The 71,907-nt window shown below is 43.2% G+C and overlaps 2 protein-coding genes and 1 non-coding gene across 4 annotated transcripts; all 3 read right to left on the bottom strand.

Annotated features, from left to right (window-relative positions):
* Positions 1-1,181: 1,181 nt before the first annotated feature.
* LOC124226406 (saoe class I histocompatibility antigen, A alpha chain-like) lies at positions 1,182-5,777 on the bottom strand. 2 transcript variants are annotated; one of them, XM_046639660.1, is made up of 8 exons: positions 5,641-5,777; positions 5,055-5,324; positions 4,537-4,812; positions 3,630-3,905; positions 3,402-3,506; positions 2,934-2,966; positions 2,754-2,801; positions 1,182-2,589 (listed from the first exon to the last, which is right to left on the bottom strand). In XM_046639660.1, exons 1-8 carry the CDS (start codon positions 5,702-5,704, stop codon positions 2,585-2,587), a joined length of 1,077 nt encoding a protein of 358 aa, XP_046495616.1. In that variant the 5' UTR covers positions 5,705-5,777; the 3' UTR covers positions 1,182-2,584. The 2 variants fall into 2 exon arrangements, with proteins under 2 accessions (XP_046495616.1, XP_046495615.1); XM_046639659.1 differs by having other exon boundaries at positions 5,055-5,447; positions 5,641-5,769.
* A 3,668-nt stretch (positions 5,778-9,445) lies between these two features.
* LOC124227490 (U6 spliceosomal RNA) lies at positions 9,446-9,551 on the bottom strand. Its single transcript, XR_006885499.1, has one exon. It is a non-coding gene; the product is annotated as a U6 spliceosomal RNA (small nuclear RNA).
* A 25,874-nt stretch (positions 9,552-35,425) lies between these two features.
* LOC124227050 (HLA class I histocompatibility antigen, alpha chain G-like) lies at positions 35,426-38,958 on the bottom strand. The gene is made up of 8 exons (XM_046640963.1): positions 38,841-38,958; positions 38,228-38,494; positions 37,648-37,923; positions 36,747-37,022; positions 36,519-36,623; positions 36,035-36,141; positions 35,857-35,902; positions 35,426-35,691 (listed from the first exon to the last, which is right to left on the bottom strand). The coding sequence occupies exons 1-8, from the start codon at positions 38,911-38,913 to the stop codon at positions 35,687-35,689; spliced, it is 1,155 nt and encodes a 384-aa protein (XP_046496919.1). The 5' UTR covers positions 38,914-38,958; the 3' UTR covers positions 35,426-35,686.
* Between the last annotated feature and the right edge of the window lie 32,949 nt (positions 38,959-71,907).

Raw genomic sequence — 71,907 nt, 5'->3', positions numbered from 1 at the left:
GATCAGATCCCTTAGCACTGGGGGGGCCAGGATTCAGTCCTTGTTCCTTTCTCTTCTCTAGTCATCACACCCTTGGTAACTTCATTGGTTCTCAGGCTTTAAATAGCATTTTTATGGTATCATCTTCCAAATTTACTTCTCCAGCCCAGACATTTTTCCTAAACTCCAGACCCACCTGTCCAACTGCCAGTCTGCGACCTCACTTGCATTTCTAATAGACATCTCATATTCAACTTCCCTTAAACCAAGTTCCTGTAAATATGTTCCTTCCAGAGTCTTCCCCATCTCTGCTGACAGCAACTCCATCTTTCTACTTGCACACTCCAAAATCTTGGGTATCCTCCTTGACTCCTCTTTCTCATTCCCAGAGTAATCCCTTAAGAAATCCATCTTCAGAATGTATCCAGATCCAGTCACTTCCCACTCCTTCCACTGCTCACACCAGTGGAAGCCGTGGCCTCCTCCAGCCTGGAACCCTGCCCTGGTTCCTGCTGCTTCCCCAGGGCCTCCCTCGCCCTTTGCCTCCCAGTTCTGCTCTCAGCACAGCAGCCACAGTGATGCTTTTAAAGGACAAGTCATACCATGTCCCTCTCCTGCTCTAAACTGTCATGTAACTCCCCATCTCACTCAGAGCAAAGGCAGAAACCCTTCTAACATCCTCCAGGCCTACATGGTCCGGCAGCACCTCTATCTCATGTCTATTGCTCTCTCCTGCAGCCATACTGGCCTCCTCACTCTTCCCAGGACACATAGACACACTGCTGCCCTGGCACATTTGCACTGGAGGCCCCTGCCTGGAAAGAACTTCCTCCAAACATCTTTGTGGATAATTCCTCATGTCCTTCACATCTTTCCTCAAAGTCACCTTCCCAGTGAGGCCCACAGTGACCACCCCAGTTAAAAAAGCTGTCTTCCTTCTTTCCACCCCCACCCTCTGGATCGCCTTCCCCACTGCATTTTTAACATAGCACTTACCACCTTCTAACATAAACACTGTCCTTATTCACTATGCTTATAGCACATAGTCTGTCTCTTCCCACTACAACATATGCTCCACAAGGCCAGAAACTTCTGTTTTTACTTCAACTTTCTATCTGTTTCACAGATGCAAAGATAGTATGCGATACATCCGGCACATAACCAATATCGGTTGAATGAATGATCAGTGTAGAGCACCTCCATATTCTAGAGACAGTATCTTTATTAACATAACCTCAGGCACATGCTGTTTCGTGGCAGCAACAGCACAATGTGCACTCACATTGACATCAATGCCACTTGTACTTTTCTCACAAGTGTTGCTCTCCCCTCCCTCTTCTTCCATCCCTCCCTCCCACACCAACCCTCCTGCACACCACAGCACACATTTGTCTCTTCAGAAAACAATAAATGATCTTTGACTTATGCGTCTTATTTCCCAACCAAATATAAATCTAAATTAGACTCTGTTTTATACATCATGAGCTTGGACTGGAGCCAGCACTAGGATGACTGGAGCTCAGGGCCAGGAGAGAGGGCAGGCTGCAGAGCAGGAACATCCCAACAGGATCTTATCTAGGATGAGAAATGATGGGATCCCTTCCTCTCTGCTAATTCCAGAATCTGGTTCCTTTGAGAGGTTGGGACAAGGTGGAAATGACAATCAAGGCCTAGAAGGAGGCAGAGATGGACGAGCCTGAAAATTCATCTCTGGACACCAGAGACGCCTCTTTGCAGGGGCCACTGGCCTTGTGAGGACAATGACAGGCCAAACAACTCTAGCTGCTGTCAGAGACAGGGGACACCCAGAGGAGAATGAGACCACAACTTGTACACAAGAACAAGAACAAGAACAAAAACAAAGAAACAACAAATAAACACCCAAAAGTGGGGCTGAAGGTCAAACCCAAGCCTGAGCTTAGGCTGACCCGGCCCCAGGAAGCCCTCACTGTCCAGGGTCCTGGAGACATGACAAAGACCAGGTGATTTCTGAGTCCCTGAGATCACAGGTGCTGGTGGGACAAAGTTCTACTTAAGGGACAAGGACAAAGGAGCGGAGAGATGACCCAGCTGAGGAGTGACTACATCCCACCCCACGATGCACTGAGCACTGAGTGGACACAGGTCCCATCCATGCTTGGCTCCTCACAGCCTTCTCCTGTCCCCACCTGCAACAGACTCAGCACAGCAAACATGGATTCTGGAAGGTTCTCAGTGCTTCATTCCTTTCCTCTCTCAAATTTTTGGAATCTTCTCCTTTAACTAACCCATTGATCCCTCATGGCAAGAATTTGAAAAAACAAATTGGTATCTAGATTCTTATTTTCAATAAGGAAGTAAGAAGTTGCAGCTCAGGGCAACAGGAAGGTATGACAGGGATGGAACCAGCCCCGCCTCTGCGGGAACAGGAAAGTCAATCAGGAAAGAGAACAGAGGTCAGTGAGGGGAGGGGATTGTGGGAGAGACCAGTCTCCCTACCTCCTCACATCATGCTATTAGGAATGCAGACACATTCAGATGCCCTATATAGAGATTCCAGAAGTCACAGTGGGGGGTGGGGCAGGAACAAATCTTGCAAAGCTCAGTCTCCCACAAGGCAGCTGTCTCACACTACAGAAGAAAATAAGCATGAACAAATTTAAGTCACTTGCTATAATTGGTGACATTCTAAATGGCCCACCACATGCTCAAAATGTCCCAATCAAAGAATCCCCATAACTCAGTCTGTTCCCTCTGCCTCAACCCCTCCCACTTTAGGCCCTCCAGGGTCTCACCTTTAGGAGGAATGAGAGACACATCAGAGCTCTGGGAACTGTCGCTGCCTGGAGTAGAACAAAACAGAACTCGGTCAGAGCCAACAGGAGATGAGACTAAAGGAGGAACTCTGGGTGGGTGAGCTCCCCCATGGGCTCCTGTCTACACTATCTCAGGGATCACCCCCTGTCCATACTTACTTGTAGACTGAGTGTAGCTCCCTCTTTTTCCACCTGTGGGAAGAAAACATTCTGTGAGAAGCCAGGAAGCAGGCAGGGCCATGAGGTCCTAAAAGAATCACCTAGTCCTGGACACCAGAGAAGTTTCCAGAACTGTGATTACAGACCTAAGGGAGGATCAGGAAAGCTAGCAACAGTACATGTGTGGGGACTGGACCAACTGCCCTCCTGGACGTCTGTCCTCACCAACAACCTTCCCCTTTGACCTGTGACTGCTGGGAGTCAGGTCCCCATCACCAGACTCATCAAGGTGATAAATCTGTCCTTCATTTTCACATGTGCTTTACTAAACAGTGTCAGCCCCAGACTAGGAAAGCACATGTGCCTATGGATGGGACTTCCCATTAATGAGGCAGGACAAACTTCTACCTGGGCTTGAAACACCCGGGGCGGGGGGCCAAGAAAACTCAGACCCCACCCATCCCCTACCTGAGTGCTTCTTCCTCCAGATCACAGGTCCAGCCACCACAGCTCCAAGGAGACCCAGGCCAGCAGTGACTCCCACAATGAGGATGGGGGACTCAAGAGGCGGCTCTGGGAAGGGAAGGGAAGGTGAGGGCCCTGACCCCAGCTCTCAGCCCTGACCCTGCTGAAGGTCTCCAGAAGGGCTCCTGATTTCCCTGAGAAGAGACTCTGAGCCCACGTCTCCCTCCTTACCCCATCTCCGGGTGATGGGCTCAGGTAGCCCCTCATGCTGCACATGGCACGTGTATCTCTGCTCCTCTCCAGAAAGCACCACCACAGCCGCCCACTTCTGGAAGGTCCCGTCCCCTGCAGGCCTGGTCTCCACAAGCTCTGTGTCCTGGGTCAGGTCCTCCCCATCACGCTGCCAGGTCAGAGTGATCTCCGCAGGGTAGAAGCCCAGGGCCCAGCACCTCAGGGTGACCTCACGGTCAGAGATGGGGTGGCGGGTCACGTGTGTCTTTGGGGGATCTGAGGAGAAGAGTCAGAAAACTCAGGAATTTTACATCTGTCTTGGGCCACTGAAGCAGCACTCATGTGACCATCCTGAGAATGGACAGGGCAACGGGAGTGGGGGAAGGGAGCACAAAATCCAGACACCAGCCTGGACGCTGGCATCTTGGATAATCTACTATTCTTTGGGAATTTCTAGAATCAGAATGAGACAGTCCAGCATAGGAGGCTCCAGGTTTCTGAGGGGGAGAAAAGGGATTTCTGACCCTGATGGGGGTGGAGGCTGAGTGATCAGAAAAGCTGGAATCAGATCTCACAAACATAGGATATAGGGCAGAGAACAAAGCCTGAGAGAGTCCCCTATGGTTTCCAGAGCAGCTGGCAGAGTAAAAGGGAATCATCGATCAGTTATTTCAGAGATGGCGTCCCCTCCATCCCAGTGGACACTGCATCCCTTTATTGCCTACAGAGGAGGGTGGGCACTCTGGGCGATTCACTCTCTGGTACCTAACCTGAGTGGATTCCTCACTCTCCTGGCAGCTGTGAGGAGCGTATTCTGGCCTATATCTCATTTTCCTCCTCTGGTAGAGGGAAGCAAGCCAAAACCTGAGGGGAGATGCAGGAGGCGCCTTCCGTCCCTCCCTCGTACCCGCTCGCTGCAACATCTCCTTCCCGATCTCCAGGTATCTGCGGAGCCACACCACGCACTTCCCATCCAGGTAGGCCCTGTCTTGCTCTGCCACACCGGCCGCCTCCCACTTGCGCCGGGTGATCTGAGCCGCCGTGTCCGCCGCGGTCCAGGAGCGCAGGTCCTCGTTCAGGGCGATGTAATCGGCGCCGTCGTAGGCGTACTGACTGTACCCGCGGAGGAGGCGCCCGTCGGGCCTCAAGTCGCAGCCACAAAGCCACTGGTAAGTGTGAGACCCTGACCCACACACTGCGGTCAGCCACGCCCACTTGGCCGCGCTCCCGCGAGAGACCTCTGGGCGGTGATTGGTCAGAGCCTTTTCAGTTTAAACCGAAAACAAAATCTGAGCGAGTGCCCATGGGCCCTTCCCAGGTCAAGGGCGCTGTTGGCGGACATCGGGGTGGTGCTCCGACCTGGAGGCTCGGGGCAGCCCTGGGGTTCGGGAGGTCGGGACCTGGACCCGGGCCCGCGTCGCTTACCGGCCTCGCTCTGGTTGTAGTAGCCGCGCAGGGTGTTCAAGCCCACTCGGAAATTCTGTGCGGTGCTCTTGATGGTCTGCGTGTTCTCCTCCCAATATTCCGGCCCCTCCTGCTCCATCCACGGCGCCCGCGGCTCCATCCTCGGACTCGCGGCGTCGCTGTCGAACCGCACGAACTGCGTGTCGTCCACGTAGCCGACGGTGATGAAGCGGGGCTCCCCGCGGCCGGGCCGGGACACGGCGGTGTTGAAATACCTCAGGGAGTGGGAGCCTGGGGACGGGGAGGGGCTGAGACCCGTCCGACCCTCCTCCCGGCGCGGGTCCCGGGTCCGAGGGCTATGGGGGAGGGAGGGGACGAGGGGCTCCTGAGACAGAAAAGGGATGGCAGGAGACCCTAGTGGAAGAGAGGAGAGGACAGGAGGCCAGAGAGTGTAGGGGAGGGGTCAGGACGGGGCAGGGCCAACGTGGGGGGGAGTCTGGGCAAGTGTCCGGGGAGACGCGCCTTCCCCGGGGGTCTTCAGCTCCCGCCGCGCGGTCCCCTCGCTCCGCCCCCAGCAGAAGGCGTTTCCTCCCGACTCCGCACTCACCTGCCCAGGTCTTGGTCAGGGTCAGGGCCCCCGAGAGCAGCAGGAGGAAGGTTCGGGGATCCATGACTCAAACCCTCGGAGTCTGGGGAGGGTGACTCCCAGCCTGCCCTGCGAATTTTCTAACCGGAAACCGCGGAGACGCTGATTCGCTTCTCTAGAAACCGAACACCCAATGGGAGTGAGAATTGGGGCCGCGTCATGAGTCTCCAGGCAGGAGGACCTGACACGGGTTGTGAGAGGAAGAAGTGAAACCAAGGGAGATGCGGACTCCCCGACGCTGAGCTTCCCCGCCCCAGACTCCGCCCTTGGCTCCTGACCCCTGCCACACACAGGGACCTAAGACTTTTCCCGACTCCACCTCTTTTCCAGCACAGAGCGCTCTTTGTCACACTGTCTCCCTGAGGCCTGGCCCGTGACCCTGTGAGGAAACCAGGAAGCGATCCCCAGGTTGGGCTCAGCCGCTTTTCCTGCCTTGTTCTTTCTGGAATCCTTCTCGCTGAACTGGACTCGCTGCCACCCACCCCTGACTTCTTCCCCTGGACTCTTCTGGAAGAAAACTCACTCCCAGGGAACTTGCTGGCAGAGAGTGAGCTCGCCCTGGGAATGGAGATGGAGTGACAGGGGTCTTCTCTTTAAAGCTGGAGGAGTTGTGCCTGAAAACACCCGGTAGAGATTCCCATTGAGACCCGTTTCTTTTTTGTTTATTAACTCCAGTGGGTAACGCAATGTTGAAAACCCCTGAAAATCAGAATCTAATCTGTAAAAGTGATTTTGGCCCCTTATTATAGAAATGTGTCTACACAGCCCTGCAGTCAGACTCACAAAGCTCCTAAGTTTAAACTTTCCCGATGTATCAGTGACTCCTGTGTTGTATTTTAAAATTATCTTCATTCCATAGCCCTGAGTTTGTGAGTCCCAGATATATCCTCAATACAAAGAAACATACGGAAGTGATACCGAATGTCTTAATCTCAAATTCGTGTGCCCAATGCGCAATAAACCCATCACTGAGCCATTAGTGCTTGGAAATGGAGAAAAGTTTTATTGGAATTGGGCAAAAGGAGAAGGTGGGAGGATGGGTTCTCTCAAATCCTTAACAACAGAAGAAGAAAGCAGAGTTATAGAGATAAGGGACTTGGCAGGAGGAGTTTCAGAGAAACAAAGGGGTAATCTTTCACTCCAGAGAAGCCATTGGGCAATATGTCTCCTGGGCATGAATTCTGGGGGCTGGTCGTCCTCCCCAAAGGCATTCTCTTTCTTCTGCAAAACAAGCTCATAAATTCTCATGACCCCTGAGTCACCCCTCAGGTTAAACAGCAAATTGCAAAAGGCAATCACGATCTACAGTAACCCTCAGGTACAGATTTTCAACACCCACTGTCTTCATCTATGTCTGTGTTGGGAACAAGGTGGAAAGGCAGTCATGTTCATATTGAATATCTACAATAACCCTCAGGTACCTGGCTTCAAAAGCACAATTTGTTACTGTATATTTCAACTAGAAGAGTATACAAACTTTAATCACCTCAAAGTTACAAGTATTTAGTGCAATCAAAATGCCCTTTATCAATGCTTATGCATTGCCTATGTTTATGAACTGACACCTAAGGGATGTGCATATTATATTGGGGCACCTGTTATTTTTTTTATCCTGATTAACATAAGGAAGCACTTGGTTTTTAGGCAGCCCCACAGCAGGTAGTAAGTACTAGATGCAGAGAATATCCTGCTAAACCCTGTAGGTACATATTTGTTAAAAATCTCTGAAACAATAGATTTAAAGCTGGGCATTCCATTGCTTTGGAATTCTTTCCCTCTGCTTCTTCTCCCCACCCCTGCTCCTCCAGCCCTTCTCTCTGTCCTCTCACCTCTCAGGGCCTCTTCTCCCCTTAGTCTCCTCCACCCTCTCACTCCTGAATTGTGGCACCAGCGCCACCTCCTCACCTACTACCCATGGACTCTGCTCCTCACCGTGGTCAGTGATCCTGCTAATGTTAGTCAGGATGTGTCATTTCTTCACTAAAACACTCCAATGGCTCCGTCTCACTCTTGGGAAGCCTCTAGAATGTAAAGTGCATGAACACAGGGGCTTTGGGCTGTTTAAGTCAAAGTTGTATCCCTAGCATATAAAGCCATTCCTGATACATAGTGAGCATTAAATTAGTTGATGTTGAATGAAAGAATGAAATTTGACTGCATTAGAGTTTAGTTACATCACAAAATCAGAAAAGGTTTTATCTCATGCAACTAGTATGCATATCAGTTCATAACTTCATCCCAGTGGAAAAAATGCCATGTGCTTATCTGTTGCACAGTGAACCTGTATATTAGTTTCCTATTATTGCATAAAAATTACCATAAACATAGTGGCTTAAAACAACACCAATTTAATTGCTTACAGTTCCTTAGTCAGAAATCCAGGCATGGTATGGATGGGTCCTCTGTTCAGGGTCTCACAAAGCTGGGTTCTCATCTTGAGGTGGGATCCCCCTTCAAACTCATACAGAGCTGTTGGCAGAATTCTGTTCCTTACAGTTATAAGATTGTGGTCACTGTTTCCTTGCCAGCTGGTGGAGGGGAAGTGGGTGCTGGTCCCAGCTCCTAGTAGCCACTAGCATTCTTTACCAGGTGGCCCTTCATTTTCAAAGCCCACACTGAAGAACCTCTTTCACATTGAATCCTTCTCACGCTTTGAATCTCTTTGCTCAGGGACTCCTAAGTTCTCACCTGATTAGGACAGTCCAACCTAGGATAATCCCCCTGTGACCTTAGTTACATCTACAAAATCCCTTCACGGCAGCACCTACATTAATGTTTGAGTGACTAACTGGGGGGAGGGTGAATAACCAGGGAGTGGTTATTGGAGGTTCTTTACAAAATCAAGCTAGCTTGGCCTGGTTCTTTCTTTTGTGTTTAATTGGGTCACAGTTGGAAATTGAAGTTCACGTAGATAGATTGTTTGACTGGTGATAAAATACATCCTGTCTAATAATGAAAATTCTCCTTAAATCCTAAAACCAAATGACATACTTAATATCTTATAGTTAATTTAGAGCAAATGAAAATTAAAGTGCAATAATTTGTTTTCCACCATAGACACTGTATTAGTTATTTACTGCTACATAACAAATTAGTCAAAACTTAGCTGCTCAAAGCAAGAAACACTTATTCTCCCAGTTTCTGATGATCAAGAATCTAGGAGTGGTTTACCTGAGTGCTTCTGGCTCACAGCCTCTCTCAAGTTTGCAGTCAAGTTGTCAGCCAGGTCTGCATCATCTGGTGGCTTGACTGGGGCTGGGGGATTCCTATGAAATCACAGGAATCACTCATATGGCTGTTGGAAGAGGGCCTCAGATTCTAGCCACATGGACCTTTCCATAGGGCTGCTTATGACATAGCAGCTGGCTTTCCCCAGAGCAGATGATCTGAAAGAGCAACCAAGATGGAAGCTGCAATGTATTTTATGTCCTAGACCCAGAGTCTCACACCATTCCACGAGCCTTATTCTATCAGTTTGCAGTGAGCCGTTAAGTGCAGCCCACACTCAAGAGGAGGGAATTAAGCTCCACCTCTGGAAGGGAGGAGTATCTAAGAATTTAGATACATATTAAAGCCAAAATAAAAATTAAATATCATTTCAGGATTTTGTAAGTCAAATTTTTTTTATCTGATTCTTTTTTAATACTTTAAATTTATCTTTTGGAAATTAATGATTAAGAATAAGTTTGAGACCGGAGAAAAGAGATACAACAATATTTCTAGGTTTTTCTTGCAAAGGCCTTTAATAATAATGTTTTGTTTTCTTTTAAAAATAAGGAGCTTCACGAATGTGCCTGTCATCCTCGCACAGAGGCCCTGCTAGTCTTCTCTGTATGTTCCAATTTTAGTATACGTGCTGCCAAAGCAGGCACAATATTTCTTCAATAAGTTGCAACAAAGTTGAGAATATATACTTAGTTGCTAGATCAAGTGGTTCCAAGACTTCCATGCCATAATAATAATGCCTGTAAAATAATCTGAGTTTTTCCTTCCAAGTTTTAAATTTCCTTTGTTAAGAATGCTAAAAGTATTAACTAAAGTGCCAATTTCTCACTTAAATATCATCTTCAAAAATATTTACCTAATCAGATTGCTTTTCGGTAAGAAAAATGTGGCTCTCATACCTCATTCTACTCCAGGCTTAGCATCATGACAAGGATTTTGATGTCATGCAATAGGCAGAAATGGTTAACGTCAATCTAAGAACTAAGTCTTCCAGGCACTGACTGTTTAGTTGACATCTTACAATAAATTTAACATCTTTCACTGTGTTTTTTGATGAGATTTGGTAGATATGATTTGGACACCAGTGTGACTCTGAAATGCATTGTTATCATGTGCCTCTAAATTGTTTTTAAGCATCTCTGTTGTGTTTTCCATTCATATTTTCTGCTCTATCACTAGTTATTCCTTTAAAAATTTCCCAGTTTACCTTATATTGATCAACAATGGTCTTTTCCAACTCTGTAAGTGCATTTACTCCAGTGAGGTTAAATGTAAGCAGCACCTCAAAACCTTCACAAGATAGAATTGCCTGGCACATTAGATTGAACACTGTACAGAAAATCTAAAGAGCTCCCAGTGAGAAAAAGATCAAATGACCCATTTCTAGCCAAGACTAATTTTTTATGGTATCCTGGCCCTCTTTCTCACGTTGCTCATAACATTGTCTGTGGCTTTACTCCAATGTGGTAGTTTTTGATAAGGATCCTTGCCATGATCTTTGGTAATTTCTTTTCTTTTTCGTTTAAAAAGAAATTAACCAGGAATGTTCACAAGCTGCAGTTTTAAAAATGTCAGTTTAAGAAGTTATGACCAAGTGATTACCTGGGCACCTACCACTAGTGTAAGAAGCAGAACCTATGAAGCTACTGTGGGCACCTCCCCAACCCCATCCCCCAGCTGTAACCTCTATCCTGGTCTTGTGTTCACTATTCCCTTGAGTTTCTCTAAAGATTTTACAATAAGTGTATATAGCCCCAAACCAAATATTATTTAGTTTTGCCTGTTTGGGGACTTTATGTACCGTGAAATACTCCATGTATATTTTGTGACTCAACATTCCCTGTAGCAGACTTATTCCTCATGCATGACACTGTTGTTCGTTCATTTTTAGTGCTGAAGTTTTATATTTTGTGACTATACACAATTTTGCTAATTTCCTATTGATGTGTTTGTGGTTGATTCCAGATTTTGCTGTAAATGTTAGTGTACATGTCTCCTGGGGCACACAGGCAAGAAATTCCCCAGAGTGTATGATCAGGAGTGGGATTGCTGGATTCTATGGGATGTGTACTTTAACCATTCTAGACCTTGCTAATTTGGTTTCCAGAGTGCTAGCACCAATTTAAACTTTTGCCAGGAATGTGTAAGAGTTCATGTTGCTCATGTGTTTGTTCTGAAATGAAAACAAACTCAGGGGAAGGAAGGAAATAAGAGTTGAAAGTCACTTCCTGAGTTGCAGAATCACCCAGGCGTTTTATTTTCAGACTCTCAGTCACTTCCTATACTTTACTTTTATTCCGTATACATTGGTGTTACACTTTTAGCTTATATACCTAGATAATGCTTCCTTTTAGCATAACCACAAAGCAGTATTTTATATGTTTGAAATATCCAATAAGAAGAATAAAGGAAGGAGAAAAGACAAAAGAAAATAAAAATATAAAAAATAAGAGAGGAGAGGAATTGAAATTGAGCATAGATAACATTTCAAGGTTCGAGGAAATAAAAGAGATGTTGACAATACCTATAGAATAATAGAAATTTAAGAAAGCCTGATTAGCTATTTATTGCTGTGTAACAAATTACCCTGAAACTCAGCAGCTTAAAACAACAAATGACTATTAACTCAGAGATAATACAAAGACAAGCAAAATAGAGGGGGACACTGGTGGGAGAAGTTGGATAAAGAGAAGATTTTACAAGATGAAGTAAGTACAAGGTTGTTGCTATACAGATGAAAATAATTTTGTTAGTCTGAATCTGCTGCAGTGTCGTTTCCTGTCCAGGTCTCACTCAAAACGGGCATCCTTCTGTGTCACCCAGAATATGGGCCAAACAACATACCTAAGTGTGGAACGTGCTGCTGCCAGAACCCAAAGAGGCATACCAGGCTGTATCCTTCATTCTATGTAGTGAGGGACACAATATGCAGTACTTTGTGTCTTACTTTGAAGGGGACATCCCTGCATACCCTTAACCACTGGACCTCCAGAACTGACCTGGGGCAGCCACTCCCTGAGTCTCTGTCAGGTTTATCTTCCACCCTCTGGGATGCATGTGTTTGACCAAGGCCTCCCTTGTACTTTCCACCTGTTGCTCATCCATCCCAATCAACATGATGTTCTCAGTTAAATGAACTAATGTGATATTCTATAGGATATCCAAGAGGTCCAGAGCTCTTAAGACTTTGTTACAGAGGGCAGGAGAGTTAAAAGAGCCCTGAGGCAAACTATAAATAAATATTGTTGTTCCTGTGAATGCTAATCATTCCACCTCCACTTTTCTTATTGGAATGAAACAGAATGCACTCACAAAATCAACAGCTGCATACCATGTGCCTGAGGCCTTACTAACTGGCTCTAGCTGTGATATCACATCCAGCACAGCAGCTGCATCAGGACCACTACTTGGTTATATCTGAAATAATCCCATGTATTCTCTGAGCTCCATCAGGTCTCCACTGAGCCAAATTGCTGAATTAAATGGAGGAGTCACTTGATTAAATTAATTAAATTAATTAAATGGAGTCACTTGAGTGTACACCACTCCTGCGTCCTTGAGGTCTCTAATGCTGGTGCTAACCCCTACAATACCTGCAAAAGCCTCCACAATACCTGCTCCTGGAACATACTGTCATTTCTGATTTGGCCGGGATGGGGCCAGTTTCAGAGGTTTCCCTTTGGCCTTCTACCTTATGAGAGACCTTACTCCACAGACCAGCGATGGACTCAGTGCAGAGGTTACTCCAACTGCAAAGTATATCAATGCCAATTATGCACTCAGAGATTGGGGAAATAACAGCACAGATCTATGGAATCAGGGGTCCTTGTGAACTAGACCTTGTCTAGGACTCCATTGATAACCTGGCGTCTGTAAGTCTGTACTGCAGTGGGGGACGTGATGATGCCGTGGGTATCGAGGTATCAATGTCAGCTCAAACCTGATGTACAATATTTCTCAATATTTCTGGCAAACTTCTCTTTCCTCAGTGTACAGTCACTTGAGTAAATGGCTGTAGGTTCCTTTGCAGAAAGACCGAGGGCATTGCTCCAGTACCTACTTGCCGTGGTATTCCAAGGTCCTTCCTCCTAGGGATTTGGACACTTCTTAAGTCAAAGGGTTCTGAATCTGAAAATTGGCTCAGGTCTTGTTACTGAGCAAGGGATTACAACTTTTACTGGGTCAGACACCCAAGCCTCTTGCTCCTTAATTCTTGCACCAGCAGAGGGACTGGCTCTGGCTGGGAGCATGGATGGTTAACCTATGATAAAGGATGGAAGGCTCATCCTGAGCATGCAGATGCAACTACGTGAGTAGATGGTGGTAAAAATCGGTAAAAATTGTCTTCTAATGTGTTCGGTTTTCTCAGTGAAGTAGGAAACAAGGTCACTAGCCAAAATAAGAATGGAGAAGGAGGGTTGGATGTAATGAGGGACCTCTTACCTCCAAGCTAAGGGATACAAGGTCTGTGGGAGGGAAAACACCCGTGGGAGAGGACTCCAGAGGGAGCTGTGTCCTCAGGGAGACCCAGGTTTCTGTCAGAGCTGCGAGGTAAAGGGAGCATCCTGAGAGAGAACTTTTCAGATTTTGCTCATCATGGGCTGAGAAGTGCAGGGGGCGCAGTGGACAGGTTTCAGGAGTTGATGAGGGGGTGTGAGACATGACAGAATGGGCATGTGCAGAGCCTTGTGGGGATGAGAGTGCAGGATATTTGGGAACCAGGGATGACTGACACAAACAGGGAAAAGGAAATAATGAGATTAGTCCTGGGGGATTCAAGGCAAGTAATGGCGGTGAGTGTGTGAGAGATGAAAGTGGGGAGGAGCAGGGGTTTGGGGCTCTCACTTGGGCTCTGTCAATGAAGGTGAGGAAGTGTGGGGTCGTTGGAGATTAGTTTCAGTCCATGGATCCTTTCTTGACCCCCTGATTATGGGGTGCAACCCCCCAATGGGGGAGGAGGAGTGTTAAACAAAGTCCATGGGTTCACTCTTGACCCTTGTAGGGTGGAAGTATACTCATACAAGGTCTCAGGTCTGCCTGACGCCTCCTTCAGGAGAGACATTTTGGGGCACCAGGTGTGACCCTTGATACAGAGGGTCTCTTCTGCCTTGCTGAGGGGGACAGAAGTCCTCGGGGAGCTGTGCTCTTAGTCCCAATGTGCAAATCCACACTATGAATATTATGTAGACATTGAGATGTTTCCAAATAAGAGATGATTTTTTAAAAATTCAGTTTTGAAAAATTTAGAAATAGGAAGTAGAAAAAAATATTTCCACTTTTCAGCGTTCTGAGGTGTTCCCATCAAGGGGCTGGGGAGAGGGATTGCAGAAGGAGAAGGAAACATCAGAGGAAGGCACAAGGGCTCCTGAGCTCTCTTCTCTTTCAATCCCTGCCATACCCTCAAGCCTGACCCTTGTGAAGTCCAACGCTGCTCAAAAGCTTCCTCATCCCCACATTGATGCCCAGTGAGGCCTCAGGACATAATAGCCAATCCCAGGTCCTGGCTGCATCCCACTGGATCCCCTCAGTCTCCAGGCATGGGACCTTGGACTGCTGAGTCCTTGTCACTTGTTCCTCCTACTGCAGCTGGGGCTGGAGGTCCCTCCATCTGGGATTCAGTCCATTGAGTCTCTCAACTTGGGATCTCAGGGGATGAAGCCCTGGGGTGGCAGGTCCAGGAAGGAGGGGATGCCCCCCAGGGAAGTGATGACAGGGAGGAAATAGGGACATCAGGGGCAGAGAGGTGATGAGAAAGAGAGGGGATGGAGACAGAGAAGGGAGGTGCATAGGAATGGCTGGCCTAGGGGCCACCTGTGGACTGTGTTTGGAGAGGGTTTTCTGGGTACTGGCTGATAGCAAAGGTCAGGTGCTGTACTGACCCTGTAGGGACCAGTCCTGGTCCTGAATTTCTGGGATTTCCAGGGTCCCACTCCCGGCACCAGGACCTCACAGGTGATCTGAGCCCAGCCCCACATGCTGTTGCTGAGCATGGTTGTGAGCTGGGCAGGTAGGCTCAATTGTTCCTTCTTTGCCTATGAGACCTGGAGCCCCTGCCCCAGGCTGAGGGGCCCTAGACAACCATGCATTGGACATGACCTGGGGGCTGGACACAAACAAGGGCTACAAGGACCTCGCCAGCAGACCCAGGCAACCTATTATGCATTTCCCAGGTTCCTAGAGGCAGCCCCTGCACCCTCCGCAGCTTGCTGCCTGAGAACTCTGGGGTCCTGCCTCTTTCCTCTCTGGTGACACAAGTACCCAGATCCTCAGACTGGACACCACTGGCCTCACTTTCTGATAACCCCAACCCCTGAACTTAGGAGCTCTGCAGCACCAACCCCAAATCTCATTTCTACTCTGAAGACTGACCCAGGGGTTTGGGGTTCATAGGAAAGGGCGCCACATGCTGTCGCTGAGCATGGTTGTGAGCTGGGCAGGTGGGCTCCCTTCTAGGACACAGGAGTTCGAGGAGGCAGCTGGTGGTCATCCCAGGCTGTGGGCAGTGCCTGGGTGGCTGGACCCCAAGTACAGTGCAGCTCTATGGAGAGCGCTTTTCAGGGGCTCAGGAAACTGGGACAAATTGGTAGGTATCAAACACACACACGTCACAGAAGACCCTCAAAACCAAACACCAATAAACTCCCCCTTTCAAGCCCTAGACTCAGCTTTAAGGAATCTGGTCACAGTATTTATTCATTTACTTGCAAATGTTTAGTGAGCGCCTCTGTACCAGGCATTGTTCCAGGCCTGGTGATCAATTAATCAAAACAGAAAAAAACGCCTGCTCTCTTGATGCTTATAGTCTGAGTGGAAAGACAGACAATAAATAAAAACAGTAATAGTCTTAAATTATATGGTCTGTGTTCCTATTATCTATTTCTGAGTAACAAACAGTCCCCAAATAAAACAATAACCTTTTAATTCTCCCTCATTCTGAGTTGGCTGGCCTAAGCGAGCAGCTCTTCTGTCCCATATGACACGAGCTGGGGCTGCAGTCATGTGACGGCCCAACTGGTCTAGAACATTCAGGAGATATTTGACAGAAGAACATTCCAGGATCTCCCTTTGATGTGTCTAGGGCTCTATGCCAGGTCAGGCACTCAAACTGCAGCAGGAATGGAAGTGGACAGATTTTAAAAAGATTTCCTACCTCACTTTATATCTTAAGGAACCACGAAAAGAAGAGCAAACTGAGTCCAAGGCTATCAGGTGGAAGCAAATAAGAAAAATTAGCACAGAGAAAAATAGAACAGAGACTAGAAAACCAAGACAGAAAATCAATGAAACCAAAGGTATTCTTGGAAATATCAATGAAAATTGATAATCCTTTAGCTAGATCTACTAAGAAAAAAAGAGAGAAGATTCAAATTACTAAAACCAGAAAAAGTGGGACATTACTACTGATTTTATAGAATCAAAAAGGATTGTAAGAAGTATTGTGAAAAACAACTGTATGTGAACAAATTGGAAAACCTAGATGAAATGGACGAATTCCTAGAAACACACAACCACCAAGACCGAAGCATGAAGAAACAGAAAATCTGAATAGGCTCATAACTAGTAAGAAGATTGAATGAGTAATCGAAAACAAAGAAAAATCCTAGAATAGGTGGCTTCATTGTTGAATCCTAACAAACATTTGAAGAAGAAGAAGCACCAATCCTTTTCAAAGTCTTCCCAAAAAATGAAAAAGAGGAAAAACTTCCTAACTCATCTATGAGGCCAGCATTACCAAGATCTCAAAACCGGACAAAGACACTACAAGAAAAGAAAACTACATTGACCACCCATTGACCTGGACTCCACAGCATGGTACATAAGCCCCAAGCCTTTACAGGAATTTTTTTGGATCATGCCCAAAAATTACCTCACCTCAAATTTAGTCATTTACAGATACCACAGATACACATGTTTCATTGTAATGTTATTTTAAAAATTCTGCCAAATCATAAATGGAGGTTTAGGAGTGGTGGTGATGCAAAAGGGGGAAGCTGTGGGTTGGGGTTGTCAGGGGTAGATGGCACACTTTACCCCCACACTTGGTGTCATCTCCTGAAGAGGGGAAGAATGGGTAAACCCTCTACCATGTCTGTTCAGCTGAAGAGAAAACATGGCACAGTTGGAATAAGGCATGGAAAGGCAAAAGTGAGGATGGCAGAAGCACATATGCACATACTTGCTAATGTTTCTGTGGCATGTGGATTCAAAGGATAGACTTGGGGGGTGGAGAAAGAAAAATAAGTTAATGAGAGAGGAAAAAGACCCTACATAGAGGTCCACAAAACATCCCAACATGGCATAAAAACTAGGGAGCCATGAACTTGTCAAGTACCCATTATGCATTAGATGCCCATTACATGCAAGATAGGATTTAAAACAAATACAGTCATGCATCACTTACCAACAGGGATACGTTCTGAGAAAGGTGTCATTAGATGGTGTTGTCACTGTGGGAACATCATAGAATATACTGAGACAAACCTAGATGGTAGAGCCTACTACACGCCTAAGCTATATGGTAGTAATCTTATGGGACCACCATTGTATATGTGGTCTGTCATTGACCAAAATGTTGTCGTGTGGCACATGACTGTCCACTAAGGAACGAGGAGAATCTAAAGAGTTGGAGAAGCCAGTTTCACGAGATCAATACTCACTGTAGGAGGAGATGTCTTTCTCATCACGCAGTTCACTAATATGACCTCAAAGTGATCCTGCACATCATTGAGGATCTTGGCATCATTCTCATCTGACACAAACGTGGTGGCCGACACTTGGTGCCTAAATGGTCTGCTCTGCCCACCTGGAAGGAGACAGATGGTAGCACTGGAAGACCCAAATAGGGAAGACACCCAAAAGGGGGATGAAGATGTAACGTATGAAAAGATAAAGAAAAAGAGGGAGTGGGAGAGGACCCTGGGATGTCCTTCTGGGTGTGGGACTTACCCAATGTAGGTATGTGTCAGAACCCTTACGAATGTCAAAGTTAAAGGCAGTCTTCACCTGATCGATGTCCAGGGCTTGGCCAAATAGGTTGGTAGCCATAAGAATTTGTCATTGAAAATCTTTAAACTGCTCATACTGAGAAGGAATTGTGAGAAAAAAACATTGGAAAAATGTTGAGATCATTGAGAGAATTCAAAAAGGACACAAAATATCTTCTCCATCTCTGACTCACCTCTTCTCCTGGGGCATCCCATGGTGGATGGCAAGGATTGGGAAGTTCTGCTGTATCTGTACAAACCAAGGACTGACTAATACACAGAATATATAAAAACTTCTCAGATCAATGAGTATAAGACAGACTATTTTTGTTTTTGTTTTTTTGTTTGTTTGTTTTTTTTTTTTTGGAGGAAGATTAGCCCTCAGCTAACTACTGCCAGTCCTCCTCTTTTTGCTGAGGAAGCCTGGCTCTGAGCTAACATCCGTACCCATCTTCCTCTAGTTTATACGTGGGACGCCTACCACAGCATGGCTGCCAAGCAGTGCCATGTCCGCACCCGGGATCCGAACCAGCGAACCCCGGGCCGCCGAGAAGTGGAACGTGCGAACTTAACCGCTGCGCCACCGGGCTGGCCCCAAGACAGACTATTTAAGAGATGAATAGTCTAATGCTTGCAATTTGCCAAACTCAAATGGAAGCGCATAAGCTAGGGAGCATTTGGAGGTACAGTAGTCCATACTATAAGTAGTCAATAGAGGATAGTCTCCTAGGGTACAGAGCATGGTGAGTACAGGGGAAGTGGATGAATGGGAAAATCACAAAAGAAGAAATCTAAATGATAAACAAACATACACAGATGTGCTCTACCTCATTAGATGAGGGAAATGCAAATTAAAACCATAATGACAACAGGACTGAACCTTGAAAAGACTATGTTATGTGAAAGAACCTAGTCACAAAGGACCACACATTGTATGATTCCACTTTTAAGAAATGTCCATAATAGACAAATCTATAGAGACAGAAATTAGATTAACTCTTGCCTAGGGCTGGGGGAAAGGTGATGGGAGAAATGAGGAGTGACTGCTAATAAGTATGAGGTTTCTTTTAGGGGGTGATGAAAATGTTCTAAAATTGGTTGGGGTGATTGTTGCACAACTCTGTGAATATACCAAAAATTATTGAACTGTATATTTAAATTGGTGAATGGCATGTGAAAAATATCTCAGTAAAGTAATTTAAAAAATCCATAAGGAGATACTATGACAAATTCACTAGAATCCCTAAATTACAATGATTGACTATGAAGGAATGATGTCAGGGTAGATGGTGGAATAGGAAGCATCAGTGATCCATATTGCCACCTGTACAACAATTGCACTGGTAGAATCCATCTGATGTAACTATTTTGGAATGCTAGGGTCTACTGAAGGCTTGCAACTTCCAGGGGAAGGCCTGGATGTTAAATTGTAGTTGACTTCAGTCAATTTCAGCCTAGCACCTTAGAGGCTTTGCACCCTCCACCCTCTAGGCCTTTGCAGGCAGCCAGCATGTGTCCTTAGAGCAGCTTGCAGGAGTTAAGGTGGGCAATTAGAACCCTGTCCTCCAAATATCAGGGATGAGTGTTCTGATTGCTGCTTGCTGCTTTTGATCAAGGAGGTGCAGCAAAGAGGCAGGCATTAACATTTGCAACTCCCATTGCCATTACAAGCCTCTTCTCCTGTTGAAGCAACATCAAGGGCATTTAAAGGGCTTGGGAATTTTTACTCCCTTCATTTTCCATTTTTAAAAAAATTTTTGGAGGCAGGCATATAAGGACTAGAACATCCAAAAGCAACTGCAAATATGGGGAAATTTAAAAAGTTACTGCATATGCCCAGGGAAAGGTGCAGGCTCATAAAAGATCTGAGAAGTTCCTAAGTATACACTTCAGGAAATTTTGGCCACAGAGATACCTTACACAACAAAAACAACCAAAAGATAAAAGCAAAACCAAAAAACTCAGCAAATCCTGGGGAAGGAGAGAGTCTGATTTCCAGAGTTATTGATAAGATTCAAATGTTCAGTTTTCAAAAAAAAATCACAAGGCATACAAAGAAACAGGAAAGTATGGTCCATTCAAAGGAAAAAATCAATCCACAGAACTGTCGCTGAGAAAGAACAGATGGCAAACCTACTAGACAAAGACTTTAAAACAACTGACTTGAAAATGTTCAAACTGAAGTCAGAGTGGTAGCAGACTAGGAGGTCCCAATGCTCATCTCCTCCATAAAAACAGCAAAAACAAAAAAAATCAAAAGGTAAAAAGAAAAACTAATTAGTTAGCTAAAATATATAGGGTACCACACCTGCTTCTGAATAAATAAATAAACAACTACAAATTGACGAAAATAGCTCTGGGAATGTTCTGGACTACAGTGAAGACAGAGCAGAAATTCTGTAGAGCACAACAATCAAGAATGGCTGCATAGGAAAGCAAAGGAAGCATTTTACCTGCATCACCCCATCCGCCAGTCCGGAGGACTCGGCACCAAGAAAGATCCCCTTGGATGGATTTCACCCCACAGGGAAAAGGAGAACAGGCAGACTCCAGCAGTCCTTCTCCCCTGTGGACATTGCATCCTTTGCTACCAAGTACCCCCACAATCTTCACTAATGCTGAATCTAGCTGACGGAGCTGCCCGGAGTCCCTGCCACTTCATCTCCTTCCCAGGGCTGGAGCTCCTGCTGTGGTGAGACCTGCTCTGGGGGGCCCAAGTCATGACTGCACTCTGCTGCCCAGGATTGAGACATCACAGCACCTCACCATCTACAGAGACTGGAGCTGCAGCTGCACTGTGCTCTGCTCTCTGGGTCGCGAATTGGAGCTGTGACCCACCACTACTGGAGCTGTGTAACTGCCATTCCACACTCCACCCTCTGGACCTTGAATGAGGGCTTTGACCCACCATCACCCAGTTGGTTCTGCTGCTGTACGCACTGCCCTCTGCATCCCGAGTCAGGGCTTTGACCTGTGATCACCAAGGCTGAGCTGCTGCTATTCTACACCCTGGCCCCTGGGTCCTAAATCACTGCTTCCGTACCTGCCATCACTGGGGCTGAGCTGCCTTTGCACTATGCCCCACGCCCTGCGTCCTAAGTTGTGCCTTTGACCCACCATCACCAGGGTCATACTGGTGATGCCTTGTGCCCCACTCTCTGGTCCCTAAGTTGAGGCTTTGACCCATCATCACTGGAGCATGCTGTTTCTGTGCCAAGTCTCCTAGGTCCAGCCCACTGCTGCACCCTGTCATCCCTGGACCCCTGATACAACTGTGCCCTGCTCCCTCCCTAGGGCTTGAGTCACTACTGCAAGCCTCAGAGAACCAGACCTCAGTTCTGTTGGTGATCTGCACATGCCTGGACCACAGACATCAATGCCACTGCCACAGAAATTGCTCCTGTGCCCCAGGCCTCAAGCACTCTGTTAGTTCTGTACACCTCTAAGACTGAGACCCCCAGCTCCACTACCACTCTGAGTACCAGACCAGCGCACCAGACCCAGTACTAAGAAAGATCTCCTTGACTAGAACTTTCCCCCATAAGCAAGAAGGAGAATAGGAGGATCCTAGAAGCCCTAGCCTCCACTACCATCACAGACACTTGTAGCCTTGCCAGCTAAGGACCCCGACAGTCTTTGCCAGTGTTGACCTCAGCTGACAGAGCCGCACAGAGACTATACCACTGTACCCTTCCCAGAACTGGAAATGCTGCACCTCACCCAGACAGCACTCTTGCACCACTTTCAAGTGAAAGTTTTTCCTCACTGAAGCCAGTCTGAAAAGTCTGGAAGAGGCGACTATTCTGCAAATGCACAGGCATCAATACAAAGCCACTAGAAACACTAAAAAGCACAGAAACATAACACTACAAAGGGAACACAATAATTTTCCAGTAATTGATCTCAAAGAAATGGAGATCTGTCAGTTACCTAAAAAGAAATTCAAAATAATTATTTTATGGAAGCTCAGCAAGATTGAAGAGATTAATACAGAAACTTTTCAGGCCATGAGAGAGGGGGTGATATATATTCAAAGTGCTCAAAGAAAAAAACTGCCAACCAAAAATACTTTATCTGGCAAAATTATCATTCAGAAATAAAAGAGAGGGGCCGGCCCCATGGCCGAGTGGTAAAGTTCGTGCACTCTGCTTCGGCGGCCCAGGGTTTTTCTGGTTCGGATCCTGGGCACGGACATGGCACCGCTCATCAGGCCACGTTGAGGTGGTGTCCCATGTACTACAACTAGAAGGACCCACAACTAAAATATACAACTATATACTGGGGGGATTTGGGGAGGAAAAAGCAGAAAGAAAAAAAAAAGGATTGGCAACAGTTGTTAGCTCAGGTGCCAATCTTTAAAAAAAAAAAACAACACAGAAATAAAAGAGAGATAATGACTTTCCAAGACAAACAAAATCTAAGGGAGTTCATCCCCACTAGACATGCCTTACAAGAAATGCTAAAGGGATTTCTTCAAATGGAAATGAAAGGACACTAATTAATAATACGAAAACATATGAAACTATAAGTGCACTGGTAAAGGTAATTATATAAAGATAATACTCTAGTACTGTAAGATGGAGTATAAGCCATTTTTAACTCTAGTACAAAGGTTAAAAGACAAAGTGTTAAAAATAACTATAGGTACAATATTTTGTTAGCATATACGCAGTATAAAAAGATGTAAATTGTGAGATCAATGACATAAAATGTGGGAGGAGGAGTAAATGTGTAGAGCTTTTTTATGCATCTGAAGTTATCAGTGTACAATAGACTAATATAAGATGAATTATGAAAGCCTCACAGTAACCACAAAGCAAAAACCTACAGTAGATGCATAAACAATAAAGAAAAAATAATCAAAGGATTTCACTACCAAAAGTCATCAATTCACAGTGGAAGACAGAAAGAGAGGAAGAAAGGAGCAAAGAAACTAAAAATAATTTGAAAACCATTAATAAAATAGTAGGTGCTTACCTATCAACAATTACTCTAAATGTGAATGGATTAAATTCTCTAATCAAAAGATTTAGAGTGGCTGAATGGATTTTAAAAACTCCCAACTATATGTTGCCTACAAGAGATTCACTTTAGCTCTAAGGACACTCATAGACTCAAAGTGAAGGAATAGAAAAAGTATTCCATGCAAATGGAAACCAAAAGAGAACAGGATGAGCTATATTCATATCAGACAAAAGCTGTAACAAGAGACAAAGAAGGTCATTATATAATGATTAAAGAGTCAATTCATCAAGAAGATATAAAATTATAAATATATAGGCACCTAACGTTGGAACTCCTAAATATATTAAGCAATTATAAACATATCTGAAGGCAGAAATAGACAGTAACGCAATAATAGTAGGGGACTTCAATACCTCACTTTCAACAATAGATAGATCATTCAGACAGAAAATCATAAGGAAATATTGGACTTGGACTATACTTTAGACATATACAGATCTAACAGACATATACAGTGTATTATATTCAACAGTAGCAGAATACACATTCTTCCCAAGTGCACACAGAACATTATCCAGGATAGCTCAAGTGTTAGGTCACAAAACAAATCTTAACATATTTAAGAATATAAAAATCATATAAGTATCTTTTTCAATCACAGTGATATCAAACTAGAAACCAGTAACAGGAGGAAAGTTGTAAAATTCACAAATGTGGAAATTAAACACCACACTCCAGAACAACCATAGATCAAAGGCTAAATCAAAAGAGAAATAAAAAAATTTCTTGAGATAACCAAAAAAGGAAACAGAACATACCAAGTCTTATAGGATGCAGCAGAAGTAGTTATAAGAGGAAATTTGATAGCAATAAATGCCTACATTAAGAAATATTACAAATAAATAACCTAAGATTACACCTCAAGGAACTAGAAAAAGGAGAACAAACTAAGCTCAAAGTTAGTAGAAGAAAGAAAATAATATCAGAGTGTAAATAAATGAAATAGCAACTAAAAACACAATAGAAAAGATTGATGAAACTAAGTTAAGATAAACAAAATTGACAAACCTTTAGCTTCACTAAGGAAAGAAAGAGATGACAAATAAATAAAATTATAAACAAAAGAGGAGATATTACAACTGATACCACAGAAGTACATAGGATCATAAGACTCTACTATGAACAATTATATGCCAAAAAATTAGATAACCTAGAAATATTGGATAAATTCCTAGAAGCATATGGCTTACCAAGTCTAAATCATGAAGAAATAGGAAACCTGAACAGATCAGTTACTAGGAAGGAGATTGAATCAGTAATCAAAAATCTCCCAGCAAAGAAAAGCCCAGGACCAGCTGGCCTCACTGGTGAATTCTACCAGACATTTAAAGAAGAAGAATTAAGGCCAATCTTTCTCAAAATCTTCAAAAAAATGAAGAGCAAGGAACATTTCTAACCTCATTTTACAAGGCCAGCATTACCCTGATACCAAAGCCAGATGAGGACACTACAAGAAAAGAAAATTACAGTTCAATATCCCTGGTGAAGATAGATGCAAAAATCCTCAACAAAATACTAGCAATATGTATTCAAGAGCTATTTAAAAGGATAATACACCATGATCAAGTGGAATTTATCCCTGGAATCCAAAGATGGTTCAACATACACAAATTAATAAATGTGATACACCACATTAACAGAAAGAAGGATAAAAATAATATGATCACTTCAATAGATGCAGAAAAAGCATTTGACAAAATTCAACATCATTTCATGATAAAACTTGCAAAATTTGGTATAGAAGGAATGTATCTCAACATAATAAAGCCATATAGTACAAGCTGACAGCTAACATCATACTCAATGGTGAAAAGCTAAAAGCCTTTCCTGTAAGATCAGGAACAAGACATAGATGCTCACTCTTACCACTTCTATTCAACATAGTACTGGAAGTCTTAGCCAGAGCACTTAAGCAAGAAAAAGAAATAAAAGGCATCCAGATTGGAAAGGAAGAAGAGAAATTGTCTCTATTTGCAAATGACATAATATTTTTTTTAAGATTTAATCTCTTAGCAACTTTCAAATATAAAATACAGTATAGTCAACTATAGTCACCATGCTGTACAACTACATCCTATGGCTTATTTATTTTATAACCAGAAATTTGTACCTTTTGACCCCCTTCACCCATTTCACTCCCCATCCCCCACCTCTGGCAGCCAACAATCTGTTCACTGTATCTATGAGCTTAGTTTTTGGTTTTTGTTTTGTTTGTTTTTAGATTCCACACATTAGTGAGAACATACAGTATTTGTCTTTGTCTGACATATTTAATTTAGCACAATATCCTCAAATTCCATCCATGTTGTTACAAATGGAAAGATTTCATTCTTTTTTATGGCTGAATTATATTCCAATGTGTGAGTGTGTATGTGTGTGTGTGTGTGTGTGTGTGTATGATACTTATATATGCCATTTTCTTTATCCATTTATCCATTTTCAGACACCTAGGCTGTTTGCATATCTTGGCTATGACATAATCTTATATATAGAAAATCCTGGGGATTCTAATAAAAAACTTTAGAACTAATAACAAATTTAGTAAAGTTGAAGGATACAAAATCAATATACAAAAATCAGTTGTGTTTCTACACTCTAACCACGAAATTATCTGAAAGAGAAACTAGGAAAGCAACTCCATTTACAATAGCAGCAAAAACAATAACATACTTAGGAATAAATTTAACCAAGTGAAAGATATGCACACTAAAAACTATAAGACACTGATGAAAAACATTTAAAAAGAGACAAATAAATGGAAAGCTATCCCATATTCTTGGATTGAAAGAATAAATATTGTTAAAATAGTCATACTATCCAAATTGATCTACAGATTCAATGCAATCTCTATCAAAATTCCAAAGGCAGTTTTCAAAGAAACAGAAAAATTGATCCTAAAATTCATATGGAACCACAAAAGATTCTGAACATCCAAAAACATCTTGAGGAAGAACAACAAAGCTGGAGGCATCAGACTTTCGGATTTCAAACAATATTACAAATTCGTAATAAAACAGTATGGTACTGGTATGAAAATAGGCATATAGAACAATGGAACAGAAGAGAAACCAGAAATAAACCCTGCAAATACAGTCAATTAATCTTTGGCAAAGGTACCAACAACACACAACAGGAAAACAATAGTCTCTTCAATAAGCGGTCTTGGGAAAACTGGATATCTACATGCAAAAGAATGACACTACCTCCCTAGCTCACACCGCTCACAAAAATTAACTTAAAAGAGATTGAAGACATAAACGTAAGAAGTGAATCCATAAAACTCCTAGAAGAAAATATATGGAAAAAGTTCCTTGTCGTTGGTATTGGCAATGACTTTTGGGATATGAAACCAAAAACACAAGACACAAAAGTTAAAATAAACAAGAGTGACTACATCAACTGAAAAGCTTCTACACAGCAACAAGGAAACCATAAATAAAATGTAAAGGCAACCTATGGGATGGGAGAAAATATTTGCAACCCATATATCTGATAAGAGATTAATATCCAAAATATATAAGTAATACATACAAATCAATAGGAAAAGAACAAATAATCCAATTAAAATAAAGGCAATGATCTGAATAGAAATTTTTCTAAAAAAGCCTTACAAATTGTCAGTACGTACATGAAAAGGTGCTCAACATCACTAATCATCAGGAAAATTCAAATCAAAACCACAATGAGATATCATCTCACACCTATTAGGATGGCTATTATCAAAAAGACAAGAGATAACAAATGTTGGCAAGGGTGTGGAGAAAAGGGAATCTTTGTACACTGTTGTTAGAAATATAAAGTAGTACATCCATTATGAAAAACAGTATGGCAGTTCCTGAAAACTTTTTAAATGGAACTACCGTATGATCCAGCAATACCACTCCAGGGTACATATCAAAGGAAACAAAAGCCATTTCTCAAAGTGATATCTGTACTACCATGTTCATTGCAGCATTATTTGCAATAGGCAAGGTATGGAAACAACCTAAGTGGTGTCCATCAGTAGATGAATGGATAAAAAATTGTGATATATATTATATATATACTATATATATGTGTATATATGTATAGAGTGGAGATATATATATATATGTGTGTACATATATGTATATGTATCTATAGGATATTATCCAGCCATAAAAAAGAAGGAAATACTGCTATTTGTGATAATGTGAATAAATCTGGAGGGCCTTAGGCTAAGTGAAATAAGCCAGACAGAGAAAGAAGAATATTATATGGTATCATTTATATATGGAACCTAAAAAAACAAAAACAAAAACAAAAAAACTGATGATAGAAACAGAGTAAAATGGTATTTTACAGGGGTTTGGAACTGGGGGAAGGGAAAATTAGGGAAATATAGGTCAAAGGTTATAAACTTTCAGTCATAAAATAAAAATGAGCTGAGGATCTAATGTATAGCATGATGACTATAGTTAATAGTACAGTATTATATACTTGAAATTTGCTGAGCATATATCTTAAGCATTCTCACCAGACAAAAAAAGACTCAAAGACTTGAAAGAAGATGTGTTTAAAGTCCATAGACGGACATTTGAACAAAACAGAAATATCAATAAAGAGATAGAAAACATAAATATGAACTCCCTTTTACCCCTCAACATTTCTAAAGCTCAAAATTACAAAAAGATTTGTAGTTTGTAGTGAAAAGAAAATTTCTTAGCGTGATTCAAAAGCAGTTTTGCTGAGGGAGAAGAAAGAATCAGTGAACTTGAAGATAGGACATTTAAAATTATTGTGTCTGAGTGACAGAAAGAAAGAACATTGGAGAAAAGTAAAAAGAGCCTAAGAGACCTGTGGGACACTATCATATGGATCAATATTCACATTTTGGGAGTCCCAGAAGGAGAAGAGAGAGAGAAAGGGGCAGAGAGTTTATTTGAGGAAAAAAGTGATCAAAAAATCCCAAATTTGAAGAAAGACATGGATATAAACATCCAAGTAGCTCAACAAATTCCAGGTAGGATAAATTCAAAGAGACCCATAGTGAGACACATTATAAGCAAACTGTAGAAAGCCAAAGAGAGAATCTTGAATGCAGCAAGAGAAAAGTGACTTGTCACAAACAAGGGCTTCCCAATAATTTATCAGCAGATTTCTCATCAGAAACCTCGGAGGACAGAAGACAGTAGAATGATATATTCAAAGTGCTGGAGGATAAAAACTTTCAACCAAGAATCCTATATCTAGTGAATGTGTCCTTTAAAAATAAGAGAAAACTTAAGATATTTACAGATAAACAAAATCTGAGGGAGTTCATTACTACTAGACCTGCCCTGCCAAAAATGCTAACAGTAGTCCTGCAGGTTGAAATAAAAGGACACTAGGGAGTAACTCAAAGCTGTATGAAAAATAAAGATTCAAGGTAAAGGTCAACACATGGACAACTTAAAAGCTGGTATTATTGTAACTTCTATTTGTAATTCCACATTTGGTTTTCTATGTGATTTAAGAGATTAATTCATTAAAAATTATTAGTCTATGAATTTGGACATACAATGTATAAATATTTAATATTATGACACCAATAACTGAAAGGTGGGAAAGATAAGAGCTAGGTAAGAGCAGGATTTTTATATGCTGTTGAAGTTAAGCTCGTATAAATTCAAAATACAATGCTTTAATTTTAGGATGTTAAATGTAATCCCCATGGTAAACACAAAGAGATATAGAATATACACAAAAGGAAATGTGAAAGGAATCTAAAAGTTGCACTGCAGAAAAAAAATCAGCTCAACACAAAAAAAGAGTAATGCAGGAAATGAGGGTATAGAAAAAGGAATAAGACATATAGAAATCAAATAGCAAAATGAAAGAAGTAAGTCCCTTCTTATCAGTAACTACTTTAAATTTAAATGAATTGAACTTTCCAATCAAAAGACAGAAACCGGTAGAATGCAATTAAAAAAATGACCCAACTATATCCTGTCTACAAGACACTCACTTTAGATCCAAAGACACAAATAGGTTGAAAGTGAATGGATGGAAAAAGATATTCCAAGCAAATAGTAACTAATGGGAGAATGGATGGTTATAGTAATAGAAATCAAAATAGACTTTAAATCAGAAAATGTTACAAGAGATAGAGAACATTATATATTAATAAAAGCTTCAATAAAAGAAGATAGAATAATTATAAACATTTACATACCTAATAACAGATCATCAAAATAGATGAAGCAAAAATTGACAGATTGAAGGAAGAAATAGTTCTACAATAATAGTTGGAGGCTTCAACACTCCACTCTCAATGAATAGAACAACCAGACAGAAGATAAGTAGGGAAATAGAAGACCTGAGCAACACAATAATCCAAGTAGATATAACAGATATACACAATGTACTCTAACCAAAAATAACAAAATGCGCATTCTCTCAAGTACACCTTGACATTCTCCAGCATAGAACACATATTAGGCTACCAGTTAAGTCTCAATAGATTTGAAAAGATAGATATCACACAAACTATCTTCTCTGACCAATATGGGATGAAGGTAGAAGTCAATAACTGAAGGAAAACTGGAAAGTTCACAAGTTTGTGGAAATTAAACAACACATTCTTACACATCCAATGTGTCAAAAGAAATCACAAGGGAAATTAGAAAATATTTAGAGACAAATGGAAATGAAAACACTACGTACCAAAAACTTATGGGAAGCAGTGAAAGCAGTGCTAAGGGGGAAATTTATAGCTGCATATGCTTACATTAAAAAAGAAGAAAGATCTCAAATCACAACCGAACTCTAAACCTAATGAACTAGAAAAAGAACAAACTAAGCCCAAAGCCTGAAGAAGGAAGGAAATAAAAAGGATTAGAGCAGAGATAAATAATATAAAGAATAGAAAAATAGAGAAAATCAACGAAGCCAAAAGTCAGTTCTTTGAAACGATCAACAAAATTGACAAACATTTAGCTGGATTGACTAAGACAAAAAGAGACAAGACTAATAAAATTACTAAAATCAGAAATGAAAGTAAGGATAAGTAAATGACTATCAAGTACTACAAACAATTATATATCATTAAATTGGATAACATAGATGAAATGAACAAATTCTAAAAGCCAAAAACCCTACCAAGACTGAATCATGAAAAAACAGAATATCTGAATAAACCCATAACCAGTAGGATATTGAATCAGTAATCAAAAAAACCATCCCCTGAATCTGATGGCTTCACTGTGATTCTACCAAACATTTAAAGAACTAACACCACTCTTTGTGAAACTCTTCCAAAAAATTGAAAAATCAAGATTGGAATACTTCCAATCTCATTTTATGAGGCCAGCATTGTCCTGATACCAAAGACAAAGACAACACAAGAAAATAAAACTACAGAGCAATATCCTTTATGAATATTGACATAAATGTCCTCAACAAAACTGAATTCAAACTAAATTCAAATAGCAAGCTGAATTCAGCAGCATCACCATGACAAACTGAGATTTGTTCTTGGAATGCAAGTGTGGTTCAACATATGAGAACAATCAATGCATGTTCAACAACATGGTTCAACAATCAATGTAATATATCATGTTAACCAAATGAAGGGGGAAAAATAATCATCTCTCTTGATGCAGAAAAAAGCATTTGACAAAATTCATCACACTTTCATTATAAAAACACTCAGCAAATAGGAATAGAAGGAAACTATCTCAACACAATAAAAGCTATAGATGAATACCCTACCGCTAACTTCATACTAAATGTGAAAAGACAGAAAGCTTTTCCTCTATGATCAGAAGAAAGACAAGAGTACGCACTTTTGCCACTTTTCTTCAACAAAGTTTTGGAAGCTCTAGCCAAAACAATTAGACAAGGAAAAGATATACAATGCATCCAAATCAGAATGAAAGAAGTAAAATTATTTCTGTTCCCAGATGATATAATCTTATATGTAGAAATCCCTAAGGATTCCACACAAACTTGTTAGAACGAATAAACAAATTCAGCAAAGTTTCACAGTATAAAGATCACACAAAAATAATTTTCATTTCTATACACTAACAATGAACAATCTGAAAAGGAAGTTAAGAAAGCAATTCTATTTATAACAGCATTAAAAAGAATAAAATACTTGCGTATTAACTTGAACAGCAGTTAAAAGACATGCACATTTACTGAAACAAAAAAAAATGTTGACTAAAGCAATTAAAGAAGATATAAATAAATGGAAAGACATCCTGTGTTCATGGATTAGAAGACTTAAAAATGTTAAGATATCAGGGAAGCCTGGTGGCACAGTGGTTAAGTTTGCACGTTCCGCTTCGGTGGCTGGAGTTCTCCAGTTTGGATCCCGGGTGCAGACATGGCACCACTTGGCAAGCCATGCTGTGGTAGGCGTCCCACATATAAGAAAAAAAAGTGGAGGAAGATGGGCATGGATGTTAGCTCAGGGCCAGTTTTCCTAAGCAAAAAGAGGAGGATTGGCAGCAGATGTTAGCTCAGGGCTAATCTTCCTCAAAAAAAAGAAAAAGTTAAGATATCAACACTGCCCAAAGCAATCTACAGATTCAACACCATTGCATCAAAATCCCAGTGCTGTTTTTGGCAGCAGTGAAAAAAAAAACCCATCCTAAAATTCATATGGAACTTCAAGGGACCTCCAAATATTGAAAACAATCTTGAAAAAGAACAAAGTTAGAGAACTCGCATTTCCTGATTTCAAAGTTTACTACAAAGCTAAGTAATCAACACAGTGTAGTAATTGCATAAAGGCAGACATATGACTGATGGAATAGAATATAGAGCCTAGAAATGAATCTTTGCAGATATGGTCAAATGATTTTTGACAAGGTTCCCAAGATCCTTCATTCATGGAGAAAGAACAGTCTTTTCAACAAATGGTGCTGGGAAAACTGGATATCCACATACAAAAGAATGAAACTGGACCCTTATCTAATACTGTATACAAAAAATAAACTCACAGTGGATCAAAGGACCTAAAACTATAAATTTCTTAGAAGAAAACTTAGGAGCAAAGCTTCATGACATTGGATTAGATGATGATTTCTTGGATCATTAGACACGAAAGGCACAGGCAACAAAAGAAAAAATAGACAAATTTTTATCAAAATACATTGTCAACATAGTGAAAAGGCAAGCCACTGATGGGAGAAAATATTTCCAAATCACATATTTGATAAGGGATTAGGATCCAGAATACATAGACAACCAAAACTCAAAAACAAAAAGACAAACAACCTGTTTAAAAAATGGACAGAGGACTTTAATAGATATTTCTCCACAGAAGATATACAGTGGTCAATAAGCATATGAAAAGATGCTCAACATCACTAATCATTAGGGAAATGCAAATCCAAACTACAACGAGATACCACTTTACAACCATTAGGATGGCTATTACAAAATAAAAAGCAAACAGAAATGAACAAGTCTTGGCAAGCAAGTGGTAAAATTGGAACCCTTGCACACTGTTGATGGGAATGTAAAGTGGTGCAGCCATTATGGAAAACAGTATGGTTATTTCTCAAAAAGCTAAACATAGAATGACTATATGATCCAGCAATTCTACTTGTGGGAATATACCCAAAAGAACTGAAAGCAGGGATAGAAACAGATATTTATAAACCTATGTTCATAGCAGTGTTATTTACAATAGCCAAAAGGAGGAAGCAACCCAATTGTGAAGCAACCCAATTGTCCAGCAACTGATGAACAGATAAGCAAAATATGGTGTGTATATATATGTTTGTATATAATGGGATATTATTCAGCCTTAAAAAGGAAGAAAATTCTGACATGTGCTACAACATGGATAAAACATGAGAAGATTACACCAAGTGAAATAAGCCAGCCACAGAAAGACAAACATTATATTAGTCTACTCATATCAGGTACTGACAATTCACATCATAGAGATAGAAAGTGGAAAGGTGGTTGCCAAGGGCTGGGGGAAGGGAGGCATGGGGAGTTACTGTTTAAAAGGTAAAGAGTTTCAGTTTTGCAAGATGAAAAGAGTTTTGGAGATGGATGGTGTTGGTGGCTGCACCACAATATGAATGTACATAATGCCACTAAATGGAACACTTAAAAATGGTTAAAATTGCAAATTTTGTCATGTATATTTTGCAAAATTAAAAATTAGAAAAAAACAGAAAAAAGCACAGAAATGAAAAAAATTAAACAAATGACTGATTATGCTAAGTTTTGCTGAGAATATGGAGCATCAAGAGCTACCATGCACCACTAACTGTTGTGTAAACTGGTACAGCCACTTTGGATAGCAGGGTGGCTTTATCTATTTAGGTTGGATATTATGCATGTACGTGAGTAATTCCACTCCTAAGCATATAATTTTGACAGATATCCGCTCATGTGTGCCAGCATACATGTATGTGAATGCTTACAGCAGCGTTGTTCATAATTTCTAAAAACAAAAAGCAAATCAAATTCCCACAAACAATAGAACAAATAATTTAAAGTATGATTTATTCAGTGGAATGCTATATAACAATGAAGATGAACAGTCTACAGATACTTATAACAATTTAGCAAACATACTATTGAACTAAAATAAGGTCTCAAAAGAAAACATATAGCAAGATTCCATTTGTATGAACAATTTTTGATTTATATAAAGTTCAAAATAATCTATAGTGTTTAAAGATGCATACATAGAGGTAAAACTCTAAAGAAAAGCCTGAACATGACCAAGAGGATTGTTATTGCTATGGGAATTGGTAAGGAAATTTCTGAGTGGTAATGGTTTTTTTCCTAACTCTTGGTTTTGTTACCTGGATTTCCCTTTAAAACTTCTTGTTAGAGTGCAGACATAATTCATGCATATCTCTATTGGTTGTAATTTACAGTGTAAAACCCTTAAAAGTAATATTAACTATTTACGTCTAGTTGGAATAATTTACCTTTACTTACAAAGGAGATGGACCCTTACTCATCACAAAAGAGACCATGAATGGGAATTGGAACTCTAAGTTGTCATCGTCTCATAATTATCCTCAGTTATTCTGTCTATGAAACGAGAATCCATGGGAATACTGCTGTCCAAAAGCCCCTTCTGCCATGATAGAAATGTTCTGTATCTGCACTGTTCATTATGGTAGCTACTGGCCACATGTGCCTTTTGAGTACTTGAAATATGGCTAGTGCAATGGAGGAACAAAATTTTAAATTTTACTCCATTTTAATTGATTTAAATTTAAACAGTGGCATGTGGACAGGGCAACATTAGAAAAACGAAATGAAGGGTCTGCTATTGCTTTAAAAAAATTCAGTCCATCCATGATTGTTAACAATAGCTCTGTTGTTATTACCTTTGGAACAAATCCCATTTCAATGAAAAAAATGTGACAAACTTACTTCAGGTGTAGGATTTTCTTAAACTCAGCAACTAATCACATATCTGAGCTCTATATGAAGGACACCTATTTATCACTGCTCTCTGTGGGTAGAGGAAAACAGCACCAGATTTTTATTTGTATGTGAAATAAGTACTTTACCAATTACAGATTTACTGTAAGGTGGGAAACTTGTTCTAAATATAGCCTTCTATTGAGCAGTTATTTTATAAATAGTTAGGCTACTATATTTTTAAAATTATCTATATGATCTAAATTTTATACTGTAGCAATGCTCAAGAGAATGAAAAGACAAGCCACAGACTGGGAGAAAATATTTGCAAAACACAAAACTGGCAAAGGATTGTTATCCAAAATATACAAAGAACTTAAAACTCAACATTAAGAAAACGAACAACCTGATTAAAATATGGTCCAAAGACCTTAACAGACACTTCACCAAAGAAGATATATAAGGCAGATAAGCATATGAAAAGATGCTCCACATCATAAGTCATCAGGGAAGTGCAAATTAAAACAACGAGATACCAAACACACCTACTAGAATAGCCAAAACCCAGAACACTGAAACACCAAATGCTGAAAGGATGTGGAACATTAGCAAATCTCATTCATTGCTGATGGGAATGCAAAATGATACAGCCACTTTGGAAGGCGGCTTGGTGGTTTCATATAAAACTAAACATACTCTTATCATACAATTCAGCAACTGTGCTTCTTGCTATTTACTGAAAGGAGCTGAAAACATGTCCACACAAAAGCCTGAACCCAGATGTCATTCATTCTACTGTGAGTTAGTTTAGCATAGCAAGATTGTTATGCTTTATAGAATTTTCTTAGTTTGTAATTTAGGAACTCAAGATGGCATTTACTTTTTGTTGACATTCCCTAAATTTTTTTGTACACATACAGCTTCTGTCAGATAGGATTGCACATAATTAATTGAATGTTGAACTGCTCACACTAAGATTTTAAATTAACATTACATTTTATCAGAAAGTAAAGTGAATCATTTACTCTAAAAAATAAAATAAATAAAAACTTTTTCAATCTAACATATGATCTTAAATGGCAGTGGTTAAATGAGGAAACAGTTTCAAAACATGAAAAATGAAATTATTTTTTAAACAGTTTTATTGAGATATAACTGATATAAAAATAACTGCAAATATTTAATATATACAATTTAACAAGTTTGAGCATATACATATATCCACGGTACTATCACATGATGGTGTGTGTGGGGTGGGGGTCCCGGTGGGCAAGAGTGGGCTAGTCTCCCTACCTCTTCACATTATGCTAATAGGAACGCAGACACATTCAGATGCCATCTGCAGAAAGAGAAGTCAGCGTTCTTGAAGTCACCGAGTGAGGGTGTGAACACATCTTGCATCACTTAGTTTCCAAAAAGGCTCACACTACAGAACAAAACAATCAAGAACAAATTCAAGTCAGTCACTGTAAGTGGTGACATTCTGAACAACCCTCTGCTCACTCATGTCTAAATCCAGACAATCCTCATAACCCAGACTTGTCCCCTCTGCCCCAACCCCTCTGCCACTTCAAGCCCTCCAGGGTCTCACCTGCCATGAGAGACACATCAGACAGGGCTCTGGGCACTGTCACTGCCTGGGGTAGAACAGAACAGGATGGGGTCAGAGCCCACAGGAGATGAAACTAAAGGAGGAACTCTGGGTGGGTGAGCTCCCCCATGGGCTCCTGTCTACACTATCTCAGGGATCACCCCCTGTCCATACTTACTTGTAGACTGAGTGTAGCTCCCTCTGTTTCCACCTGTGGGAAGAAAACATTCTGTGAGAAGCCAGGAAGCAGGCAGGGCCATGAGGTCCTAAAGGAATCACCTAGTCCTGGACACCAGAGAAGTTTCCAGAACTGTGATTACAGACCTAAGGGAGGATCAGGAAAGCTAGCAACAGTACATGTGTGGGGACTGGATCAACTGCCCTCCTGGACGTCTGTCCTCACCAACAACCTTCCCCTTTGACCTGTGACTGCTGGGAGTCGTGTCCCCATCACCAGACTCATCAAGGTGATAAATCTGTCCTTCATTTTCACATGTGCTTTACTAAACAGTGTCAGCCCCAGACTAGGAAAGCACATGTGCCTATGGATGGGACTTCCCATTAATGAGGCAGGACAAACTTCTACCTGGGCTTGAAACACCCGCGGTGGGGGGGTGGGGTGGGGGGGGGGCAAGAAAACTCAGACCCCACCCGTCCCCTACCTAAGTGCTTCTTCCTCCAGATCACGGCACCAGCCACCACAGCTCCAAGGAGACCCATGCCAGCAATGACGCCCACAATGAGGATGGGGGACTCAAGAGGCGGCTCTGGGAAGGGAAGGGAAGGTGAAGGCCCTGACCCCAGGCCTCAGCCCTGACCCTGCTGAAGGTCTCCAGAAGGGCTCCTGATTTCCCTGAGAAGAGGCTCTGAGCCCACGGCTCCCTCCTTACCCCATCTCCAGGTGATGGGCTCAGGTAGCCCCTCATGCTGCACATGGCACGTGTATCTCTGCTCCTCTCCAGAAGGCACCACCACAGCCGCCCACTTCTGGAAGGTCCCGTCCCCTGCAGGCCTGGTCTCCACAAACTCCGTGTCCTGGGTCAGGTCCTCCCCATCACGCTGCCAGGTCAGGGTGATCTCCGCAGGGTAGAAGCCCAGGGCCCAGCACCTCAGGGTGACCTCACGGTCAGAGATGGGGTGGTGGGTCACGTGTGTCTTTGGGGAATCTGAGGAGAAGGGTGAGAAAATTTGGGAACTTTGCATTACCTCTCAAGATCCTCTGAAGCAGCGCTCATGTGGCCATCCTGAGAATGGAAAAGAGAGCTGGGATGAGGGAGTGGGAAAGAGTGCAAAACTCAGACACCAGCCTGGACTCTAGGATCTGGGATAACCTCCTATCCTTTGGAAAGTTCTAGAATCAGGGTAAGACAGCCTGGGCACGAGGCTCTGTGTGGGACAACAAGGACTTCTGGTCCTGACCTGAGTGGAGGCTGAGTGACTCAAAAAAATCTGGAGTCAGACCTGCAAAGAAGTTGGGCTTGGGGCAGAGAACAAGGTGGGAGAGAGCAAGTCATCAAGGCCAGGGTCAAAGAAATCCGCTATGAAGTTATTTCAGAGATCTCCAGAGAGACTGGATCCCTTAAAGGCCCTGAGAAAAGCTTGGGCCCTCTGGGCTAGTCATTTTCTGGCACAGGATCTGAAAACCCAGGCGATCTCCTCACTCTCAGGATCCAAGGTGGGGGCGGGAAGAATTCTGGTGTCAATCCCATTTTTCTCGCTTTTTGGTTGGGCCAGCTGGAGGTACAGCTCTAGCCTGAGGGAGAAGGGGAGGTGCTCCGCGGCCCCTCGTACCCGTCCGCTGCAGCACCTCCTTCCCCTTCTCCAGGTAACTGAGGAGCCGCTCCACGCAGTCCTCCTCCAGGAACAGCCGGTAGTGGTCGGCAAGTCCGCCCGCCTCCCACTCGCGCTGGGTTATCTGCGCTGCAGTGTCCATCGCGGTCCAGGAGCGCAGGTCCTCGTTCAGAGCGATGTAGTCAGCGCCGTCGTAGGCAAACTGCTCAAAACCGCGGAGGAGTCGCCCATCTGGGCCTACGTCGCAGCCAGACGTCCACTGGAACGTATGGGGCCCTGGCCAGGTCCCCGCGGTCAGCCTAGCCCGCTCAGCCCCACCCACCTAGCTTCACTCCCGCGCTAGACCCACCGGCGGTGTTTGGTCAGAGCCTGCTCCCCCCAAACTGAAAATAAAATCCTAGTGAATCCCGGCAGGCTGTTCCTGCGTCGAGGGACCTGGAAGGTCTCTTGGCCTAAGGGTAAATCTCGGACCTGGAAACTCCAGCTCGTCCAAGGTGGGGATGCAGAACCTGGAGACCTCGGCTCGTCCAAGCGGGATGCAGGAACTCCTGACCTGAGATCTGGGCCCGGGGTTACTCACCGGACTCGCTCTGGTTGTAGTAGCCCAGAACCCAGCGTAAATTAGATTTGGAATCATGTGCGTGTTCCTTGGCAATCTTAGTCTGCTCTTCCCAAAATTGTGGCCCCTCCTGCTCCATCCACGGCGCCCGCGGCTCCACTCTCTGACTCGCAGCCTCGCTGTCGAACCGCATGAACTGCGTGTCATCCAAGTAGCCGACCGAGACGTAGAGGTCCTCACGGCCGGGCCGGCACACGACGGTGTGGAAATACCTCAGCGAGTGGAAGCCTGAGGGCGGGGAGGGGCTGAGACCTGTCTGAACCCTCCTCCCGGCGCGGGTTCCCGGGTCCGAGGGTGATGGGGCCCGGAGAGGAGGAAGGAGCAAGGGGGTCGTGAAACAGAAAAGGGGCAGTGGGAGGCCCGAGCGGGTGAGAGGAGGGGCCGGGAGACTGGGAGGGAAAGAGAGGGGTCAGGACGGGGCGGGGACAAGGTAGGGGAAGGGGTCTGGGCCGGGGCGGTGCAGAGACGCGCCTTCCCCGGGGTTCCTGCGCTCTCACCAGACGATCCCCTGGCTGTGTCCCCTCTTCCCCCCCAGCTCCCGCAGAGGTTGTTTCCCTCCAGACCCCAGACTCACCTGCCCAAGTCCGGGTCAGGACCAGAACCCCTGAGAGCAGCAGGAGGAAGGTTGGGGGCCCCATGAGCCGCATCCTCCGGGTCTGGGGAGAATCTGAGTTCGACTGGTTGGTGAGGAGTTTATAACCCAGAATCGCAGTGACGCTCTTAGAAACCAATGGGACTGAGACCTGGGACAGCGTCATGTGTATCCAGGAAGAGGGACCTGACACAAGTTGAGAGAGAGAAGTGAAACTCTAGGGAGATGGGGAGTGCTTTACTCCCCAACCTGACACACTGTCTTCAGGACCTGAGAGCCACTCCCAGGGACCTGGAATTTCGTCCTGACCCCTCTTCTCCTGCACCAAACGCTTTTTGTCACACTGTCACCCTGAGTCCTGGCCCAAGGGCTGTCTGAGGAAACCAGGAAGAAACACTCCCAGGCTGGGCTCAGCCCTTTTCCTCCTCTTCCTGGATTCCCTCTACCTGAGCTGACTCCTACTCCTTAACTCTGCCCCAGGACTTTTCTAGAAGAAAACTTACCCCCAGGGAATATGGTGCAGAGAGTGAGCTGGCCTTGGGAAAGTGGGTGAAGAAACATTGGTTTCCTCTTTAAACCTGGGGCAGTTGTGCCTGAGGGCACCATGTAGAGATTCTCAGAGACCAGTTTTCTTTTTTTTTCTTTCTTTTTTTTTTTTTTTAACTACAGTGGTAACACAATGGGGCCAACCAGGCGGTGCGGTGAAGTTCCCACGTTCTACTTGGGCGGCCCGGGATTTGCGGGTTCGGATCCCGGTTCGGACATGGCACCGCGTGACAAGCCATGCTGTGGTAGGCGTCCCACATATTAAGTAGAGGAAGATGGGCACGAATGTTAGCTCAGGGCCAGTCTTTCTCAGCAAAAAGAGGAGGATTGGCAGCAGATGTTAGCTCAGGGCTAATCTTCCTAAAAAAAAAAATCTTTTTTCTTAATTTTTTTATTGCAGTAACGTTGGTTATTAACATTATATAAATTTCACGTGTACATCATAATGTATTTCGAATTCTGTGTAGATTGCAACATGTTCACCACTCAAAGACTAATTATAATCCATCACCACACACATGATCCCAATCACCCCGTCCACCCCTCCCTTCCCTCTTCCCCTCTGGTAACCACCAATCCAATCTCTGTTGCTATGTGTTTATTTATCATTGTTTTTATCTTCTACTTGTGAGTGACATCACATGGTATTTGACTTTCTCCCTCTGACTTATTTCACTCAGCATAATACCCTCAAGGTCTATCCATGTTGTCACAAATGGCAGGATTTCATCATTTCTTATGGCTGAGTAGTATTCCATTGTGTATATATATATCACATCTTCTTTATCCATTCGTCCCTTGATGGGCACCTAGGTTGCTTCCAAGTCTTGGCTATTGGGTAACACAATCTTGATAACCCCTGAATGATGAGGGATCTTATCTGTAAAAGCAGTGATTTTACCCTTCATATGTAAATGTGCCTAAACAGCCCTAAAGTAACCAAAGCTCATAATTTTTGCTTTCCCAAACTGTGACTCCAGGTTTTTGTATTTTAAAATGGTCTTCATTCCATAGCCCTGGGTTTGCCTATGTGAGTCCCCACATATCCTCAGTACCAGGAAGCACATGGAGGCACTATTTGTTACTGTGTGTGATCTCTGCCCGGCCCTTGATTTATAAAGGTGACTGAGTCACAGTGGCAGAGGCTAATGCCATTGAAAGATTTTCTATTTCTTACATTTCCTGAGAGGAGGCGCAGGGTGCACCACACAGGGACACATGAGGAAGCACCAAGGTGGGCAAGAGGCAGAAGGAGAGGAAAGCATGGCTCAGAGCCCCTATTGTGTTTTCCTTGAAAAAGGCAAGGTGGTGCTGGGGAAACATCTTAGAATTGACTAGTTTGAATAATGTCTTTGGTGGGCTCTGGGTTGTAGGGGTGGTCTCTAGCTGACTGGTATCTGGCTCTAGGTAATCAGGGCAGAGGAATATTGACTCCTGGAGTGTAAGAATCTGATAGAAGAGGTGGTTCAGAATATGGGCTCTGGATTGCTTAGTGCAAAGGAAAGGCATGTTCCTGGGCACGCCCTTTACTGTCTCTGAGAGTTGGCTAGCCCTGAGAGGGGCAGACTCTCCCCAGTTATCACATCCACAAATGCCACAACATCCAGAATACAGAAAATAAGAAAGTGTCATGAATACAGTACATTTCAGCCAGACTGTACAAACTTTAATCACTTCAAAGTTGCAAGTATTCAGTGCAGTCAGAATGCCCTTCACCAATGCTCATGCATCGCCTCTGTTTGTGAATTAACACCTAAGGGATGTGCATGTTTTTTATTGGGGCACTTGGCATTATTTGCTTTAACCGAATTAGCATAAAGAGGCAATTGACTTTTAGGGAGCTCCCCAGAATGTAGTAAATACTAGATGCAAAGAATATCCTGCTAAGCCCTTGTAAAACTCTCTAACAATGGACTTAAATCTGAGAATTCCACTGCTTTAGAATTCTTTACCTCTGCTTCTTTTCCTCACCCCTGCCCCTCCAGCCCTGCTCTCTGTCCCTCTCACCTCTCAGCTCCTCACCTGCCACACATGGACTATTCTCCTCACAAGGGTCAGTGATCCTACTAATGTAAATCAGGGTGTGTCATTTCTTCACTCAAAATGCTCCAGTGGCTCCCATGTCACTCTAGAGAAGCCTCTAGAATGTAAGGCCCATGAGCTGAGGGGCTTTGGGCTGTTTTGGTTAAAGCTGTATCCCCAGCATGTAGAGCCAGTCCTGATACCTAGTGAGCACTAAATTAGTTGTTGAATGAATGAATAACAAATCTGATTGTATTAAAGTTTAACTCCATCACATAAAAATCACAAAATGAAAAAAAAACCCAAATTAGGAACGATTTTATTTCATGCACTAGTGTACATGACAGTTCATAAGTTCATTTCCATGAGAAAAGGTTTTGTGCTTATCTGTTGCACAGTTGAGCCTGTGTATTAATTTTCTTTTGCTGCATAAAACCACAACCACAGTGGCTTAAAACAACAACCATTTGTATTCTCACAGTTCTATAGGTCAAATTCCAGGCACGTTCTGGAGGGGTTCTCTGTTCAGTGTTTCAGAAGGTTAGGAATCCAGGAGAGGTTTACCTAAATACTTCTGTTTCGTGGCCTCTCTCAAAGTTGCAGTCAAGTTGTCAGCCAGAGCTGCATCATCTGATGGCTTGACTGGGGCTGGAGGATTCGCATGAAACATGGCTCACTCATTGAGTGTTGGAAGAAGCCTTGTCTTCTTCCTGGATGGGCCCAGGAGGTCCCAGTTCCTAGACATGTAGATTTTTGTATAATGTGGCAAATGACTAGGTAGCTGTTTTGACCCAAAGCAAGTGATCTGAGGGAGAGAGAGCAACCAAATGGAAGCTGCAGTGTGTTTTCTGTCTTAGACCCAGAGTCTCACGTCATTCCATCAGCCTTACTCCATCAGTTAACAGTGAGTCATTAAGAGCAGCCCACACTCAATAGGAAGGAATTACACTCCACCTCTAGAAGAAAGGAATATCAAATAATTTACATACATGTTAAAACCAAAATTTAAATTAAATACGATTTCAGGATTTTGTAAATCAAATGCTTCTTTTATGCAATTATTTTTCTTAAATGCTTCAAATTTCTCTTTGGAAAGTAATAGTGAAAAGTTTGAGACAGAGAAGTGGGATATATTAATATTTCTAGATTTTCCTGCAAATGGTTTTATTAATAATATTCTCTTCAATAAATCACAACTATGTTCAGAACATATAGTGGCTATATCAAATATTTCCAAGACCTGGGTGCCATAACAATACTTCCTTTAAAATAATAACTATCTTTATTTTTCCTTAGAAGTCTCAAATTTAGTTTGTTAAGAATGCCCCCCAAAATTAGCGAAAATGCCAATTTTCATACTCAACTTCATTTTCAAATTTGCCTCATGAAATTGCTTTGCAACTAGAAAAATGAGAATCTCATGCCTCAGTCTCCTCACCTATTATGACAACAGTATTGATGTGATTCATTAGGAAGAAATGGTTAATTCCAATTTGGGAACATTGTTTTTCCCGAAAAAATGTATCTCTTATAGGATGCATATGACATCCTATAATAAATTGAACGTCTTTCACTAAGTTTTTAAATGAGATTTGGTAGCAGTCATTTAGGCACTAACATGATTCTAAAAAAGTACTGATGGGGCGAGCCCAGCTGTTAATGTGACACAGCTGTTAAGTGCACACATTCCGCTTTAGTGGCCCAGGGTTCACCAGTTCGGATCCCAGGTGTGGACATGGCACTGCTTGGCAAGCCATGCTGTGGTAGGCGTCCCACACATAAAGTAGAGGAAGACGGGCATGGATGTTAGCTCAGGGCCAGTCTTTCTCAGCAAAAAGAGGAGGAATGGCAGCAGATGTTAGCTCAGGGCTAATCTTCCTCAAAATAAATAAATAAATAAATAAATAAATAAAATAAAAATTAAAAAGCACTGTTATTATGTGACTCAGCAATCTTTTTAAGCAGCTCTATTGTGTTTTTTAGTCACATTTGCTATTTCATCACTGGTTATTCCTTACATTTTTTTCAGCTTAATTCATATTGACCAAGAATATACTTTTTCATTCCGTAAATGTGTTTAATTCAGTTGAAGGTGAGATAAATGTGACATATCCAATCCTTCACAAGGTGCAATTACCTTGCACATCATATTGAACATTGTATGCCAGAAAGTCTATAGAGATGCCAGTGAGCAAAAGATCAAATGACCTATTTCTAGCCAATGCTATTGTTATGACACCCTGGCCCTCTTTCTAAGATGGCTCATAACAATTGGCTGTGACTTTGTTCCAATGTGGCTAGTTCTTACTAAGGATTCTTGAAATGAACTTTGGTATGTAATTTTCTTTTTCATTACAAAAAAAAATAACCTAGAATGATTCACAAACTCCAGTTTGAAAAATGTCAGTTTACAGAGTTATGATCAAGTAAATACCTGGGCACCCACCACTGGCATAAGAAACAGAACCTGTGAAGGCACCGTGGGCGCCTCCCCAATCCCATCCCCCAGATGGAACTGCTATCCTGAGACTCTTGTTTCTATACCCTTGAGTCTCTCTGAAGATTTTACAGTAAGTATATATACATCCACAAACCAAATATTATTTAGTTTGACTTTTTTTTATTTTTTGTTTTTTCTAAGGAAGATTGGCCCTGAGCTGACGTCTGTTGCTAACTTTCCTCTTTTTTTTTTTCCTCCTCAAAACCCCACTACATAGTTGTATATCGTAGTTGCAGGTCATTCTAGTTCTTCTGTGTGGGACACCACCACAGCATGGCCTGAGGAGCAGTGTGTAGGTCCGCACCCAGGACCCAAACCATGAACCCCGGGCCGCTGAAGTGGAGTGTGCGACCTTAACCACTCGGCCACAGCACTGGCCCCTATTTTGGCCTGTTTTTAACTTTCCTGTACAGTGAACTCATGCTGCATGGATACTTCTGTGACTCAGTGTTATGTGTAGCTGAATTATCCCTGTTGTGTGAGGCATAGTTCACTCATTTTTACTGCTGTGAAGTTTACATTTTATGATTGATGAAAACAATAAGAATAATAAGTTTTCACTTATTGTGGTATGTAAGGAAGCCATTCTGGTACAAATCTGATTCAGCCTAAAATTTGTTTTTCCCATAGCAGCCTGACTTATGGCCCCCCAAGCATGCATTGCACATCTGCTTCAAACATTTTTCCAAAGCAAAGAATGAACTCTTTAAAGATAGGGACAAATGTCTCCCTTTCTCTGATGCCAATACCAGTACTTCTTTGAAGATAAGCTTTTTTTTTCCCCCCCCCCCCCCGAGAACCAAGGTCAAATTGACCTGCTGTTTATCTGGTAAACTGCAGCAAAACATCTCCTTGTGACTTTGGGGAAAAAGATGTATTCCTCTTATGCTTGATGTGTGTTCTTTGTTCTGAAACAGTATATAACCAAGCTGTAAACCACGCTTCCCCAGAGTGCTTTCTTCCCTGGCGGAGGTAGCACTTCTGGGCTTGTCCTCAGCTCATTAAATATCACTTTATCTTTCTTATCTATAGATTGGTTATCGATTATTTGCATTGACAGGATTATGCCACAGTTTTATTATTTTCCTACTGATGTGTTTGTGGTTGATTCCAGGTTTTTTTTTTTAAGATTTTATTTTTCCTTTTTCTCCCCAAATCCCCCCAGTACATAGCTGTATATTTTTAGTTGTGGGTCCTTCTAGTTGTGGCATGTGGGACGCTGCCTCAGCATGGCTTGATGAGTGGTGCCATGTCGTTGCCCAGGATCCGAACCGGGGAAACCCTGGGCCACCGAAGTGGAGCACACGAACTTAAACGCTCGGCCACAGGGCTGGCCCCCATTCCAGTTTTTGCCATAAACATTAGTGTACATGTCTCCTGGGACACACAGGCAAGAAATTTCCCAGGGTGTATGATCAGGAGGAGGATTGCTGGGTTACATGGGGTTTGTACTTTAACCATACTAGATAATGCTAATTTGATTTTCAGAATACTTGTACCTATTTAGAGTTTTACCAGGAATGTTTAAGTGTTCATGCTGCTGTTGTGATGGTCCTGAAAATAAAAATTGAGAGGGAGCTGTTGCAGCTGAAGGGGAGAAAATGAGCTGAAAGTCACTTGCTGGGTTGCAGAATCACCCCAAAATTTTTTCTGATTCTATTAATCACTTCCTTTCTTTTACTTTTATTCCATATACCTTGGCATTATACTTTTAGCATATATGTCCAGATAATGCTTCCTTTCAGCATAACCATATAGCATTATTTTCTATGTTTGGAATCTTCCATAATAGAAAGAAAGGAAGGCAGGAAAGAAGGAGAGAAGGAAGGAAGGAAGGAAAGAAGGAGAAAAGAAAGGAACGAAGGAACGAGAAAATAAAGTAAAGAAAGAACAGGAGAGGAAATGTAATTAGTGAGTACAGATAACATTTTCCAAATGCAAGGAAATAAAAGAGATGTAGGTAATACCTATAGAATAATAGAAACTTAGAGCTTTATTACTTATCTTTGTTTTATAGCAAATTACTCTAAACTTAGTGGCTTAGAGCAAAAAATGTCTATTAGTTCAAAGAGATACTAAAAAGACAAGCAAGCTGGAGCAGATGCTAGTGGGAGAAGTTGGATAAAGAGAGGATTTTACAAGATAGAATAAGTAATAGGTCATTGATATATAAATGAAAATGATTTTGTTAGTTAGGGTCCTCCAAGAAGCAGACGCCAAGAATGGGATTAAACTCGGCAGTATTTTATTAGAGGAAACACCTGTCGGAGAACATGAAGAGGGAGACATAAAATGCTGGGAGAGCCAGCAGACCAAGACGCAAGTCTGATCCCAAGGGATGGTCAGAAGGAGAGAACGTGTGTTGGACCACTAGGCAATGTGAAGTTGAGCAATGCCATAAGGGAGTCCTTAAGCCGCATTCTGTCATCAGAGGAGTCCTATGTTTCCCAGGAATGGCCTGCCTTAGTGTCCCTGCTGTGACAAGTCATTGGATAAGAATAGCCCATGTGAAGCAGTGTCTCTGCATAAATTCTGTCCTGGATTTCAGAGCACAGTAAGTGGGGCCCTTGTAGCTTACCTGGAGAATGTGACCTAAACCTTCCTACCTGAGGAGTCTGGGGCCTTGGAAATCAAACCCTTCTCAGGCTTGGTTGCCACATGTGTTCATTTATAACTACAATGGCACAATGAAGAACCAGGAGGCACCCAAGTTTATCACCCAGGTTCCACACTATTCCTCTTGCCTCCATGTGTGACAGCAGCCCCACCCGCTCCTGAGGATAAGAGTCAATTACTTCTGCTTGGAGAAGGTGTCACTCCTCTTCTCACCTGCTGTTCTCTGGGCACATGTCCAGACTTCCCTGATGGCAACTGCAATATGTATGTAATTCAATAGACCCTCATTTCTCCCCTTGTAAGAATGCATGCCTTTGGGGACCAGGACCTCCAACCCTGCAGAGCCCAAGATTGCAAAGAAGGGAAGCCCAAAATACCCTAGTGAATGATTGGAAATGATGGTAAGTCAGGCCCTACCTGCTTCTACCCCCTTGGTTCCTAGACCCATGTACTCTTCCTATTGAGAACGTGGCACCGTATAGAGGTTTCTAATTCAATAAATACACTGCATCTTGAAAAATGGCACGTATCCCTTCAGAATGCTTCCTCAAAGCTGGCGCTTTGTGCCTTTAGAAGACCTATCTAGTGTTCTGGGTGGCTGACCACCTTTGGATCATGTGAAATGTGATATGACCAGTGGATCCCATGGTCATGGCTCATCCTGTACCTCTTTCACTATAAAGTGGGTCCTCCAGTCAGATGCTGTGCCAAGACCAATTCCGAGCCTGTGTATCAGGCATTTTGGTAGCCCCCAACACAGTGGCACTGGCTCTGAGAGCAGAAAAGGAAAACCCACACATGGAAAAGGTGTCTATACCTTTGAAGATGAACCTCTTGCCCTTCCAGGATGAAAGAGGCTCAATGCAGTCAACTTGTCACTTCATGGATAGTTGATCACCTCAAGAGAGAGTGCTATTATCAACTAGTTTTGGTCTCTATTTTTGACAGGTTGGACATTCAGAAGTAGCAGTAGCCTTGGTAAGTAGGAGTCAATGCTGCTCGAGCTGTATGTAGCTTCATCTCTGCCATCGTGGTCACTCCATTCATGTGCCCATCCTTCCAGTTCTGGCTTGACCGGTGAAGACTTGCTAAGGTCTACTTGTCTGCTTAATTGTTCAGTGCCTCTTCAGGGGAGGATGTTTTCTGGTGGATGTTAACATGTAATTCAGGCTTAACTGCAGATATATCATTTCCTTTTATGATGGAGTGCTATAGACCTGTCCAACTTATGATGTAGTGAGTAATACAGAACCAAGTGCATATGGTCATTTTTAATCACATGACTGCTTAGTGTCCCATGGTCAAAGATTCCATTTTATCAGGCCTAGTAACACACCAAAAGTCACTTCTAAAAGAGAGTATACTTCTCTTCTGTAGATAGCATGGACTTAAAACAGTATCCCAAGGGGCTGGCCCCGTGGCCGAGTGGTTAAGTTCGTGCGCTCCGCAGCAGGTGGCCCAGTGTTTCGTTAGTTCGAATCCTGGGCGTGGACATGGAACTGCTCGTCAGACCACGCTGAGGCAGCGTCCCACATGCCACAACTAGAAGGACCCACAACGAAGAATATACAACTATGTACCGGGGGCTTTGGGGAGAAAAAGGAAAAAATAAAATCTTAAAAAAAAAAAAAAAAAAAACAGTATCCCAGGTACCAGCATGTGATTTTCCTATTAATATTTGCCTTTAGTTCCATGCTGCGTCTTTTCCCACCACTGATACCTCCAAACCCATGGGGTCTGATGGATGGTGTCTGAATGTAACATGGCCTGGATCTTCCTGTCCAGGTCCTACTCAAAGCTAGCATCTTTTTTTTTCACCGAGAGTATGGGCCAAACAATAAACCTAGGTATGGAATATGTTGCTGCTAGAACCCAAAGTGGCCTCCCAGGCCATGTTGTTCCTTTTTTGCAGTGAGGGATGCCAAATGCAATAATTTATGTCTTACTTTGGAGAAGATAGTCCTGCATGCCACTAACCTGTAGATCCATAAAACTCAATAGAGGTGGCCACCCCCTGAATCATTTTCTAAAATTTTTAATTTTTTAAAAATTATGGTACAATACACACAACATAAAACTTACCATCTTAACTATTTTTAGTTATATAGTTCAATAGTATTTAGTCCATTCATACTGTGATACACCCATCAACACCATCTAGCTCCAGAATTCTTTCACCTTTCAAGACTGAAACTCTATATCTATTTAACAATAATTCCCCATTACTCCCTCCTCCCACCCCATGACAACCACCATTCTACTTTCTGTCTCTATGAATTTGATAATTCTAGGTACCATATATAAGCGGAATCATACAATATTCATCTTTTTGTGGCTGTCTTATTTCACTTCACATACTCTTCTCAAGGTTCATCTAAGTTGTAGCATGTGTCAGATTTTTCTCTTTTTTTAAAGCCAAATAGTATTCCATTATATGTATATACCATATTTTGCTTATCTGTTCATCCATTGATGGAAAACTGGGTCACTTACTCCTTTTGGCTATTGTAAACAATGCTTCTATGAACATGGATTTACAAATATTTGTTCGTGTCTCTACTTTCAATTCTTTTGAGTATATACCCACAAGTAGAATTGCTGGATGATACGGTAATTCCATATTTAATTTTTTCTTTTCTTTTCTTTTCTTTTTTTGAGGAAGATTAGCCCTGAGCTAACTACTGCCTATCCTCCTCTTTTTGCTGAGGAAGACTGGCCCTGAGCTAACATCCATGCCCATCTTCCTCTACATTATATGTGGGACGCCTACCACAGCATGGCTTTTGCCAAGCGATGCCATGTCCGCACCCAGGATCCTAACGGGAAGATCCCCGTGCCGCCGAGAAGCAGAACATGCGAACTTAACTGCTGTGCCATGAGGCTGGCCCCTATAGTAGCCATCTTAATGGATGTGAAGTAGTATCTTATTGTGGTTTTAATTTGCGTTTCCCTAATGGTTAGTGATGTTGAACATCTCTTCATGTGCTTATTGGCCATTGTATATCTTTGGAGAAATATCTATTCAAGTCCTCTGCCCACTTTTTATTCAAGTTGTTTGTCTTTTTTAGAGTATTAGGAGTTGTCTATGTATTCTGGATATTAATCCCTTATCAAATTTGTGATTTGGGAATATTTTCTCCCATTCTGTGGGTTGCCTTCTTACTTTGTTGATAGTGTCCTTTGATGCACAAAAGATTTTAATTTTCAGGAGGACCAATTTGTCTATTTTTTCTTTTGTACCCAATGCCTTTGGTGTCACATCCAAGAAATCATTGTCAAATCCAACATTGTGAAGCTTTTGCCCTATGAATTTTCCTAATATTTTTATAAACGTAGCTCTTACAATTAGGATCCATCAGGTTTCTACAGAGACAGATTGTTGAACCAAAGGGAGATGATAGGCAACACCAACACGACCCCTGTATCCTCCATGTTTCTAATGGTGGGCCTAATTTCCACAAGACCCACCTTCAGGAGTACAATATCATTTCTGATTTGGCCAGGATGGGGCCAGTTTTAGAGGTTTCCCTTTGGCCTTCCACAGTATTTGGAGCCCTTACTCCACAGACCAAGGACCCAGTATGAGAGTTGCTCAAACTGCCAAGTATGTCAATACTGATTACTACTCAGAGAATAGGGAAATAACTAGAGGTGTTTGACATACCCAATTATGTACTAGGTGACTCTGAGGACCCAGTGGGCCATTTGTGAGCTGGACTTTGACCAGGACTCCATTTATTACCTGACCTCTGTAAGGCCCCAATGTAATAGTGGGGACTTGATTGATGCTGTGGGTATAAATATCAACTCAAATATGGTGTCTTATATGCCTTGAAATTTCTGGTTATTCTCCTTTCCTCAGTGTAACAGTCACCTATGTAAATGACTTTAGGTTCTTTTGCCCAAAGACTGGGAAAATTGTCATAATATATAGTTGCCATGGTGTTCCAGGATCCTTCCTCTAAGGAGCTGCCTCTTCAGCCAATGGGTTTTGAATTGAAAATTGGCTCAGGACTGGTAACTGAGCAAGGGATCATGATTTTTTATGGAGGCAACAACCCTCAAATTCCTACTCCTAAATTCTTTTCATTTTCTTTTTCTTTTTCATTTTTTTTTTTTCTGTTATAGTCATTAAGCAGCACTCATTTTGGCTATTCCTCAACATCAACTGTGCTAGAGTTTTGACTCTAGAGACACCATGTTCTATTAACCTTCTCTGCAACTCCCTGCAGGTCAAGATCCCTTGGCTACGCCTCCAGGGTTATTACGGTCATTTCGGCCTCCTTGATTCTAGCGATTAAGTGAGCCCAGATATTAATGAGCCCAACTCTGTGACCATCTTTCCTACCATCATCCCTGGCCTGCAGAGGACAACACTACCAAAATTCTTAGTAATGCCAATTCTTCTCACAACTGCGTTCCTGAAGCCTTTAGTGAAAAAGTGTGTTCTCTGGGTCCTCTTGTGGTACTTTATCCTCTGATGTCTCTTCTGGTCTTACATAATAGCTCTATTCCAAATGCTCACTTCCCTCAACCTCTTTATCCCATTCTCTGCCACCTAGCAGGACAACTAAGTCATGGCCAATTTGTTGAGAGTTAGTTTTTTCCAGTCCACATGTAGTCACCCCAGCAGTGAGATTACCTCATGCCCTGGAGTGCTTCATCAACCCATGTCTTGAGAAAGTGTCCCTAAGCTAATAGAATTTTGCTCATCTAGCCTGACATTATGGCCCTGTAATTAAGTACCTTCAAAATCCAATCTCAGAAGTGCTACTTGGGACCCTACACGTACATGCTGGCTAGTTCTTGCAATTATTTGTGTGTAAAGCCTCTTTCCCCTCTTATTAACTCCAGTATGTCTCCATCTGGGTTATACAAGGATTTAGCCCTAGTTATTAGACTGTCAACCAGGAGAAGAGGTGGGGGCAGCTCCTGAGTGGGATATCCATATACCATAGGGATGAGACTTCTACATTATCTCCAAGTACAGTGGAAGTACTAACCATTACTGGAGAAAGGTAAGCCTCCTCTGCATGTCCAGAGAGGCCTGAAGGGCATCCATTGGAATAACCGTGTTCCAGTTTGCAGAACCATATATTTTCCCCACCAGAGACCTGACTTTCACGTAATAGGCCTGTTTTGCTCAGGGTTCAAACATCTCTAGAGTTCTACAACCCTCGCAGTTATATCTTCAGCTGCCATTCAAGTCTATCTGTGCTTGCTGTACATAAGATAAAAGCTTCTCTATAAACCCCTGCAGGGGCTCTCACTCTAGCCAGTAATGGTTTGCTAACAATCCTCAGATTCTTATTAACTTTCTATAGGACATCAATACAGCTTAGCAGTAACCAACCAGCTCCACTGTCTTTGTAGGCACTCTTTCCAATTATTTTTCAAAGGCTTCTATCGTCACACTTGCCATAGCATTCCCTCAAATAAGCACATTTTGTTAGGTCACCACCAATGAAATCTATAACAGTTCAGCTGTCACCTTGTGCCCCACCTACCAACTTGGACAGCATCCTCTTGGCCTGCCAGGCAGTGAGTGAGCTAGTCCCAAATACCCATTTCTTGCCAATGTCTTGGACTGCTCCTAATACCACTTGTGTCAGTTAGTGTCCTGTGAAGAATGGACACCAATTCAGTATTAAACATGTGAAGATATTATTAGGGGAAATACCTATGGGAGAAAATGAGAAAGGAGCCAGAAAAGGTTGGGAAAGCCATCAAATCTTGATGCGAGTCTGAATCCAAATGAAGAAGAGACAGAAGGAAGGTGGCTGGAAGAGTCGTTGACCCAGTAGAGTTTAAGGACAGTTCAGTAAGGGTGTTAAGGAGCTCTGGAGTCTAAGTCAGCTTCAGAGGAGGAATAGTCCTGTTTAGTTTTCTTGCTGTTCACAATCATTGGCTGGAAGAAGCCCATGGGAAGCTTGGTCCTAGGGCAATATGGCAATAGATTTCAAACTTCCACAGCTGGGCCATCAGTCAATTATGTTTCTTCCACTTGAGGATCTGGGATATGCATTCTCATGGTGTCCATAGTGATGTAGTTGGGAGCAAAAAACTAATGATAAAGGAGAGAAAAGGGAAGAATTTAAGTAGATGGGAGAGGATGAGGTATAGGGAGCTAGCAGAGGGACTGGCTCTGGCTGGGAGCGTGGATGGTTAACCTAAGATAAAGGACTGGAAGGCCCATGATGAGCATGCAGATGCTAATACATGAGTAGATGGTGGTGGAAATCTGTGAAAGTCATCTTCTAATGTGTTCAGTTTTCTCACTGAACTAGGAAACAAGGTCATTAGCACAAATAAGAATGGCAAAGGAGGGTTGGATGTTTGAGCAGAGAGAGAAGGTGGGTAATCATCATCTAGGATAGGAGGAGACTGAGTGGACCAAGCAAGGATAGGATGATTGCTGGGAAATGGTAGGGGTTCCCTTTGTGTTTTGGGTCAAGATGTTAAAGTGAGAGCAATCAGCATGGCTGTGTGTTGTCCTCCAGCCTCCTGTAGCTGCATGGGGGCAGGTATAGGGTAGACACAGGTAGAATCACCAGCTGTGTAGTTTTGTCCAGCAAGTGTGACAAAGCAAGTGAGAAGCAAGGGAGGGATTGAAATGACTTTAAAATGAGTAAGGAGGGAGGACAGGACATCAGGGATGAGGGACAGTGAAAGATGGTAGGATCAATGGACTGGAAATCCCAGAGGAGTCAAAGAATCGTTAGAATTGATGTACTACAGGGTGGACTCCACACCTGGAAAACAGGCACATTTGAAATGAAAGTTGTGCTCATATTATACTACAATATATTGTAAAATAATAGTATCAGTGTTTCCAGAGCTTTGGTAACCCTGCAAGGAGATGAGAAGGAGAGATGGAGTTCAGAGGGTGGGAAGCATGAAATGGAGACCATGGAAGGGCTGGGTTATCGGTAATGACACGGTCTAGGGGATACAAGTGAGTGGTGGCCCAGGGAGAGCAGAGTAGAAGGTCATGGAGGAGAGGAGTTCAGGGAACTGAGAGGCCAAGGAGTGAGAGCATCCTCTCTGCTGTGTGGTTTCTATCGCTGCCGTAAAGATTCCCACAGACCTAGTGGCTTTAAATAACACCCATTTATTATCTCACTGTTGTGTAGGTTACAAGTCCAACATGTTCTCACTGGGCTGAGATCAGGGTGTTGACAGATTTCTGTTCCTTACTGGGGACTCTGGAAGAACCCACTTCCAAGCTCACTCAGGTTGTTGTCTGAATTCAGATCCTTGCAGATGTAGCACTGAGATCCCCATTTCCTTGCTGGTTGTCAGCTGGAACCCACTCAGCTCCTAGAGGCCTCTCTCAGGTCACACATGTGGCCCTCTGCATCTCATAACCAGCAGTAGCAAAAATCCTTCCCAAGTTGCAATTTCTCTGATTTCCCTTCTTCTGCATCCCTCTGACTCCAACCAGAGAAAATTCTCTGCTTTTAAGGATTTATGAGATTTGGGGGCACCAACCCAGATCCAGGATAGTTTCTGTATTTTAAGGTCCTTAACCATAATTACATCAGGAAAGTCCCTTTTACCATGTAAGGCAACCTATTCATAGGTTTCAAGGATTAGAACATGAAAAATTTGGGGAACCAACTATTTGGCCTTCCACATCCTATGTTGAAACCACTAAGGATCAAGGAGATAGAACTGCTGAAGACAGTGACAGTGAGCCAGGAGCTAAAAGAGTCAAAGAATGAGGGTTATGGCCTGGAGGTGCATAGAGAATACCTACAACGAGGAGAGTGGGGACTCTAATCTGATGACAGAAGATTCACACCTGAAGATGTTCTGGAAGAGGGAGGAACAAAGGTCTGAGAGCAGCAATGAGGAGCAAGGACCAGGCCCAGGGGTACAAGGTCTGTGGGAGATGAAACACCCCATGGGAGATGACTCCAGAGGGAGCCGTGTCCTCAGGGAGACCCAGGTTTCTGTCAGAGCTGCGAGGTGAAGGGAATATCCTGGGGGAGCAGTTTGGAGATTTTGCTAACCATGGGCTGAGAACTGCAGTTGTGCAGAGTCTTGGATGAGAAAGCAGGATATTTGGGGGACCAGAGGTGACTGAGACAAACAGGGAAAAGGAAATAATGAGATTAGTCCTGGTGGATTCAAGGCAGATAATGGGAGTGAGTCTGTGAGAGATGAAGGTGGGAAGGAGCAGGGATTTGGGGCTCTCCCTCGGGCTCTGTCGATGGAGATGAGTAGGTTTGGGGTGATTGGGTGTTAGGTCTAGTCCGTGGACACTTTCTCAATCCCTTGTGCATTCCCTGGGGGAGGATGCACAAAGTCTGTGGGTTCACTCTTGACCCTTGTGGAGCAGGAGGGCACACACACCAGGTCTCGGGTCTTCCTGACTCCTGCTTTGAAAGAGAAACTTATGGGGCCCCAGGTGCCTCCCCTGGCACGGGGAACCTTTTATGCCTTGATGAAGGGGCAGGAGGCCTGGGGACCTGTAATCCTCATCCCAATTGTACCAAAGTGCACATCCACACTGTGGAATATCACGTAAACATTAGAAAATCATTTGCAAATAATAGATGATTTTTTTAAAAACTGACATGAAATTCAAACTTTGGAGGATACTTAAGATAATTTTGTATGAGCTTCAAATTTACAATACTTGAGAATTATAGTTATTTTGCACAATGTTAATAGTAATATTATAGTTTGGAGGAAAATGCTCTTGTTTTTTTTTTTTAAAGATTTTATTTTTTTCCTTTTTCTTCCCAAAGCCCCCCGGTACATAGTTGTATATTCTTCGTTGTGGGTTCTTCTAGTTGCGGCATGTGGGACGCTGCCTCAGCGTGGTCTGATGAGCAGTGCCATGTCCGCGCCCAGGATTCGAACCAACGAAACACTGGGCCGCCTGCAGCGGAGCGCGTGAACTTAACCACTCGGCCACGGGGCCAGCCCCGAAAATACTCTTGTTTTTAAGAGATGAATGCTGAAATATTTAGGGATGTGGATCATGATGCTTGCAAGTGAATTTCAAATGATTTTGCAAAAATTATACAAAGATGGGGGCCAGCCCAGTGGTGTAGTGGTTAAGTTTGTGCATGCCACTCTGGCGGCCTAGGTTTCACAGGTTCAGATCCCGGGAAAGGACCTAGTACTGCTCATCAAGCCATGCTGTGGTAGCATTCCACATAAAATAGAGGAAGATTGGCACGGATGTTAGCTCAGTGACAATCTTCCTCACCAAAAAAGAAAATTAAAAAGTTATAGAAACATAATTTATTATACACATGAAGAAAACATGGCAAAATGTTAAAAGTTTTAAATCTAAAATAATTGTTGCACTATTCTTTCAAACTTCCTATATATTTGAAAAATTTCCCAGTAATATGGAAAACATTTAAAAATAGAATACATAATGACACGGGAAACGTTCACAACATAATGTTGAGATAAAGCAGTGTTCAATAGTGTGTATGTGTGAATGTGTCAGTGTGGGAGTCTGTGGGTGAGTGAGTCATTCTGCGTGTGCAATTTTCATTCACTCAGTCACTCAATAAATGTTTTAAAATCAACAGCCAGTCACTTTCAGAGCAATGGGAACACAGCTGTGAAAAATCAAAATCCCTCTCCTTGTCCTCATGAAGCTCATATTCTAGAGGAGGGAGAGGCTATAAACAATTAAATAATTACATGTAAAATATGTGCGTTAGTGAACAGCGTGTGAACAAAGGCAAAGCAGGGCGGGGGGGAGGGAAGGCTGAAGGTACCACGTGCAGGGAGGGTGCAGGGAGGGCCTCTCAGTGAGGACGTTTGGAAAGAATGTCAGGGAGGGAAGAGCTGCCTGAGAGACACGTTTTCAGGCTGGGGAACAGCAGTGAAGTCTCTGAGGTGTGGACACCCTGGGCGTGCTGGAGGGAGCACACAGTGAAGGGCCCATCAGAAGGTCTCATCTGTGAACTAGACGTTAACTGGAAAGTGTCCTGCAAGTGAAAGGGATTCTTAGTGTAAAGTATACTTTGAAATGGTCACCCAGGCACACAGAAGCAAATCCAAACACTCCAAAGGGCTTACAGTAGAAAGTCTCCTTCCCTCCACAGGCCCAGGCACCCAGGTCCCTGCCAGAGATGAGCATGTTCCCAATTTCTTAGGTTTCCTTCCTGAGAAACAGTTATGCAAATGCTGTTATTGTGGTCCTATCAAGAGAGAGCACTGAGGGAAATAAGGAGTGTGGATAACTTTTCAGTTATCCTGGTGGCGCCATCAATGGACTGGAGCAGACAAGGAGGAGAAGAAAGGAAACCTCAGAGAAGGCACAAGGGCTCCTGAGAGCTCCCCTTCTCCAATCCCCGCCAGACCCTGAGCGCGACCCCTGAGGAGTCCTGGGCTGCTCAGAAGCATCTGCATTCCCTCCTGGATGTCCAGCCTCAGGGTCAGCCATCTGCAGGACTCAGATCACAGCCCAGACCACACACACACACACACCCACACACACACACACACACACACACACACACACACACACCGGTCCCCGCACTCAGCACCCCCATGCTGTTCAGTGAGAATCCAAGAGCAGAGTAGCAGCGCCCCCGTGTGGCCACAGGGCTGAGAACGGAAGATCCCAGCTCCACTTTTGCTGCTCAGCCAGGACCTCCCCAGGGTTTCCCTGGGCTCCCTGCACCAGGACAGGGTTCTGTGCACAAGGGGGCGCCCCTGTCTGAGTCAGGTTCCGCTTCTGAAGTGTTTCCCAAAATCTACACTGACAACTATGTGTCCTCCCCATTGAGTGACCAGGGACTCTGGCATCAGGGAAGAACAAGGTCTCCAGACAATAACAGCTGCTTCCCAGATCCTCAGTGAGCCCTACAAACATAGGGTAGGATACTCCAACACACAGTCTGTCACTTTCCCTGAAAGGGACCTTGGACCCCCCCCAGTCCCTGATACTTGTTTGGATGCTATCTCTGCGGCTGAAGGTCCCTCCATCTGGGAATGAGTCTTAGGAGTCTCTGAACCTGGGATCTCAGGGAGGAGCCCCTGGGGCTTTAGGTCCAGGAAGGAGGGAATGCTCCTGGGGAAATGAAGAGAAAGAGGAAGAAATAAGCACATCAGGGGGTCTAGGCCAAGAGAAGAGGAAGGAACCAGGGAACGCAAGTGCATGGGAAAGGCTGGCCCAGGGGACACCTGTGGAGTTATGTTTGGAGAGGGTTTTCTGGGCACCGGGCTATAGAAAGTGAAGGGCCAGTGCCTGTGCCACCTCTGCAGGGACCAGCCCTTGTCCTGAATTTCTGAGATTTCTACAGTCCCACTCCCTGGGACCTCGTGAGTGATCTGAACCCAGAGCAGAGCAGCTCAGGCCCTTACTGTCTCCTCATCTACCTTCCTTGACAACCCGAGGGGCCAAGGAGCCCCAGAGGACTGTGAGCTGGACATCATCATGGCTCCAAGGATCTTGACAGTAGGCCATGACACAGGTGACTGACTTCCCATTTCCGGGGATCTGAAGGTGGCCCTTCCCCCTCTGCCGCTCTGCCTGGAGGCCCTGGCATGCAACTTCCTTCCCTCAGGTGACCTAAGTGCCCTAATCTTCAGTCTAGACCACCTCAGCCCCCACTACCTGCTACCCCTACCACCTGAACATACATGCTCTGCTACCCTAGCCGGAAATCTCATTTCTACCCTGACGGCTGACCCAGGGATGTGAGGGTTGCCAGTCAGGGAAGAGCGCTCCAGGGCCTCAAATCCTGCAGCTGAGCCACATGACCTACAAGATAGCCAGAGCCCCCTCCTGGGCCCAAGACATGGCAGAGGCAGCTAGTGGTTAGGCGCTCCCTGTCTGCAGCACCCAGGTGGCTGGGCTGTGAGTGAGAAGGCACTGTGCAAAGTCCTGGGTGCTTACTCAGGGGACCAAGACCAACAGGTAGGTACTAAACTCACAGAGGATCACATGCAGATGCCTGCACACGTGCACAAACACATCATAGAAGACTACCCACACAGATTCCAGTAAACTCCCCTCTTTCCAGCCCCGTCCAGCTTAAAGGAATTCTAGTCAAGCATTTATTCATTCACTCACTCAACTAATATTTAATGAATGCCTCTGTGCCAGGCTTTGTGTCAGCCCTGGAGATCATTAATGAAAACAGACAAAACACATGTTCCCCTGAAGCTCACAATCTGACAGGAAAGACAGACAATAAATAAAAAAATATAACGATAGTAGTAAATTATATGACATGTGTTCCTGTTATGTATTGCTTGGTAACAAACAATCTTAAAATACACAACAAACTTTTTGTTCTCTCTCATTCTGTGGGTTGACTGGGATCAGCAGTCAGCTCTTCTGCTCCATGTGCCATGGGCTGGGGCTGCATTCATCTGGACTCCTGACTGGTCCAGAACATTCAAGAGAGTTCCCTCTTGGGGCTGCTGGTGGTGCTGGGTGTCAGCTGGGAGCTCACTGGGGCTGTTAATGGGGTGACCTAGGTTCTCCTCCACCTGCTTCTCCACATGGCTTGGCTGCTCCCAGCTCAGCACCTGGATTTCAGGAAGGAGTGTTTCGAGTGGACAAGTCAGAAACCACAAGCATCTTATGTCAGAACATCAGAAGTCAAGCAGTGTCACCTTCTCATGTTCTAGTCATCAAAGTTAGTTATAGATCCAAGGGTGGAAAAATTGGTCCTCACCTCTAAATAGGAGATGATGAGGTCACAATATAAAAGAGCATGTGGGGTGGGGGATGTTGTCAAGACCATCTGTGGAAAACGAAGACTTCGTAGTATGTTAGAAGGTGATAGGGATATGAAGAATATTCTAATTTAAATTTTTTTAATTAAAAAATTAATGCAAAGCAGAAAATAAATGCAAGATAAAGGAAGAGATTCCACTTTTAAATGGAGTGGTCAGGGTAAGGATCATGCAGGTGACATTTGCCCGGGCCTGAAGGAGGTGAAGAACTGAGCCATGCAGATATTCAAAGGAAGAACCTTCCAGGATGGCCCTCTGCACATACACAGGGCTCCCCTGGGAAAGCACTAGAGCTGCAGCAGGAGTGGAGGTGGGCAGATGTTTTAAAGAGCTTCCTATCTATCTTTATACCCTAAGGAACTAGTAAAAGAGTCAATTTAATCCAAAATTAGCAGAAGGAAGGACATACTACATATTAGAGCAGAGATAAATACAGTAGAGAATTGAAAAACAATAGAGAACGTAAGTGAAACCAAAAGTTAGTCCTTTGAAAAGGCCAACAAAACTGACAAACTTTTAGTTAGATTGACTAGAAGAAAGAGAATACTAAATTTACTAAAATCAGAAGTGAAACTGGGAATATTACTACCAATTTTACAGAAATACAAAGGATTCTAAAAGAGTACTGTGAATGACTGCTTGCCGACAAATTGTATAAACTACATGAAATGGAAAAATTCCTAGAAACACACAACTTACTAAGACTAAATCATGAAGAAATAGAAAATCTGAATATACATAACTAATAAGGGGATTAAATCAGTAATCAAAAACCACTAAAAGAGAAAAGCCCAGGACTAGATGGCTCCACTGGTGAATTCTACCAAATATTTAAAGAACAACTAACAGCAATCCTTCTTTAGCTTTTCAAAAATATTGAAGAAGAGAGAACACTTCCTAATGGCCCTGATACCAAAGCCAAACAAAGACACTATAAGAAAAGAAAACTACAGACCAATATCCCCAATGAATATTGATGCAAAATCCTCAACAAAATACTAGCAAAATGAATTCAGCAGCATATTTAAAGAATTATACACCATGGCCAATTGGGATTTATTCCTGGAAAGCAAGGTTCAACATTTGAAAATCAGTCAATGAAATACACCACATTGACAGAATGAAGGAGGCAAAAACCACACATGATCATCTCAATCAACGAGAAGAAGCATTTGACAAAATTCAACAACACTTCATGATCAAAGCATTCAATAAACTAGGAATAGAATGAAAGTTCCTTTAGATATTAAAGTCTATGTGTGAAAAGCCCACAGCTAATATAGTATTTAATGGTGAAAAACTGAAAGCTATTCCCCTAAGATCAGGAACAAGATCAGAATGTCCACTTTGCCACTTCCTTTCGACATAGTATTGGTACATCTAGCTAGAGCAAGTAGGCAAGAAAAAGAAATAAAGAACATCCAAATAGGAAACAAAGAAGTAAAATTATCTGTGTTTGCAGATGACTTGATCTTATAGGTAGAAATCCCTAAGAATCACACACACACACACACACACACACACACACACAAATTGTTAGAGCTAATAAATGAATTCAGAAAAGCTACAGGATAAAGAGCCACACAATAATCAGTTGCCCTTTTATACACTAATAATGAACAATCTTTAAAAGAAATTAGGAAAATAATTACATTTACAATAACATCAAAAAGAGTGAAATATATAGGAATAAACTTGAAGCAAGGAGGCAAAAGACTTGTACACTGAAAACTACAAGACATTGATGAAGGAAATTCAAGAAGGCATAACTAAATGGAAAACATCCCATGTTCACGAATTGGAAGACTTAATCTTGTTAAAATGACAATACTGCACAAAGCAATCGCAAAGTCAGTGCAATCCCTATCAAAATCCCAAAGGTGCTTTTTGCAGCAATGAAAAACCCATCCTAAAATTCATGTGGAATCTTAAGGGACCCCAAATAGCCAAAACAATCTTGGAAAAGGAGATAAAAGTTGAAGGACTTGCACGTCCAGATTCCAAAACTTTCTACAAAGCTGTATTAATCAAAACAGTGTGGTACTGGCAGAAAGACAAAAATGTAGACAAATGGAATAGAACAGAGAGCCCAGAAATAAACCCTCACTTATATAGCTGACTGACTTTTGATAAAGGAGTCTAGACCATTCAATGGGGAAGAACAGTCTTTTCAACAAATGGTGTCGGGTAAACTGAATACCCCCACAGAAAAGGATGAAGTTGGACCCCTCACTTACACCATATACAAAAATTAACTCAAAATGGATCAGAGCGCTAAACATACGAACCAAAACTATAAAATTCTAAAAAGAAAACAGAGGGGGAAATCTTCTTGACATTGGATTTGGCAACAACTTCTTGCATATGACACAAAAACCATAGACAACCACAAAAATAAATAAATAAATCGAGCTTTTTCAAAATGTGATAATTTTGTGCATAAAAGGGCATACCAAAAGAACAAAAGGTGAACCCATAGGATTAAAGAAAATATTTCCAAATCTCATATCCAATAAACTATTAATATTCAGAATATATAAAGAACTCCTACAACTCAAAACAAAAGCCCAATTCAAAAATGGGCAAAGGATTTGAATAGACATTTCTTTAAAGAAGATAGGCAAATGGCTAATAAGCACATGAAAAGATGCTCAACATCGCTAACCATTAGGGAAATGCAAATCAAAAGCACGATATCACTTCCCATCCAATAGGAGAGCTATTATTAAAAAATAAAAAGAGAGTAGTAGATAAGTGTTGGCATGGATATGGGACCCTTGTGCATTGTTGGTGGGAATGTAAAATGGTGTAGCCGCTATGGAAAACAATATAGTCCCTGCTCAAAAAATTAAACATAGAATTACCATAAGACCCAGCAATTCCACTTCTAGGTATATACTCAACAGAACTGAAGGTAGGGTCTTGAAAAGATATTGCACTCATGTTCACAGCTGCGTTACTCACAATAGATAAAAGATGAAAACAATCCAAGCATCCATCAACAGGTGAATGAATAAACAAAAGGTGGTGTACACTTACAATGGAATATTATTGAGTCTTGAAAAAGAATAAAATTCTGATACAGGCTACAACATGGACGAACCCTGCAAACATTGTGCTAAGTGAAATAAGCCAGACACAAAAGGACAAACATATGATTCTACTTTTATGAGGTAGAGTGTAGAAGAGTCAAATTCACAGAGACATAGGGTAGGATAGTGGTTCCCAGGAGCTGGAGGAAAGGGAAATGGGGAGTTATTGCTTGATGGGTGCAGAGTTTCAGTTTGGGATGATGGAAAAGTTTTAGAGATGAGTAGTCGTGATGGTTGCACAACAATATGAATGTTCTTAATGCCACTGAATTGTACACTCAAAATGGTAAAATGGTAAATTTTACAGTATATATTGAAAGAGAGGAAAGAAGGAAAGGAGGGAAGGAAGGAGATACGGAGAGAGAAAGAAGGAAAGAAGGAAGAAAGGAAGGAAGGAAAAAGAATGGAAAGAAAAGAAAAAGAAGAAGAGACTGGAGTCCTAAGAAAGCAGAGTGAGGAGGTGATGACCTGGTGAAGCATAACACAGATTTGCCAAAGTAGCTGTTGTCACCAGGACAGGGTTCCTGCACCAGGAGGCCCACCACACTGCCCTCTGCTCATTCAGCTGAGCTGGCTGGTGCGAGGCACAGGTGTGGTGGAGTTAACATCAGTGAGTTTCTTGCTTTCTCATCTCACCACTTCAGTGCATCCTTGAACCAAGCTGCTTTTAGTAGGGCCTCTCCTGCCCCCACACAGCTTCTGTCCCGCCATTGAACATGTGCGTCTGTGTGTGGTGGGAGTGTGTGTGTGTGGGGGGGGGGATGGGGGGTGGGGAGGAGATCCATAGCGGAAAAGCAATCATCAGGCAACCACTTGGCCATGCACTCACCCTTCCTGAGGAACACTGCCCCACCGCCCTCCGAGCCTGTCACTGCAGGAGAATTAGAACACATGCATGCGGAGCCTCAAGGAGTCCAGCATCTTCTGTCCCCAGTCTGGGCCTCAGACAATCCCACCTTCCACCTCTCCATGTTTTAAAATGGGGTGACTCGCAATTTCCAACTTCCAGCCTAGACCTGCCATGCATATTCTCCTGCCCATCCCCCAAATTCTGTGGCCTTCTCCTCAGGAAAGGCTGGTGGGGTGGAGGGGCTGGCGAGTGACACTCAGTGCTCTGGGCATCATGGTTCTGTGGTTGGTAGCAGCAGGGTGGAGCTTAGACCATGTCCCTGGGGAAATCTCTCCTCCCACTCATCCAGATATCCTGCCACCCAGGGTCAGGTAGTTGAGGACTGGTGTTTGTCGAGGTAAGCACCTCTAGAGGTGGTCACTGCACCTCTGCCAGGCTGAAGAAGGCTGCCAGCTGTGAGAATTCGCAGAAATTGCAGGCCCCGTGCACAGACTCTCTTGTCACCTGAATTGCTCCCAGGGCTGGGCAGTCCCAGCCAGGCCTGACAATCAGTCCCCTGGACTGAGGCCTCTCCCCCTGGGCAGAACTGGAGGTTCCTGCGTCCTGTGGTAGCACAAGGTCGTCCCTCACCTTCAGAGCAGGTCCTGATGTTCAGTCCACAATGTCTGACCTTGAAACTCCCTCTTTGACCTTGGAGCAAGGCAAAGGAGGCCCAGAAAAGGACACTGGTGCAGCTGAGACAGGGCACCACCCAGGGTCCCAGGGCTTCTGGGGTCTGTCCATAAGAGCATCTATGCTTGGAGAGAAGCTGGAGGCATTCCCAGCAGCGAGCTCTCAGGGCAGGATTACTGCAGGGCAGGGAAGTCATGAAACCCTCTGCCTTCGTGGAACCAACCTGATAGTCCTAGGTGGTTGGCTGTGTATTGGAGGACGGATCCCCTTGCCCCCTGCTGCATCTTCCCTCCCACAGGTCTATTTCCATCAAACCCTCAGGTGTGCGCAGAAGGGAGCCCAGTGGCTCCACGACGCCGCGGGCAGTGTGCCCTGTGCAAGAGGACTCCTTCTGCTCATGTGGCTCACCCTCAAGTCCAGGGTATAAATCTAAGGTGGGAGAGGGGCAGGAAGGGAGGCTCCTTGAAGTGATCATCTGCCACCGTGGATGCATCCCGAAGGTGTCCTTCTAAATGCCAGCCAGTGCCTTTGCAGAACCCTGTCCCTCACCCCTCCTCTTGAGGCTGGTTCCAGGTGGAGCCTCAGTAGCTCCTCTCTCCTGCCTCACAAATCCTCCAGGATGACACATGGGTAGGAAGGTGTGGGAGAGAGTGTGGCAGTCTCCACTGTAGACTTGTGCGTGAGTGTGTGAGCCTAAGTCTCTCCCTTCACTCAGATGGACCTGAGCTCGCGCAGCAAAGAACCATCGTCCCTTGCTCTTGCCTGCTTTCCTTGCTCTCCAAAATGAGATCTCACTTGGTGATCATCTAGATTGTTTATTAAAGAGAAGGGGAAAATAACTAGGATTCCTGCAACATGGGGAAGATACATGCCATAGCTCACCTCTGATTCCTCACCTTCTTGGTTTGCACTGGAATGTGGGTACAGAAGAGATCTGCCACTGGTGGTGGAGGATATAGCACTTCAGACCCTGCACATGAACCTAGGCTGCAGGTACCTGATCTGGCTCAGGCAGGGTCTCTTTACAGTCACTTTGCTTGGAAATGCAGCCCAAATGCAGTGTAAACTCGGTCAAAGTCTAAATAACACTAGAACCAAAAATCGGTATGTACCAAAAGGAAACTGAGAGGAACTTTGAAGAGAGATTATAGGAGGGCTTAAATAGGTGTGTTCTGTGCAGTCGACCAGGAGGATTCAAAAACACAACCTTCAACACTTCTTCCTCCCTCACTGATCTGGTGCCCATCCACAGAGGCAGTGCGCCAGGACAGGCTCAAGGTTGCCTGGGATGGCCCAGTCCTAGGGAGATGTCTGCACTCAGTGCCCACTCTTTAGGGGTGGGGGTTTCCAAGTGCTACAGCCACTGGGCATCAGCACCGACTGGATCCCTGGCTTAGGGAGATGATCATCACCCAACTGTGCCCCTTGACCCTACTCCACGGGATTCCTGAGGAGGCTGGGCTGCCCTTCTTAGGTTCCATTGCTATATCCCTGCAGGCTGGACTGTCCTCAGTGTTCCTCTCATGAAGTAGAGCTGCTGGGTCTGGGGTTTCCCTGCCAGGCCATGCTCCAAAAATGGAAGAGAGTGCTAGAGTCAACAGTGATGTCTGCTACCAGCTCCATAGATCAAGGTGTGTGCTCCATGAAGGCCAAGAAATTGATGATGCCCAGGTAAGTGGAAGGAGTAACTATAATTCTCCTAAGGAAGCCTAACATTGTGACATAGAAAAAGTGAAAGGCACAAATGGATAAATGAGCCTCCCAATGTCCTTCATGTACCTACCCCAAGTGTCAGCACAGCCAGAGCCTAAAGATAGCAGTTCTCCTACAAAATAACATTCATAAAAACCCCTGATGAGAGGGATAAAATGAACATCCAAGAACACACAAAAAAGAGGAGAACAGAGGGCAGGATTGAGACATACTCTTCTCAGCCCTCCATCTCGTAGTTCTGGAGAATGGTTCAGCCTGCAGGATGTCTGGGGCCCTCTGACCTGGAGCAACAACATCTCCTAAAGAACAAGCACAAATTACAGAAGGAAGCTCACCAATAGGCAAGAAATGGCCAAGGCAGAGACTTGGTTGAGCACAGAGTGAGCTCTCATGCCCCTCACCCTCCTGCCCTCCTCCACCTGCCCTTCTCTCCCCACCTGCCACCTGCCTCAGCACAGCAAAGATTCCGACTCAATGTGATATTCTCACCTCAGTGTTTTCTTTGTAATTTATAATATTGTATTTGTGTTATTAAGCACTTACCACATCTTCAGATAAGAGATGAAGTCCTCACTGTGGAAGGCACATTCAAAGGGTCCTCTTGAAACCAAGAATGAAGTTAAAAAAATCTTCCCTAGAGCAAAAGACTTGGAGATAAGCTTTGCTAACTGCAGCTGTGCATACTCAGTATAATCAGCTGTTGTTCAAAATTAGCCAGTCTCTCTGTCCCTCCTTAGTATATGAGTGAGCTGTCTTTCCCAGGAAGTCAAGGTCCAGACATCAAGATTCAGCCTCACAAAGCCAAACACAGGCAGAAGATGAAAACTAAGCAGAAAAGTCCAGATAATCAAGAGAAAAGAAATTGTCTTCAAGGCCAAATGCACGCTGGTGGGGAGGCACCAACAAGCAAGGCCTGATATCCCGCCCCCCTACCTAAAACCCCAGCACATGCTCTCCCTCCCCTACCTAAAACCCCAGGTAAAAAGCCCTACCATTTTTCCTTCGAGAAGGTGGATCTGAGTTTTAACTCCCATCTCCTCATCTGGCTGCCTTTCGATGATAAACCTCCTTGACACAAGCCTGGCATTTCTAGTTATTGACCCTCCTGTGGCGGGTAAATGAACCTGTGTTTGAATTTCTCCTCAGGCACCACCACACAGTTCTGCAACATCTGCAAGATGTAGGATCCTGGATTCTGTGGGCACCAGCCTGGGCAGGGGTCCCTGGGCATCCTGTCCAGCATGCTTCATGACCCCTTCCACTGCAGCCTCCTCCCTATGGTTGGTCACAGCAAAAGTCAGTCATGATCTAGATTGAAAATGAAACCTGACGCAAAATCTGCACTTGTCCTTCCCACTTGTGAGGAAGCATGAAGCGCCACCCACAACACCTGGGAGATCCCTGCCTGTTGGGGTAAGGGAGGGGGAAGATGTCAGGACCTGTGCCCAGAGTCTGATGTCACTCACGGGCCTTGCCCTGGCTGTTGTACCTTCCCAGGGTACTTTCCCTCAAAGCGCAGATAGTCAGGTCCCATCTTTTCCACCCACAGGGCCTGTGGCGTCATGTTCCGGTCATCACTGTCACTGTCTAAGCATAGGAACTGTGTGTCATCCACAAAGGTAACACTGACTAACTGAGGGCCCGAGTCACGGAGGAGGAGTGCAGTGGTTTCCAAGTACCTGAGGGAGTGCGGGCCTGGGGTGTCTGCCCCAGAACCTGTCACTTTGGTGTTGGGGAGGGGAGGGAGCCTCTGGCCCTGGCCCTGTTCCCTTTGAGTCTCTCCACCTGCCACCTGCCTCCTTGGATGCATTGGCTCCTGCCTCCCTATGGGAACCGAGCCACCTCGCAGGCTCCCTCCCACATCTCCGTCAGCCCTGGAGACCCTCACCTGGCAAGCCTCTTTACTGTGTGGCCAGAAACTGAGAAGAGGGACAGAGGGACTAGAAACCAGGGAAGAATGAGGGTGTGGTGGGGTGGGGTGGAGAGAAACCAAAATGAATGAGGAGTCTGGGGACCCCAGCAAGAGGCAAAGGTACCAGGTAAGGAGCCTGATTAGCACCCATCAGGGTGGCCCTGTCCCTCATCCCTCCCCAGCATCAGTTTATTCTGATTCTTTACTCACCAGCCCAGATCTCAGTCAAGGTCAGGGCCCACAGGACCAGCAGGGGTGGGGGGAGCTTCTCTGGGTGTCTCAGAGTCCAGGGAGGATTCTGGAATTTTCCCATTTTTATGAAGACAATCCTCCACTAACTCTGATTGACTTCCCTAGAACCTGGAAACCCAATGGAAACTAGACAGGATGAGGTGTCATCAGTCCTGGGGAAAAATCAAGAACAACACATTAGAGCTGGCAATAACGGCAGTGAAACTTCTGCAGAATTCCCAGGAGAGGAAAATCTCCAGAGGTGGTTCCTGACTTACTTTGTCTTCCCCTTCCAGCCATCTGTCTCACAGCTGGAGATGCTGAGATTTTTTTTTTTATTAAGATTATGATAGATTACAACCTTGTGAGATTTCAGTTGTACATTATTGTTAGTAGTGTTGTGGGCACACCATTTCACCCTTTGTGCCCTCCCCCCACTCCCCCCTTTTCCCTGGTAACCCCCGATCGGTTCTCCATGTCTATATGTTAACTTCCACCTATAAGTGGGGTCATATAGAGTTCGTCTTTCTCCGTCTGGCTTATTTCGCTTAACATAATACCCTCCAGGTCCATCCATGTTGATGCAAATGGAACAATTCGGTCCTTTTTTATGGCTGAGTAGTATTCCATTGTGTCTATATACCATATCTTCTTTATCCAGTCGTCAGGTTCTGGGCATGTAGGTTGGTTCCACGTCTTGGCTATTGTAAATAATGCTGCGATGAACATAGGGGTGCATGGGATTATTGGGATTGCTGATTTCATATTCTTAGGGTAGACACCCAGTAGTGGGATGGCTGGGTCATAGGGTATTTCTATTTTTATCTTTTTGAGAAATCTCCATACTGTTTTCCATAGTGGCTGCACTAGTTTGCATTCCCACCAACAGTGTATGAGGGTTCCTTTTTCTCCACAACCTCTCCAACATTTGTCACTCTTGGTTTTGGATATTTTTGCCAATCTAACGGGTGTAAGGTGATATCTTAGTGTAGTTTTGATTTGCATTTCCCTGATGATTAGTGATGATGAACATCTTTTCATGTGTCTGTTGGCCATACTTATATCTTCTTTGGAGAAATGTCTGTTCATGTCCTCTGCCCATTTTCTGATCGGGTTGTTTGTTTTTTTGTTGTTAAGCTGTGTGAGTTCTTTGTAGATTATGGAGATTAATCCTTTGTCAGATAGGTAGCTTGTAAATATTTTTTCCCAATTAGTGGGCTGTTTTTTTGTTTCAATCCTGTTTTCCCTTGCTTTGAAAAAACTCTTTAGTCTGATGAAGTCCCATTTGTTTATTCTTTCTATTGTTTCCCTCATCTGAGGAGTTATAGTGTCCGAAAAGATTCTTTTGAAACTGATGTCAAAGAGTGTACTGCCTATATTCTCTTCTAGAAGATTTATTGTTTCAGGCCTAATCTTTAAGTCTTTGATCCATTTTGAGTTTATTTTTGTGAATGGTGAAAAAGAATGATCGATCTTCATTCTTTTACATGTGGCTGTCCAGTTTTCCCAACACCATTTGTTGAAGAGACTTTCTTTTTTCCATTGTAGGCCCTCAGCTCATTTGTCGAAGATTAGCTGTCCATAGACGTGTGGTTTCATCTCTGGGCTTTCAATTCTGTTCCATTGATCTGTGCACCTGTTTTTGTACCAGTACCATGCTGTTTTGATCAATGTAGCTTTATAGTATGTTTTGAAATCAGGGATTGTGATGCCTCCGGCTTTGTTTTTCTTACTCAGGATTGTTTTAGCAATTCGTGGTCTTTTGCTGCCCCATATGAATTTGAGGATTCTTTGTTCAATTTCTGTAAAGAATGCCCTTGGGATTCTGATTGGGATAGTGTTGAATCTTTAGATTGCTTTAGGTAGTATGGACATTTTAACTATGTTTATTCTTCCAATCCATGTGTATGGAATGTCTTTCCATCTCTTTATGTCGTCGTCCATTTCTTTCAAGAAAGTCTTGTAGTTTTCATTGTATACATCTTTCACTTCCTTGGTTAAATTTATCCCAAGGTATTTTATTCTTTTCGTTGCGATTGTGAATGGGATTGAGTTCTTGAGTTCTTTTTCTGTTGGTTCATTGTTTGTGTATAGAAATGCTACTGATTTATGTATGTTGATTTTATACCCTGCAACTTTGCTGTAGCTGTTGATTATTTCTAGTAGTTTTCCTATGGATTCTTCAGGGTTTTCTATATATAAGATCATGTCATCTGCAAACAGTGAGAGTTTTACTTCTTCATTGCCTATTTGGATTCCTTTTATTTCTTTTTCCTGCCTAATTGCTCTGGCTAACACCTCCAGTACTATGTTGAATAGGATTGGTGAAAGTGGGCACCCTTGTCTTGTTCCTGTCTTCAGAGGGATGGCTTTCAGTTTTTGTCCGTTGAGTATGATGCTGGCTTTGAGTATGGGTTTGTCATATATGGCCTTTATTATGTTGAGGTACTTTCCTTCTATACCCACTTTATTGAGGGTTTTTATCATAAATGGGTGTTGGATCTTGTCGAATGCTTTCTCTGCATCTATTGAGATGATCATGTGGTTTTTGTTTCTCATTTTGTTAATGTAGTGTATCACGTTGATTGACTTATGGATGTTGAACCATCCCTGTGTCCCTGGTATAAATCCCACTTGATCATGGTGTATAATCTTTTTGATGTATTGCTGTATTCGGTTTGCCAGAATTTTGTTGAGGATTTTTGCATCTATGTTCATCAGTGATATCGGCCTGTAGTTCTCCTTCTTTGTGTTGTCCTTGTCAGGTTTGGGGATCAGAGTGATGTTGGCTTCATAGAATGTGTTGGGGAGTACTCCATATTCCTCAATTTTCTGGAATAGTTTGAGAAGGATAGGTATTAAGTCTTCTTTGAAAGTTTGGTAGAATTCTCCAGAGAAGACGTCTGGTGCTGGACTCTTATTTTGGGGGAGGTTTTCGATTACTGTTTCTATTTCTTTTCTTGTGATTGGCCTATTCAGATTCTCCATTTCTTCCTGGTTCAGTTTGGGGAGGTTGTAGGAGTCCAGGAATTTGTCCATTTCTTCTAGGTTGTTCAATTTGTTGGCATATAGTTTTTCATAGTATTCTCTTATGATCCCTTGTATTTCTTTGGTATCTGTTGTGATTTCTCCTCTCTCATTCCTAATTTTATTTGTTTGAGATTTCTCTCTTCTTTTCTTGGTGAGTCTGGCCAAGGGTTTGTCGATTTTGTTAATTTTTTCGAAGAAGCAACTCTTTGTTTCATTGATCCTTTCTATTGTCTTTTTAGTTTCAATATCGTTTATTTCTGTTCTTATTTTTATTATTTCCCTCCTTCTGCTGACTCTGGGCTTTGTTCGTTCTTCTTTTTCTAATTCTGTTAGGTGTCCTTTGAGGTTGCTTATGTGAGCTTTTTCTTGCTTTGTGAGGTGAGCCTGTATTGCGATGAATTTCCCTCTTAGGACTGCTTTTGCTGCATCCCAAAAGATTTGGTATGACGTGTTCTCATTTTCATTTGTCTCCAGATAATATTTGATTTCTTCTTTAATTTCTTCAATAATCCATTGTTTGTTCAGTAGCGTGTTGTTTAGTCTCCACATTTTTGCACCTTTCTCTGCTTTATTCTTGTAGTTGATTTCTAGTTTCATAGCATTGTGGTCAGAAAAGATGCTTGATATTATTTCAACTCTCTTGTATTTATTGATGCTTGCTTTGTTTCCCAGAATATGGTCTATTCTTGAGAATGTTCCATGCGCTCTTGAGAAGAATGTGTAGCCTGCTGTTTTTGGATGAAGTGTTCTGTATATATCTATTACGTCCATCTGGTCTAATTTTTCATTTAATTCTATAATTTCCTTGTTGATTTTCTGTCTGGATGTTCTATCCATTGGTGTTAATGGGGTGTTGAGGTCCCCTGCTATTATAGTACTGTTGTTGATGTCTTCTTTTAGTTCTGTTAAAAGTTGCTTTACAAATTTTGGTGCTCCTGTATTGGGTGCATATATATTTACAAGTGTTATGTCTTCTTGGTGGAGAATCCCTTTTATCAATACATACTGTCCCTCTTTGTCTTTCTTTACCTGTTTGACTTTGAAGTATACTTTCTCTGATATTAGTATAGTGAAACCTGCTTTCTTTTGTTCATTATTAGCTTGGAGTATTGTCTTCCATCCCTTCACTCTGAGTCTGT

The sequence above is a fragment of the Equus quagga genome, chromosome 15, assembly GCF_021613505.1.
Source record: "Equus quagga isolate Etosha38 chromosome 15, UCLA_HA_Equagga_1.0, whole genome shotgun sequence".
In the NCBI taxonomy this organism is placed as follows: Eukaryota; Metazoa; Chordata; class Mammalia; order Perissodactyla; family Equidae; genus Equus; species Equus quagga.
This window is presented reverse-complemented; position numbering and strand designations above follow the sequence as displayed.

Bases quoted from the DNA above. Each gene is read 5' to 3' on its own strand.
- LOC124227050 (XM_046640963.1), bottom strand. From the start codon at position 38,913: ATGCGGCTCATGGGGCCCCCAACCTTCCTCCTGCTGCTCTCAGGGGTT. The intron at 37,924-38,227 runs GTGAGTAACCCC...GGACCTGGCCAG, and splicing joins CTACAACCAGAGCGAGTCCG to GGCCCCATACGTTCCAGTGG. The intron at 36,624-36,746 runs GTAAGGAGGGAG...TTCCCTTCCCAG, and splicing joins GCCCATCACCTGGAGATGGG to AGCCGCCTCTTGAGTCCCCC.
- LOC124226406 (XM_046639659.1), bottom strand. From the start codon at position 5,704: ATGGATCCCCGAACCTTCCTCCTGCTGCTCTCGGGGGCCCTGACCCTG. The intron at 5,448-5,640 runs GTGAGTGCGGAG...CTCTTCCACTAG, and splicing joins CCTGACCAAGACCTGGGCAG to GGTCTCCTGCCATCCCTTTT. The intron at 3,507-3,629 runs GTAAGGAGGGAG...TTCCCTTCCCAG, and splicing joins GCCCATCACCCGGAGATGGG to AGCCGCCTCTTGAGTCCCCC.